The sequence below is a fragment of the Alosa pseudoharengus genome, unplaced genomic scaffold (assembly GCF_046254945.1).
Source record: "Alosa pseudoharengus isolate Yale_2024_CS ecotype anadromous, Long Island Sound unplaced genomic scaffold, YU_APseudo_1.1 YU_APseudo_1.1_scf_1, whole genome shotgun sequence".
NCBI classification, from domain to species: Eukaryota; Metazoa; Chordata; class Actinopteri; order Clupeiformes; family Clupeidae; genus Alosa; species Alosa pseudoharengus.
The window spans coordinates 42,710,566-42,771,513 of NW_027468564.1; the positions used below are offsets into that span (position 1 = coordinate 42,710,566).

General features: G+C 40.3%; 3 protein-coding genes across 5 annotated transcripts; all 3 read right to left on the reverse strand.

Annotated features, from left to right (window-relative positions):
- Window positions 1-26,192: 26,192 nt before the first annotated feature.
- LOC143128580 (GTPase IMAP family member 8-like) lies at window positions 26,193-37,129 on the reverse strand. 2 transcript variants are annotated; one of them, XR_012987986.1, is made up of 8 exons: window positions 36,925-37,129; window positions 34,030-34,698; window positions 30,106-30,870; window positions 29,630-29,722; window positions 29,299-29,481; window positions 28,216-28,395; window positions 26,777-27,277; window positions 26,193-26,604 (listed from the first exon to the last, which is right to left on the reverse strand). XR_012987986.1 is itself a non-coding variant. In XM_076289857.1 (7 exons), exons 1-7 carry the CDS (start codon window positions 36,986-36,988, stop codon window positions 27,150-27,152), a joined length of 2,082 nt encoding a protein of 693 aa, XP_076145972.1. In that variant the 5' UTR covers window positions 36,989-37,129; the 3' UTR covers window positions 26,193-27,149. The 2 variants fall into 2 exon arrangements, 1 of the variants encoding a protein (XP_076145972.1); XM_076289857.1 differs by having other exon boundaries at window positions 26,193-27,277.
- A 2,929-nt stretch (window positions 37,130-40,058) lies between these two features.
- On the reverse strand, window positions 40,059-46,178 carry LOC143128601 (GTPase IMAP family member 8-like). 2 transcript variants are annotated; one of them, XM_076289859.1, is made up of 5 exons: window positions 45,713-46,178; window positions 44,432-45,109; window positions 42,430-44,282; window positions 42,073-42,210; window positions 40,059-41,002 (listed from the first exon to the last, which is right to left on the reverse strand). In XM_076289859.1, the coding sequence occupies exons 1-3, from the start codon at window positions 45,738-45,740 to the stop codon at window positions 43,765-43,767; spliced, it is 1,224 nt and encodes a 407-aa protein (XP_076145974.1). In that variant the 5' UTR covers window positions 45,741-46,178; the 3' UTR covers window positions 40,059-41,002; window positions 42,073-42,210; window positions 42,430-43,764. The 2 variants fall into 2 exon arrangements, with proteins under 2 accessions (XP_076145974.1, XP_076145973.1); XM_076289858.1 differs by having other exon boundaries at window positions 42,430-42,492; window positions 43,501-44,282; window positions 44,432-46,178.
- Window positions 46,179-49,654: 3,476 nt separating this feature from the next.
- Window positions 49,655-57,567, reverse strand: LOC143128627 (GTPase IMAP family member 8-like). Its single transcript, XM_076289860.1, has 6 exons — window positions 57,400-57,567; window positions 55,578-56,258; window positions 54,708-55,469; window positions 54,103-54,189; window positions 53,814-53,996; window positions 49,655-53,214 (listed from the first exon to the last, which is right to left on the reverse strand). Exons 1-6 carry the CDS (start codon window positions 57,428-57,430, stop codon window positions 53,081-53,083), a joined length of 1,878 nt encoding a protein of 625 aa, XP_076145975.1. The 5' UTR covers window positions 57,431-57,567; the 3' UTR covers window positions 49,655-53,080.
- Between the last annotated feature and the right edge of the window lie 3,381 nt (window positions 57,568-60,948).

A 60,948-nucleotide genomic window follows, 5' to 3' on the forward strand; every position in this document is an offset into this window, starting at 1 on the left:
TTAGATGTGAGAGGGTCTGAGACTGTAGTCTTTCAAAAATCTTTTCCAAATCTTTGCAAATCTTTCCAAAGTTTACCCGCTGGGAAACCCTGTAGCTCCGGAGCAGGGGCTCAGACCAGGATAAATTGTTTGCTCGCCCTCAGTTCGCTCTTTTGTTCATCTCAACCCAGCACTCCAGTGTGTCCTGCTCTGTGTGCGTCTTTGAGTTAACGTAAGTCATCACTTTAATCACCCTCACTATGACTTTTGTGATGTTTATCAGTTTGTAGAGTAGCTCTGCCATCATGTGTAAAGTTAAGGTCTTTGTTTGTTGGTTTGGTGTGTTGGAGTCCCATGTGAGAGATGATTAGGTGATGTTGGTTGACTTGGGATGTCAAGTATTGTTTAGTTGTACCTTATATAGCCTTATGATTTCAGTTTATTGTTCAAATGTCAATTGGTTTGTTTGTGAGTTGGGATCTGTACTGATTTACCCCATTTCACTGATTACTCCATTTTCTGTTTGTTTCCTCTTTGATGCAGCACACATACAAGTAAAGAACAAAAGAACAGATGAATTGAAACTCAAATAAAGTTAACTTGTGTTGCACCGAAACCTGCCATCTTCGTGTCATCACTCCATACCATTGAGCCTTCTGAGTCACACCATTGAACAGCACCTGAATGACATCAGGCAATTAACATTCACACTCATTACACACTGCTGGTGTTTGTTAGGTTGAGAGTTCGAATCCTGCTAGAGCTTGAAGCTCAAGATGCACATGCTATTGGTTATTGAAGATTGACACCATTGAACAGCACCTGAATGACATCAGGCAATTAACATTCACACTCATTAGTTGCCAAGAATCAGAATGCCGACACACTCTGACATATAGGGGAACTTCTTTGTTTACTATTTTTCCTTCATCATTAAGTCTATCATATTTATATTTCATCCATTACTGTTCTTCTCTATAAATGTCTAATTGCCCCAGAATATCCAAAAGTTTTCAGGTGTACTCTTTCAGGAAAGCCCTTCATTTTATTGTCAAATGTATACTTGGAGTTTTTCTTGTGTGTTTACCAACACACATTTTCACCATGTGAATGTGACTGCCTAATATGTCGGATTGTTAGTGGCTCAGAGGGATAATGCCTAGTGCTGGTGTTTGTTAGGTTGAGAGTTCGAATCCTGCTAGAGCTTTAGGCTCAAGATGCACATGCTATTGGTTATTGAAGAGTCACACCATTGAACAGCACCTGAATGACATCAGGCAATCAACATTCACACTCATTAGTTGCCAAGAATCAGAATGCCGACACACTCGAAGACATATAGGGGAACTTCTTTGTTTACTATTTTTCCTTCATCATTAAGTCTATCATATTTATATTTCATCCATTACTGTTCTTCTCTACAAATGTCTAATTGTCCCAGAATTTCCAAACGTTTTCAGGTGTTCTCTTTCAGGAAAGCCCTTCATTTTATTGTCAAATGTATACTTGTAGTTTTTCTTGTGTGTTTACCAATACACATTTTCAGCATGTGAATGTGACTGCCTAATATGTCGGATTGTTAGTGGCTCAGAGGGATAATGCCTAGTGCTGGTGTTTGTTAGGTTGAGAGTTCGAATCCTGCTAGAGCTTTAGGCTCAAGATGCACATGCTATTGGTTATTGAAGAGTCACACCATTGAACAGCACCTGAATGACATCAGGCAATCAACATTCACACTCATTAGTTGCCAAGAATCAGAATGCCGACACACTCGAAGACATATAGGGGAACTTCTTTGTTTACTATTTTTCCTTCATCATTAAGTCTATCATATTTATATTTCATCCATTACTGTTCTTCTCTACAAATGTCTAATTGTCCCAGAATTTCCAAACGTTTTCAGGTGTTCTCTTTCAGGAAAGCCCTTCATTTTATTGTCAAATGTATACTTGTAGTTTTTCTTGTGTGTTTACCAATACACATTTTCAGCATGTGAATGTGACTGGCAAAGATGTAGGATTGACAGTGGCTTAGTGGGATAATGCCTTGTACTGGTCATCCTTATGTTGAGTGTTCAAATCCCACCTGAAGCATTAGTGTTAAAATACTGTTGGGTTGTGGAGGTTAGCATACTAGAATAGAATGCTGTTGGGTTGTGGAGGTTAGCACACTATAACATTACAGCATTACAGCTACTTGTCAATATGGACTTGTAGTGCAAGGCAAGTATAACTGTATAATTATACGCTGTTTATCTTATTGACTCCGACACAGAACCCACCACCACAAATACAATTCAATTCTGTGGGAAACACTGCCTTCCATTATCAAACCCTTCATCTTATCCTCAACAAATAAATAGTCCTGTAGAATCAAGTATTGTTAGAATACTGTTGGGTTGTGGAGGTTAGCCCACTATAATGTTACAGCACAGGGTAATCTTAATTTTATGCATCAAATTTATTCCAATCCAACTCAAAAGTTTTGAACGACACAAAGTGAAGGTTTTATCCAGATCAAAACCAAGAATAGATTATGTGATCTAATCCAATTTAAGGATCCTTGTTTCCCTTTGAACAACCCATTTTCAAGATTTGATCCAATCCGATAGCTGAAATCCGGTAACTGAAATCCGATAACCGAAATCCGATCACGTTTCTTTTGAACAATTGTGCCCAAACAATCAAAGCATATGTAAAACTAAAAAGCTATGCCATCATGTTCGTTTTGCTCGGACCCCGTAAATCACCGCTTGCGGTTATATTTATTATTAGGGCCCGAGCACCGAAGGGCGCAAGGCCCTATTGTTTTTGTAAGGATTATTATTATTATTATTATTCATTATTCTACTTTTTTGCTTTCCTGTTTTTGAAGTGGTTAACATTGCCAAAAATTCTTAAAATGTGGCACACATGTCAAGTGTCACGCATCGCAGTTATGTACAAGAGTTTGACTCCGGGCGTGGCCCAGGGTCTCGCTAGCGCCCCCTTAGGTGACTGATCTCGTGGTTGGCATATATTTTGAGGTGGTTAACATGAACGAAAAGTCTTGAAATTTGACACACACATCAGGTGTCACACAAAGCAGCTAGGTACAAAAGCTTGGCCCCGGGCATGGCCCAGGGACTCGCTAGCGCCCCCTTACGCCTCCTTAGGTGACTGATCCCGTGGTTGGCATATAATTTCAGCTACACACACCAAATTTGGTAGGTGTCTGTATCTCTCCAAGATGAACAACTTTCCTATGTACAATGCATTAGCCACGCCCAACAGGAAGTGAGATATTTGGGATTTTGTGCAGACTAATGTGATGAAATATGTGCTGAATTGTGATCCCAAAAGAGGTGCTTCCCATGGGTGAAAACGCATGAAATTTGGCACACACATCAAGTGATACAGTGAATAGACAGGGATAAAAGCTTGGCGCCGGGCGTTGGCCAGGAACTCCATAGCGCCCCCTTATGTCACTGTGACTTGTGGTTGCAATATAGTTTTAGATACACATACCAAATTTGGGGGGTGTATGTAACTCCCAAAAACAAACAACTTTTGCATTAACATGCCATTAGCCACGCCCACAGGAAGTGAGGTAATTGAGATTTTGTGCGTTGTGGACATGATCAATTTTAACGTACTCCTCCTAGACGGTTGATCCGATTCATGTCAAAGTTGGTATACATGAGGCCGAGATGTTCCTGATTATAAATTGTGAAGCCTTTTTTTGATATGTTGTAATTTGACAAAATGGCGAAATTATTAATTTTAATACCCTTCCACATGAACAATAAATGTGTCATAATTCACCATGCATGGCTTGAAATGTTTTAAATTTCACAGGTCATTAAAGACCATGTTAATGATAATATTCACATGCCCATAATGCATGTTTGGCATAGCGCCACCACCTGGCAACAGAAAGAATGACAATTATACTGATTTCACATTATCAATTTGAACATACTCCTCCTAGACGGTTTGTCAGATTCATTTGAAATTTGGCAAACATTATGCCAAGATGTCGCTGATGTTAAATTGTGAAGGGATTTTTGAATGTTGTAATATATTTGATATGATTTTAATATCTCACCACATAAACAGGATATGTGTCACAAATCACAGTGCATTGAATGAATGGTCTGAAACTTCTCAGGTTAATAGATATCATGACTATGATGATATCCAGACACCCAATGGGCCTGCCTGGCATAGCGCCACCACCTGGCCAAGCAGGAAATGTGCCAGAAATGGACAATGCCTTAAGTGATTGATCTGAAACTTTATAAAATATCAGAAATCATTATTGTGATGAAATTCACATTCGTAATTCACAGGCCTAGCATAGCGCCACCATCTGGCCAAGCAGGAAATGTGCCAGAAATGCTCTATGCTTTGAATAAATGGTCTGAAACTTCTCATGTTAGTAAATATTATAATTATGATGATATCCAGACACCCAATGGGCCTGCCTGGTATAGCGCCACCACCTGGTCAAGCAGGAAATGTGCCAGGAAATGGACAATGCCTTAAGTGATTGATCTGAACGTTTACAAAAAATTTGGATATCATTATTGTGATGATATTCACATGTGTAATTTCCATGCCTAACATAGCGCCACCATCTGGCCAACCAAAAAGTGTATCAGAAATGTTCTTTGCTTAAAATGAATGGTCTGAAATTTCTCAGGTTAATATATATTATGATTATGATGACACCCAATGGGCCTGCCTTGCATTGCGCCCCCACCTGGCCAAGCAAGTACATGTGGCAGAAAATACAATACAAAAACAAATAGCACACGCATCAAATATGTACATTTCACAAACGCACCACGTCGGTGCTTTGTTGGATTCCGACATGTCACGGGTTGCGGCCCGCAGGTGCTCGGGCCCGCCATTGCCGCTTGCGGCTATATTTATTATTATTATTTGTTCACCTTTTTGCTATTTTTGAGGTGGTTAGCATAGATGAAAAGTCTTGGAATTTGGCACACACATCTGGTATTACAATGGCTACACAGGCATAAAGGCTTGGCCCCGGGCGTGGCCCAGGGACTCAGTAGCGCCCCCTTAGGTGATTGATGCAGTGGTTGGCACATACTTTCAGCTAGACACACCAAATTTGGCAAGTGTGTGTATCTCCCCAAGATGAACAACTTTCGTATGTACAATGCATTAGCCACGCCCAACAGGAAGTGAGGTATTTGGGATTTTGTGCGGACTAAAATGTGATGAATTGTGATGCCAAAAGAGGTGCTTCCCATCGCTGAAAACACATGAAATTTGGCACACACATCAAGAGGTACCGTGAATACACAGGGGAAAAGCCTTGGCACCAGGCGTTGCCCAGAAACTCCATAGCGCCCCCTTATGTCACTGTGACTTGTGGTTGGCATATAGTTTTAGATACACACACCAAATTTGGTGGGTGTATGTAACTCCCAAAAACAATCCACTTTTGTATTAACATGCCATTAGCCACGCCCACAGGAAGTGAGGTAATTGAGATTTTGTGCGTTGTGGACATGATCAATTTTAACGTACTCCTCCTAGACGGTTGATCCGATTCATGTCTAAGTTGGTATACATGACGCTGAGATGTTCCTGATTATAAATTGTGAAGCTTTTTTTTGATATGTTGTAATTTGACGAAATAGCGAAATTATTAATTTTAATACCCTTCCACATAAACAATAAATGTGTCATAATTCACCATGCATGGCTTGAAATGTTTTACATTTCACAGGTCTTTGAATACCATGGGAGTGATGATATTCACATGCCCATAATGCATATTTTGCATAGCGCCACCACCTGGCAACAGAAAGAATGGCAATTACACTGATGTCACATGGTCAATTTTAACATACTCCTCCTAGACAATTTGTCAGATTCATGTGAAATTTGGCAAATATGATGCCAAGATGTCGCTGATGTTAAATTGTGAAGGGATTTTTGATATGTTATATATTTGATATGATTTTAATATCTCACCACATAAAGAGGAAATGTGTCATAAATCACAGTGCATTGAATGAATGGTCTGAAACTTCTCATGTTAATAGATATCATGATTATGATGATATCCAGACACCCAATGGGCCTGCCTGGCATAGCGCCACCACCTGGCCAAGCAGGAAATGTGCCAGAAATGGACAATGCCTTAAGTGATTGATCTAAAACTTTATAAAATATTGGATGTCATTATTGTGATGATATTCACATGCATAATTCACAGGCCTAGCATAGCGCCACCATCTGGCCAAGCCGGAAATGTGCCAGAAATGCTCTATGCTTTGAATGAATGGTCTGAAACTTCTCAGGTTAATAGATATTATGATTATGATGATATCCAGACACCCAATGGGCCTGCCTGCCATAGCGCCACCACCTGGCCAAGCAGGAAATGTGCCAGAAATGGACAATGTGATTGATCTGAAAGTTTACACAAATTTTGGATATCATTATTGTGATGATATTCACATGTCTAATTTCCATGTCTAACATAGCGCCACCATCTGGCCAAACAAAAAGTGTATCAGAAATATTATTTGCTTAAAATGAATAGGTTGAAATTTCTCAGGTTAATATATATTATGATTATGATGACACCCAATGGGCCTGCCTTGCATTACGCCCCCACCTGGCCAAGCGAGTAAATGTGGCAGAAAATAAAATACAAAAACAAATAGCACACGCATCAAATATGTACATTTAACAAATGCACCACGTCGGTGCTTTGTTCAATTCTGACATGTCACGGATTGTGGCCCGCAGGTGCTCGGGCCCGCCATTGCCGCTTGCGGCTATATTTAGGGCCCGAGCACCGAAGGGCGCAAGGCCCTATTGTTTTTGTAAGGATTATTATTATTATTATTATATTAACTTTGTCTCAGAGCGTTTTCCTTTTTTGAGGTGGTTAACATGGTCGAAAACGCTTGAAATTTGGCACACATATCAGGTGTCACGCAAAGCAGTTAGGTACAAGAGCTTGGCCCTGGGCGTGGCCCAGGGACTCAGTAGCGCCCCCTTAGGTGATTGAGGCAGTGGTTGGCACATACTTTCAGCTAGACGCATCAAATTCGGTAGGTATGTGTATCTCCCCAAGATGAACAACTTTCGTATGTACAATGCATTAGCCACGCCCAACAGGAAGTGAGGTATTTGGGATTTTGTGCGGACTAAAATGTGATGAATTGTGATGCCAGAAGACGTTCTTCCCATCGGTGAAAACGCATGAAATTTGGCACACACGTCAAGAGGTACCATGAATACACAGGGGAAAAGCCTTGGCACTGGGCTTGGCCCAGGAACTCCATAGCGCCCCCTTATGTCACTGTGACTTGTGGTTGGAATATAGTTTTAGATACACACACCAAATTTGGTGGGTGTGTGTAACTCCCAAAAACAATCAACTTTTGTATTAACATGCCATTAGCCACGCCCACAGGAAGTGAGGTAATTGGGATTTTGTGCATTGTGGACATGATCAATTTTAATGTACTCCTCCTAGACGATTGATCCGATTCATGTGAAAGTTGGTATACATGATGCCAATATGCTTCTGATTCTAAATTGTGAAGCTTTTTTTGATATGTTGTAATTTGACGAAATGGCGAAACTATGAATTTTAATACCCTTCCACGTTAACAATAAATGTGTCTTAATTCACCATGCATGGCTTGAAATGTTTTAAATTTCACAGGTCTTTGAATACCATGGTAGTGATGATATTCACATGCCCATAATGTATATTTGGCATAGCGCCACCACCTGGCAACAGAAAGAATGGCAATTACATTGATGTTACATGATCAATTTTAACATACTCCTCCTAGACGGTTTGCCGGATTCATGTGAAATTTGGCTAACATTATGCCAAGATGTTGCTGATGTTAAATTGCGAAGGGATTTTTGATATGTTGTAATATGTCATGATTTTAATATCTCACCATATAAACTGGAAATGTGTCATATAATCACAGTGCATTGAATGAATGGTCTGAAACTTCTCAGGTTAATAGATATTATGATTATGATGATATCCAGACACCCAATGGGCCTGCCTGACATAGCGCCACCCCCTGGCCAAGTAGGAAATGTGCCAGAAATGGACAATGCCTTAAGTGATTGATCTGAAACTTTATAAAATATTGGATATCATTATTGTGATGATATTCACACATATAATTCACATGCCTAGCATAGCGCCACCATCTGGCCAAACAGGAAATATGCCAGAAATGCTCTATGCTTTGAATGAATGGTCTGAAACTTCTCAGGTTAATAGATATTATAATTATGATGATATCCAGACACCCTATGGGCCTGCCTGGCATAGCGCCACCACCTGGCCAAGCAGGAAAATGTGCCAGAAATTGGTAATGCCTTTATTGGTTGATCTGAAACTTTACAAAATATTGGATATCATTATTGTGATGATATTCACATGTGTAATTCACATGCCTAATATAGCGCCACCATCTGGCCAAAAAGTGTATCAAAAATGTTCTTTGCTTAAAATGAATAATCTGAAATTTCTCAGGTTAATATATATTATGATTATGATGACACACAATGGGCCTGCCTTGCATATTGCCCCACCTGGCCAAGCAAGTAAATGTGCCAGAAAATAACATGCAAAAACAAATAACACACATATCAAATATGTACATTTTACAAATGCACCACGTCGGTGCTTTGTTGGATTCTGAAATGTCATGGGTTGCGGCCCGCAGGTGCTCGGGCCCGCCATTGCCGCTTGCGGCTATATTTAGGGCCCGAGCACCGAAGGGCGCAAGGCCCTATTGTTTTTGTAAGGATTATTATTATTATTATTATTATTATTGTTATTCCACTTTTTTGCTTTCCTGTTTTTGAGGTGGTTAACATGGTCGAAACCTCTTGAAATTTGGCACACACGTCAGGTGTCACGCATCGCAGTTAGGTACAAGAGCTTGACCCCGGGCGTGGCTCAGGGACTCGCTAGCGCCCCCTTAGGTGACTGATCGATCTCGTGGTTGGCATATATTTTGAGGTGGTTAACATAATCGAAAACGCATGAAATTTAGCACACACATCAAGTGGTACAGTGAATAGACAGGGATAAAAGCTTGGCACCGGGCGTTGCCCAGGAACTCCATAGCGCCCCCTTACGTCACAGTGACTTGTGGTTGGCATATAGTTTTAGATACACACACCAAATTTGGTGGGTGTATGTAACTCCCAAAAACAAACTACTTTTGTATTAACATGCCATTAGCCACGCCCACAGGAAGTGAGGTAATTGAGATTTTGTGCGTTGTGGACATGATCAATTTTAACGTACTCCTCCTAGACGGTTGATCCGATTCATGTCAAAGTTGGTATACATGATGCCGAGATGTTCCTGATTATAAATTGTGAAGCTTTTTTTTGATATCTTGTAATTTGACGAAATGGCGAAATTATTAATTTTAATACCCTTCCACATAAACAATAAATGTGTCATAATTCACCATGCATGGCTTGAAATGTTTTAAATTTCACAGGTCATTGAAGACCATGTTAATGATAATATTCACATGCCCATAATGCATGTTTGGCATAGCGCCACCAACTGGCAACAGAAAGAATGACAATTATACTGATGTCACATGATCAATTTGAACATACTCCTCCTAGACGGTTTGCCAGATTCATTTGAAATTTGGCAAACATTATGCCAAGATGTCGCTGATGTTAAATTGTGAAGGTATTTTTGAATGTTGTAATATATTTGATATGATTTTAATATCTCACCACATAAACAGGAAATGTGTCATAAATCACAGTGCATTGAATGAATGGTCTGAAACTTCTCAGGTTAATAGATATCATGATTATGATGATATCCAAACACCCAATGGGCCTGCCTGGCATAGCGCCACCACCTGGCCAAGCAGGAAATGTGCCAGAAATGGAAAATGCCTTAAGTGATTGATCTGAAACTTTATAAAATATTGGATATCATTATTGTGATGATATTCACATGCGTAATTCACAGGCCTAGCATAGCGCCACCATCTGGCCAAGCAGGAAATGTGCCAGAAATGCTCTATGCATTGAATAAATGGTCTGAAACTTCTCAGGTTAATAGATATTATGATTATGATGATATCCAGACACCCAATGGGCCTGCCTGGCATAGCGCCACCACCTGGTCAAGCAGGAAATGTGCCAGAAATGGACAATACCTTAAGTGATTGATCTGAAAGTTTACAAACATTTTGGATATCATTATTGTGATGATATTCACATGTGTAATTTTCATGACTAACATAGCGCCACCATCTGGCCAACCAAAAAGTGTATCAGAAATGTTCTTTGCTTAAAATGAATGGTCTGAAATTTCTCAGGTTAATATATATTATGAATATGATGACACCCAATGGGCCTGCCTTGCATTAAGCCCCCACCTGGCCAAGCGAGTAAATGTGGCAGAAAATAAAATGCAAAAATAAATAGCACACACATCAAATATGTACATTTCAGAAACTCACCACGTCGGTGCTTTGTTGGATTCTGACATGTCACGGGTTGCGGCCCGCAGGTGCTCGGGCCCGCCATTGCCGCTTGCGGCTATATTTATTATTAGGGCCCGAGCACCGAAGGGCGCAAGGCCCTATTGTTTTTGTAAGGATTATTATTATTATTATTATTATTGTTATTCCACTTTTTTGCTTTCCTGTTTTTGAGGTGGTTAACATGGTCGAAACCTATTGAAATTTGGCACACACGTCAGGTATCATGCATCGCAGTTAGGTACAAGAGCTTGACCCCGGGCGTGGCCCAGGGACTCGCTAGCGCCCCCTTAGGTGACTGATCCCGTGGTTGGCAAATATTTTGAGGTGGTTAACATAGTCGAAAACGCATGAAATTTAGCACACACATCAAGTGGTACAGTGAATAGACAGGGATAAAAGCTTGGCACCGGGCGTTGCCCAGGAACTCCATAGCGCCCCCTTACGTCACAGTGACTTGTGGTTGGCATATAGTTTTAGATACACACACCAAATTTGATGGGTGTGTGTAACTCCCAAAAACAATCAACTTTTGTATTAACATGCCATTAGCCACGCCCACAGGAAGTGAGGTAATTGAGATTTTGTGCGTTGTGGGCATGATCAATTTTAACATACTCCTCCTAGACGGTTGATCCGATTCATGTCAAAGTTGGTATACATGACGCTGAGATGTTCCTGATCATAAATTGTGAAGCCTTTTTTTGATATGTTGTAATTTGACGAAATGGCGAAATTATTAATTTTAATACCATTCCACATGAACAATAAATGTGTCATCATTCACCATGCATGGCTTGAAATGTTTTAAATTTCACAGGTCATTAAAGACCATGTTAATGATAATATTCACATGCCCATAATGCATGTTTGGCATAGCGCCACCACCTGGCAACAGAAAGAATGACAATTATACTGATTTCACATGATCAATTTGAACATACTCCTCCTAGACGGTTTGTCAGATTCATTTGAAATTTGGCAAACATTATGCCAAGATGTCGCTGATGTTAAATTGTGAAGGGATTTTTGAATGTTGTAATATATTTGATATGATTTTAATATCTCACCACATGAACAGGAAATGTGTCATAAATCACAGTGCATTGAATGAATGGTCTGAAACTTTTCAGGTTAATAGATATCATGATTATGATGATATCCAGACACCCAATGGGCCTGCCTGGCATAGCGCCACCACCTGGCCAAGCAAGATATGTGCCAGAAATGGAAAATGCCTTAAGTGATTGATCTGAAACTTTATAAAATATTGGATAGCATTATTGTGATGATATTCACAAGCGTAATTCACAGGCCTAGCATAGCGCCACCATCTGGCCAAGCAGGAAATGTGCCAGAAATGCTCAATGCTTTGAATAAATGGTCTGAAACTTCTCAGGTTAATAGATATTATGATTATGATGATATCCAGACACCCAATGGGCCTGTCTGCCATAGCGCCACCACCTGGTCAAGCAGGAAATGTGCCAGAAATGGACAATGCCTTAAGTGATTGATCTGAAAGTTTATTAAATATTGGATATCATTATTGTGATGATATTCACATGCGTAATTCACAGGCCTAGCATAGCGCCACCATCTGGCCAAGCAGATAGTGTGCCAGAAATGCTCAATGCTTTGAATAAATGGTCTGAAACTTCTCAGGTTAATAGATATTATGATTATGATGATATCCAGACACCCAATGGGCCTGCCTGGCATAGCGCCACCACCTGGTCAAGCAGGATATGTGCCAGAAAATAAAATACGAAAACAAATAGCACACGCATAAAATATGTACATTTCACAGATGCACCACGTCGGTGCTTTGTTGGATTCCGACATGTCACGGGTTGCGGCCCGCAGGTGCTCGGGCCCGCCATTGCCGCTTGCGGCTATATTTATTATTATTATTATATTAACTTTGTCTCAGAGCGTTTTCCTTTTTTGAGGTGGTTAACATGGTCGAAAACGCTTGAAATTTGGCACACATATCAGGTGTCACGCAAAGCAGTTAGGTACAAGAGCTTGGCCCTGGGCGTGGCCCAGGGACTCAGTAGCGCCCCCTTAGGTGATTGAGGCAGTGGTTGGCACATACTTTCAGCTAGACACATCAAATTCGGTAGGTATGTGTATCTCCCCAAGATGAACAACTTTCGTATGTACAATGCATTAGCCACGCCCAACAGGAAGTGAGGTATTTGGGATTTTGTGCGGACTAAAATGTGATGAATTGTGATGCCAGAAGACGTTCTTCCCATCGGTGAAAACGCATGAAATTTGGCACACACGTCAAGAGGTACCATGAATACACAGGGGAAAAGCCTTGGCACTGGGCTTGGCCCAGGAACTCCATAGCGCCCCCTTATGTCACTGTGACTTGTGGTTGGAATATAGTTTTAGATACACACACCAAATTTGGTGGGTGTGTGTAACTCCCAAAAACAATCAACTTTTGTATTAACATGCCATTAGCCACGCCCACAGGAAGTGAGGTAATTGGGATTTTGTGCATTGTGGACATGATCAATTTTAATGTACTCCTCCTAGACGATTGATCCGATTCATGTGAAAGTTGGTATACATGATGCCAATATGCTTCTGATTCTAAATTGTGAAGCTTTTTTTGATATGTTGTAATTTGATGAAATGGCGAAACTATGAATTTTAATACCCTTCCACGTTAACAATAAATGTGTCTTAATTCACCATGCATGGCTTGAAATGTTTTAAATTTCACAGGTCTTTGAATACCATGGTAGTGATGATATTCACATGCCCATAATGTATATTTGGCATAGCGCCACCACCTGGCAACAGAAAGAATGGCAATTACATTGATGTTACATGATCAATTTTAACATACTCCTCCTAGACGGTTTGCCGGATTCATGTGAAATTTGGCTAACATTATGCCAAGATGTTGCTGATGTTAAATTGCGAAGGGATTTTTGATATGTTGTAATATGTCATGATTTTAATATCTCACCATATAAACTGGAAATGTGTCATATAATCACAGTGCATTGAATGAATGGTCTGAAACTTCTCAGGTTAATAGATATTATGATTATGATGATATCCAGACACCCAATGGGCCTGCCTGACATAGCGCCACCCCCTGGCCAAGTAGGAAATGTGCCAGAAATGGACAATGCCTTAAGTGATTGATCTGAAACTTTATAAAATATTGGATATCATTATTGTGATGATATTCACACATATAATTCACATGCCTAGCATAGCGCCACCATCTGGCCAAACAGGAAATATGCCAGAAATGCTCTATGCTTTGAATGAATGGTCTGAAACTTCTCAGGTTAATAGATATTATAATTATGATGATATCCAGACACCCTATGGGCCTGCCTGGCATAGCGCCACCACCTGGCCAAGCAGGAAAATGTGCCAGAAATTGGTAATGCCTTTATTGGTTGATCTGAAACTTTACAAAATATTGGATATCATTATTGTGATGATATTCACATGTGTAATTCACATGCCTAATATAGCGCCACCATCTGGCCAAAAAGTGTATCAAAAATGTTCTTTGCTTAAAATGAATAATCTGAAATTTCTCAGGTTAATATATATTATGATTATGATGACACACAATGGGCCTGCCTTGCATATTGCCCCACCTGGCCAAGCAAGTAAATGTGCCAGAAAATAACATGCAAAAACAAATAACACACATATCAAATATGTACATTTTACAAATGCACCACGTCGGTGCTTTGTTGGATTCTGAAATGTCATGGGTTGCGGCCCGCAGGTGCTCGGGCCCGCCATTGCCGCTTGCGGCTATATTTATTATTTGTTCACCTTTTTGCTATTTTTGAGGTGGTTAGCATGGATGAAAAGTCTTGGAATTTGGCACACACATCTGGTATCACAATGGCTACACAGGCATAAAAGCTTGGCCCCGGGCGTGGCCCAGGGACTCAGTAGCGCCCCCTTAGGTGATTGATCCAGTGGTTGGCACATACTTTCAGCTAGACACACCAAATTTTGTAGGTGTGTGTATCTCCCCAAGATGAACAACTTTTGTATGTACAATGCATTAGCCACGCCCAACAGGAAGTGAGGTATTTGGGATTTTGTGCGGACTAAAATGTGATGAATTGTGATGCCAAAAGAGGTGCTTCCCATCGCTGAAAACGCATGAAATTTGGCACACACGTCAAGAGGTACCGTGAATACACAGGGGAAAAGCCTTGGCACCGGGCGTTGCCCAGGAACTCCATAGCGCCCCCTTATGTCACTGTGACTTGTGGTTGGCATATAGTTTTAGATACACACACCAAATTTGGTGGGTGTATGTAACTCCCAAAAACAATCGACTTTTGTATTAACATGCCATTAGCCACGCCCACAGGAAGTGAGGTAATTGAGATTTTGTGCGTTGTGGACATGATCAATTTTAACGTACTCCTCCTAGACGGTTGATCCGATTCATGTCAAAGTTGGTATACATGACGCTGAGATGTTCCTGATTATAAATTGTGAAGCTTTTTTTTGATATGTTGTAATTTGACGCAATGGCGAAATTATTAATTTTAATATCCTTCCACATAAACAATAAATGTGTCATATTTCACCATGCATGGCTTGAAATGTTTTACATTTCACAGGTCTTTGAATACCATGGGAGTGATGATATTCACATGCCCATAATGCATATTTTGCATAGCGCCACCACCTGGCAACAGAAAGAATGGCAATTACACTGATGTCACATGGTCAATTTTAACATACTCCTCCTAGACAATTTGTCAGATTCATATGAAATTTGGCAAATATGATGCCAAGATGTTGCTGATGTTAAATTGCGAACGGATTTTTGATATGTTGTAATATGTCATGATTTTAATATCTCACCCTATAAACAGGAAATGTGTCATAAAGTCACAGTGCATTGAATGAATGGTCTGAAACTTCTCAGGTTAATAGATATTATGATTATCATGATATTCTGACACCCAATGGGCCTGCTTGGCATAGCGCCACCACCTGGCCAAGTAGGAAATGTGCCAGAAATGGACAATGCCTTAAGTGATTGATCTGAAACTTTATAAAATATTGGATATCATTATTGTGATGATATTCACACATATAATTCACATGCCTAGCATAGCGCCACCATCTGGCCAAACAGGAAATATGCCAGAAATGCTCTATGCTTTGAATGACAGTTTTGAAACTTCTCAGGTTAATAGATATTATAATTATAATGATATCCAGAGACCCTATGGGCTTGCCTGTCATAGCGCCACCACCTGGCCAAGCAGGAAAATGTGCCAGAAATTGGTAATGCCTATATTGGTTGATCTGAAACTTTGCAAAATATTGGATATCATTATTGTGATGATATTCACATGTGTAATTCAAATGCCTAATATAGCGCCACCATCTGGCTAAAAAGTGTATCAGAAATGTTCTTTGCTTAAAATGAATGGTCTGAAATTTCTCAGGTTAATATATATTATGATGATGATGACACCCAATGGGCCTGCCTTGCATTGCGCCCCCACCTGGCCAAGCAAGTACATGTGGCAGAAAATAAAATACAAAAACATATAGAACACGCATCAAATATGTACATTTCACAAACGCACCACGTCGGTGCTTTGTTGGATTCCGACATGTCACGGGTTGCGGCCCGCAGGTGCTCGGGCCCGCCATTGCCGCTTGCGGCTATATTTGTATTTGTAGTGGAACAGTGTGTGTGGAGGTTTGCACATGGAATGCTTACACCGCACACAGTCTGTGGAATTAAGTTATATGACTTTGATTGGGTGTACTGTGTGTGTGTGTGTGTGTGGGTGGGTGGGCAGAGGTAGGGGCACTGCATGTCATACCTCATGCAGTGCCCCTAGAGGGATCCAGGTGATGGAGGTCCAGCTTGGGTACTGGTAGCTCCTTCCACATTGAGCAGAAGTGACACTTTGGAAAACTTTAAGTAATTAAGATGTCTGGTCCTAGAGAGAGAGAGACCTTACACACTCATTGTGTTGAAACTGGTTCCGGCGCCAGCATGTCGAGGTAGCTCCGTGTCTTTGTGTTTGTTTCTACGTCTTTTGTTTACTTTTTACTTAGCAACTTTTTGGATTACACACTTTGAGGAGTGTTTTAATTCTATTCTATGGATACGGACATATTGCAACGCTCCAGCGGCAGCAAACTTGTGTACACAAGGAATCAGCTGATCGCACTACGACGGAATGCTGGCTGTGTTCGCGACAACATCCCAGAGGAACTGTGGTGCTTTCGGGGTTGCAGAGCGGGAGTAAAAGTGAAGACGAGGCGTCGGGAGAAGAAGTGGAGATACAAGCCCTCAGTTCCATCGATTGTGATGGGAAACGTGAACTCACTGGCTAACAAGACTGACGAACTGGATGCCCTGGTAAGAAACCAGAGGTTGTACAGGGAATGTAGTTTGTTATGCTTTACGGAGACGTGGCTAATAACAAGCCATATCCCCACGTCTAACGTTGAGCTGCCCGGCTTCAGTGTCGTTTGGACAGAGACTGTAAACTTTCTGGCAAAAACAAGGGTGGTGGACTGGTGCTGTACATAAACAATAGATGGTGCAACCCAGGACATGTTACAGTGAAGGAAACTGTATGCTGCAAGGATGTGGCGTTATTAGCGGTTAGTCTCCGTCCGTACTACATGCTGAGGGAGTTCTCGCACGCAATTGCTGTCTGTGTTTACGTTCCACCTCGAGCTCTCCCGGATACAGCGTGCAACGTCATCCACTCCACAATCGCAAGGCTTCAAACCCAACACACTGATGATCTCTGGCGACTTCAATCACATAACACATTGGATTCCACACTCACAAATTTCTACCAGTTTGTTGACTGCCCTACAAGGAAAAACAGGACAATAGACCTCATGTATGCAAACGTGAGGGATGCATACAGTGCAAACCCCCCTTCCCCCACTGGGAAAGTCAGACCACAACCTCATTCACAGGGCCGGAGTGGGGCCACTTTTCAGCCCGGGAGTTTCAGGCCCAAGACCGGCCCATGTTTTCCATAGTGGTGGAAATTGGATAAATTAAGCAACATTTCAGCTCTTACTGTCCTGTAGTTTTTATTAGTACCATGGTTAACAAATGTGTAAAGGTTATAATTCACTTCAACTGAGAAGTTAACAAAACATATTCCACTATTCCACAAGTTAACAAAAACAGAAAGAAAAAAAAGAAAGAAAGAAAGAAAGAAAGCCTTTGAAATGTAGCCTATCCCACGCTTCCACAAAGAGGCATATTGAACTAATGTTTAGGCTATGTTTTTGCATGGGTAGGCTACAGTATAGCCTAATGTTGTTTGGTGATTTAGCCTACTCCTTTACTACACCCTCTTCTGAGCAAACAAGGCATATATGTTTATCATGTAGCATAATGGCTCTTTCCTACATTAAATAACTATAAATATTCCTCTCTACTTGTCCCTGTAGTCATGGCCTCCTCATCACTAATTTCGGGCTCATCATTTTCAGTGGTCGATTGGTTGATCTGCTGCTCAGAGGCTACAATTTTTATTGCATAGGTCTAGACAGATCATGCTTCAGTTTTGTTATCAATATTTGCATACTCCAATAATTACATTGTCAATAGGCTAATCATTGCCTATAGGCTATCTCTCTTTACCAGTTGACACATTTGTGTGTAATCTGGAATCTTGGCACATTTAGCAGCATTCTACCTGGCCGTTTCATCCCTCCTGGCCTCTTTTTACATCGCTTATGGCTACTGTAGGGCCGGCCCGGCTATCTATCTAATCCGTAGGCTATCTGAGAAAACTTTTTTGAAAAGACGGGCGATATGGACCCAACCAACTCTTCTTGGGAGGGGAGAACTCCCTCACATGGTAGGCTACAACCCATACAGAGGCAATGGCAGTGTTGTAGTACTCGAGTCCGAGACTCGAACTCGAGTCCGAGTCATTAGCTAAATTTAGAGACTCGTGACTTGACTTGGACTTGAGCACTGATGACTCGAACTTGGACTCGGACTCGTGCATTCGCACTCGCGATGACTCGTCGAGGACTCGACTTTTTTTTGTAATATATCATAAGGCTATAATTGTAGTATGTCATTAGGCTATAATTTGCTATATGATTTTAATATCTAAATTATTCGTAATACTAATTTTAGTTCAAGGGAATGTTAGGCTACTGCTTCGTGTCGTAGGCTACAACGCAAGTCACATCATGTTCACATGCAAAGCAATAACGTTAACTTTCATTCATTAATTTTCATTCGGGGCGTGCCCTGCCGTGCTTAGAACTGTCTGTTAATTTGCAGCAGGCTATTATCGGATGAAAGAAAAATAAACTAAACGTTTTCCCGATCAAGATATAGCATACTTCTTTAATTTTGGTGTCATAAAATATAGAAGCATACATTAAATTACCTAGTAGAGTGTCCATGTAGTGTCAATGTAGGCCTACGTGTCTGCGCAAGTGAAACTGACAAACTGAACCTCTCGTGGGTAGGCCAGAAACAACTATGTTTAAAACCACGAATGAACTGGATTACTGTTACTGTTCAAACAAGCGATTTGATAGCCTAATCCACTGCACGAAAAAAAAGGAAATAGCAACGTGTTCTATTTCTAACAGGTGAATATCGTAGCAAATAGTATGGCGATGGCAGCTTAAAAAAACATTTATTTCACTCATCTCGCTGAAATGAACGTGGCCTGTTGCACAAATAAATTAATTAGGCAGATGATCTACATCTTCGTTAACCTAAAGCTAGTTTTCATCTCTATTGTTGACGTGAAATATGTCTCCATAGTGTCAGTGAATGATAACATAATTATGCAGTTGCCGGTAGTCAGTGTTCACGTCACGGGAGTCAGAAAGAAGCTACCAAGATGGGCCCTGCTCTGTTTCTGTCCCTCCCAAACTGCGCTAAAATTGTGTAGGCTATTTAACAGCCAGAATTTAAAAAAATGCCCTTTTATGATCCACACTACCTCTTACAAAATAGGCCTACTCCAACGTTCATCTAGCTCTTTTGAAGTATGAACTTCTACAACACTGCCTATACAATTGTCAGCAGTCAGTAACAGCATAATGTGACTTAATGGCCTGTGTGATTGGGATGTGGATTGCTCATTTATTATGAGTAGGCCTATAGGCTATGGTATAGCTATGGTATGATATTCTCTCCGATATAATAAATACAACACATTGGGTTTGGCAAGAAATTTGGCAATACTACTTTCACACAAGTGATGGCACCCCTGCTTGGAGACAGAAGATTGTCCGTTTTGCTTTTAAGGATTTCATCTGCAATGGAAAAAAATGGAACGACATGTAGGCTATGCTTACTTTAGTGCTGGACTTGGACTCAACTTGATCAATAGGGACTCGACTCGGACTCGACGTGGATCAATAGTGACTCGACTCGGACTTGACTCGGATGAGTAGTGGACTCGACTCGGACTTGACTTGGATTTTTTTTTTAATGACTTGGACTTGACTCGGACTTGAACACTGAGGACTCGAACCTGGACTCGGACTCGAGGCATAGTGACTTGACTACAACACTGGGCAATGGTGTCATGCACAGAATGCGGAACGTGTATAGCCTACTTTAAGAGAAGATAGACTAACGTGACAAATGGCAATATTTTTTTTTCCTCGACCGGCCCAAAAGTGAAGCGGCCCACCGGGAATTCTCCCAATTCTCCCGATTACCCACCCCGGGCCTGCTCATTCATCTCCAGCCAATGTACAAGCCCAAAGTACAGAGGCTACCAGTTGCCACACGCACCTTCAGAAAGTGGACACCTGAAGTGGATGAGGCTCTGAGAGACTGCTTCGAGTGCACTGACTGGAGTGTGTTACAGAATGGAGAGGACTTCACACTGTGCACAACTGACTACCTGAACTTCTGTATGGACATTGTTGTTCCCACCAGAACTGTACGCATGCTTTCCCAACAACAAGCCTTGGATAACCAGCAAAGTCAAGACCCTTCTTAACTCATTGAGTGCCAAAAACGTAATATTAAGTTTTTCCTTCCCATGCGTTGAGTGCCAAAAACTTAATATTACGTTTTTAGCTTTTTTTTTAATTACGAAACTAGACACTCTAACACAGCGGTCCCCAACTACCGGGCCGCAGGACATTCCTAACCGGGCCGTAGCCTACGACATGAGTTTAAAAAAAAATGCATGCAAACTGAACTGAATTTAATTCGCAATAATGTCACGTTTTTACATGGCATAGGCCTATATGCAGTTGTTTGATTGCACGCATGTTTGCATTTTGCAAGGTCTATTTTCTTACGTCTGTCTGTCCTTCAAAACTTTTACATATTGCCTTCAGCGCTGCGCAGCCTCAGGTCAGCTCACTTCACTTGATCAGTTCTTGGCGAACGGTAGTGTCACACGAAGTTAGCTAAACTGCTAGAATGAGCAACAAAAAACAAGCATCTTTAGCAGGTCACTGGTCACTTTAGCAGATCACCTTGCTGCGCTTTCAAATGAGTTTGAGCGTTACTTCCCATCCTCCAAAGATCCACGGCAAACCAATGAGTGGGTTGGCAACCCATTTGTCAATATCCCGAATAGTCCTAACTTGTCAGCACAGGAGGAAGAGCAGTTGATCGAAATTGCAAATGACGGTGGTCTTAAGAGTGTGTATAAGGAAACCTCTCTGGCGGGTTTTTGGATCAAAACCAAAGCAGAATATCCCGAGATAGCCGCAAAAGCGCTGAAAACGTTTCCCACCACGTATATGCGAGGCCGGATTTTCGGCAATGACTGCAACTAAGACCAAATTGCGAAATCGACATTTCAAACACACTGAGGGTGTCACTGTCTTCCATCACCCCCAGATGGAAGCTTCTTGTTGCAGGGAAACAAGCAGGGCTCCCACTGATTATATTTGTAATGCACGTTTAGTTCCCATGTTTTGTTCCAATATTTTGTTAAGCATGTTCATTGTTCACACTTATAGATGTAGTTTCAAGTTGTTCAATATTCATAGTTAATATTGTTAAATTTTCACTTCTTCAAGTTCACGTTTTTCACAAGAGATTGTTACCTTCACTGTTCATACATAACTGGAGCTAGTTCTTTTCAAGTAATGCATGCACAACACATATGGAACATTGAACCCCCGAACCCCCCCCTGCCGGTCCGTGAAAAGAAAATAGGAATCAAACCGGTCCATGGTACATAAAAGGTTGGGGACCCCTGCTCTAACACACCTTATATGTGATTTTGGGAACTCTGCGATGAATGGAAATCAAATATATGACGATCGAAAACTCATGAAAACACACAATCTGGACATTTTATCTGGACATTTTATCATAACTCGGTTGCCGCTTTGGGTCGAATCAGTGACGCATGCACGTCAGCTCAAAACCAGGCCATTTTCGTGGGTCTATAACTAGGTGGCAGTCTCGCCAGGTCACTTCCCGGAAACTTTACAGGCAACACTTCAAATTTCATGAAAGACGTTATATCTCCATTTCTAGAAAAAAAACAGCGATTTTGATGAAAACTAGCCACTGTTTAGCTTGGGATTTCTCAGGAACAAAGGCGTGTAGAAATACACGGTTTGCACCCACTGAGAGCTTAAAGTCTCACCTTTCAAATGAGCCATTGTGTTCATAACTATAACACAGAATATGCTGTGGCTGTACAAAAATCATTCAATGAATTAATAGGAAAAAGATGGCGTTCAGAGAGGGGGACATGGCAGAGCTGAGGCGTGTGCAAGAGGAACTCAAATTCAAGCTGAAGGAGGCTAAGGAGGACTACAGAAGGAAGGTGGAACAGAAGTTGCAGGAAAACAACATGAAGGAGTCATGTGACGGCATGAAGATTATAACTGGCCTGAAGAAGAGCAGCAGCTCTGTGGAGGGGGACCTGGACAGGGCGAACCAGTTGAACCACTTCTATAACAGGTTTGACTGCCCTGCTCCAGCTCCAATGGTAGTGGTCTGTCCACCACCCCCGGCTGACTCAGACACTGCTCTTGTTTGCGTGCCTGCCCTACCCCCGCCTCCCAGTCTCTCCAGATCTGCATTCCGGTGACACCCAACGACCTAAGCCACCATCACCTTACGCCCTGCCCCCACCTGACGCCTCCTTGCCTGTGCCTGTTGAGGTGTCCACGACTCTGGCAGCCTTGACAGGGACATCAAGGAGGTGGTCATCCCCCAGCCCCCACCCCCACACCACCTCAATACCAGTGCAACACTCACCTCCATCATCACAGGCTATCGTACCCCCACCATCACTGGATATTGCACCCCTCCCCCACATGGCGATCACGAACAATGAGGTGACAACGACCTCAGTCAACAGCCATCAGACACACAGATCCCAGATGCACCGGTTACATGCCCACCAAGTTTCGTCTACCCCGGTCTTTCAGTGTCCCGGGAATCATTGACAGAAATTTGGACATGCGAAAAAGAAAAAAAAAAAAAATATCTGACTAAACCTATATGACCGCCGCTTCGCTGCGCGGCGGTCATAATAACGTAAGTAAGTAGTCTATGCAGTGGTATGTTGGGGAGGAAGCACAAAGAAGAAGGATGCGGGGCGACTTGACTGGCTGGTAAGGAAAGCTGGCTCTGTAGTGGGAGCTGAACTGGAGTGCATTACTTCAATATCTGACAAAAGGACCCTGAACAAACTGATCAACATCTTGGACAATGAGTGTCACCCACAATGAGTGCTTGTCCACAGCACTATTGTTAAGCAGAAGAGCCTGATCAGCTGGAGACTTCGCTCACTGCCTTGCACAACAGACAGACTGAGGAAGTCATTTGTCCCCACAAATTGTTGTTCAATGCTTCACTTAAGGGAAGAGGAGAGATAGACTTCTCTGCATAGTCTGTCTGCCTCTTCACCCCCTCCATGTTTGGATACTGTCTGTCCACTAGCCACTTTTTACCACTGTCTTTCTGCCTCACTGTTTGCGTGCTATATTAGCACATTAGCACATATGCACAACCCCTTCCTCCATGCCACACTTGCCAACTGTGGCCACACTTATACCTTTTCTTAAAATAGTTATATATATAGATATATAGATATAGACTTTATTCTTGCACTGTTGCACTGTTGGACTTACTCATTTGCACTATCACCATGACACTCACTCACACAGAGCACCTTACCTTACCTTACTATGCACAGAGAATCACAGGCTCAGTCCCTGCCTCAGTCATTGCAAGTGCCTCTTGATTGATTAATCACCACTGGATACTGTTTTTAGAATTGATTTAGATTAAAGCAACACCAAAGAGTTTTTTATACCTTAAAATAATGTTTCCAAAATCGTTTCAGTGGTTCATCAACTCGTAACAAGGTGAACGGCAATTCTGCATTCGCTTCACGGCCCTCTATCGGCTATAACCGCACTATGTAAGTTTGCCAGATCGGGTAGCGGATCTGTAGTTCGATGGAATGAGACATAAGAAACTACAAATTTGACTTGCATCTGTCGCAATACATCGTACTTTTATAAGTCATGCAAAATATTCTACCTTGTCTGTGGATATTTGCAAAGCCGGTGCTGGATAAACAAATAGCATGCGTGCGACAGAGGGAAAGTTCTTTGGTGTTGCTTTAAGTGTTAGTTAGCATAATTTGTATTTTAGTATATTTAGTATATTCTTTATCTTCTACTGTCCTTATTGCTTAGTTGTGTTTTTATATTATATACTTTTAATTACTTTTTCTGCTGTTAGTGAATGTGTGTGTGTTGTTTGTATGCTACTGATACCTTGAATTTCCCCTGGGGATCAATAAAGTATCTATCTATCTATCTATCTACCTCATTGAATATTGAAGTAAAAAAGCCTAATTATATTGACCAGGATTCCATTTATAAAAGCAATAAAAGGAGAAAATATCCAAGGAGGTGAATTGAATATTGAATTAAAAAAGCCAAGTTATATTGACCAGGATTCCATTTATCCATCTAGGGGTCGGCAACCTTCACCAGTAACGACACCTCGGCCGAAAAACTAGTAGGGCGGATAGTCTGATGATAGTTTAACTGAATTCAAGTTTTATATTGTGCACGCACAGCGTGAGATAGCACTGGACCACTGAGGGAGAACATAAGTTAACCTAGGGAGATGATCTCACAAAAATCAGTAGACAAACATGATGTAGACAAACATCAGTGCATTACTCCACCAATCAGGCCTTTATGGTAGAGTGGTAGATTCAGCTGAATCCAATATGGCCCCTGTACAGTTGTTTTGAACTTTCATCTGTCCTTTGTGGTCTCTCGCTGCCCTAATAATTTTAAAAACATCCATCTCAAAAACCTCTAAAATATGCAACAGGATGTGACGGAATAATAATTTTGAAGCAATATCAAGTAAAGTCTTTAAGTAAGGGATAATGGACGACACGCTGTTCGACTAGACAAAGTTAACGTTCTAGATGGTAAAAACGGCCCAACGCGAGCTTCTGGTGATTTCAGTTAGATTTCTAGTATTTTGCCATTTTTAATGTAAGGTATTTGGACGGAGATATGTGAGAGAGGCCTCAGTGACCTCCAAGGTTTTATTTTTCTGCAGAAACTCATGAGTTTGGAAGTGGGTGGTTGGGTATTTGTGACGTGGGATTGTGAGTGCCCATTTATAAAAAGAGTGTTAAAAAAACATGTTTGACCTCTGAATTTAATTGATTTTACTGAACATTTATGAAATAGTCAGTTCTTTTAATAAAATGAAAATGAATAATGTTCTGGGCTATCCCATTAGTGATTGGTTCCGAGGTGGTCATGTGTTTCATCCCAACATTCAGCAGATCCCAATTGACATAGTACAGTGAACAGAAGAACACATATCTAAACTATTAAAAAACTACTATTATTTATTTTTTTAAATGCCAAACTGTTGTGTGTGTGACTGCAGTGCAAGACTGGGATGCGGAAAACAGTTGCACAATTTCCCCCGTGACTCAAAAAGCAGAAAGTATGGGAGCAGAAGGTCAAGAGACAAAACTGAAGGACTAATAATTACTCAATGTTTTGTGAGGTAAATGTACATTTCTTTCTTTGACTTATGATAACAAATTCCATAGGAAAATTATAGTAATATCCCATCTGTCAAAAAAGTTCTAACACTGCTTTAGAAATTAATGAAATCTGTTAGCCAAGTTAGCCAAGCCTTATCCTAGCATTAGCTTTTTCGCTAGCATTCCATGTAAACACTGCTCTGAGACTGATTCGACGTGGTCACTCACTACATTTCACAGGGCCATTTAAGATATTGAAAGAATATTTCTGGAATATCTCCATAAGGGCCTTTTACATACTGACACATGTTGACAATATCATTTATAGGCCTGTTATGGTGGAAATAAGCTATTTATTTCAACATACCGTATTTGCCGCATATGATTACACTGTAGAATCATCCAACGTTGTATTGCATATGTTATATTGCAAGGGCCCCGGAGCAAGGCACTTCGGGGACAATGGCCCTTGCATAATAATTGTCATTATGTAAAGCACTTTGGATAGAAGCGTCCACTAAATTAATATATGTAAAGTGGCAGGAAAAAATCACTGTTATTACAAAGCTCTTGTCTGTTGAGACTAGCAATAAGTGTGAAAAGTACAATGCAAAATGCCTGGTTCAATTCACAGTAATCTGACCTTGAGGTTAAGATACATCAAAATGTCTTTCAATTTATTGTGCAACATTACTAAACCTGCATAAAACGCTGCAATGTAAAATAAATATAAATCGTTACATACAGGGAGTCAAAAGTATACGGACATTTCAAAATACATTTTAATGTCAAGGTCAAAGGATCAAAGTATACGGACATTTCAAAATACATTTTAATGTCAAGGTCAAAGGATAAGGCCAATGTCTCTTTTTTATTGAACAGTAATGACTGAATGAATTTGTGGGTAGCACTTCATATACAGATCGGTAATAAGAGGGTAGTTTCATGGTAATAATGGGGAAAAACCATGGTAACAACACAACACAGTATCCACCAATTGTTGTGGTAAAGTGGTAATATCTGGTAGTTGATCCTCAAACAGCAACAGTTTCCCAATAGTCTCTATAGAGGGATTTAAAAATAATGATACATTTTTCTTTTCACTTACAGTAATAAATCACAAAATGTAAACATGTATATGTATTCCATTGCAATAAGTGCACGTTATGCCACTAACATGACATTTTTAGGCTCTAAAACGTAAAAAAATATCACTTATAGAAGGTATATGTACCTGAGTGGTTCTTAATGGTCTACCCCCATGTCCATATTACAATTGATTGATGTCATTTACACCTCAGTTTGCTTCCTGACCACAGCATGGACCTTTGTTTGTTATCCTGATAAGACCCCATCTGGGAGATGATGCTGAGTCTCATGTTCCCTGACAGGTTATGCTGTAGATTCTAACAGCTTGGAACACCCAGTATTGTACTTTGTGATATTGTTGTCGCAAGTAGGCAAGTAGGAACATTACCCTTTTTGTTGGGTTTAGATGAACTGGGAAAATGAATTTTGGGAATGTTGGAATGTTGGGAATTGAAGAAAAGGGGAATTCCAGTGTTACTTTAAACAATTGATTTCCAATAGCAACCATGCTTGTCACTCTAAACATCTAAACATCTGATGTCCTCATCTTCCACTTCGGATCCAAATCCAGAGGATCTTAAAAGCCACCTGCACACTTTTTTTCTTGCTTGTTGAAATTCTTGCTCATCAGGTTCTGATGTCATATCTAGAAAACAAATCAGAAATACAGAACACAAACAACCAATATGTTCAGAGACTTGCATGTTTGGGTATGAGAGGTGGGCTATGTAGGCCAAAATCCAGTTGCATCAGTTGATAGCATGTATCTTCCAGGAGTTGTGGTTTGCTCTGTGCCTACTGGCCACAAATGCTATGTTGCCATTTATGCAGCTGTTTAGCTATATATGCAAATCCCTGCACATTTCCTTAAATTTCCCCTGGGGATCAATAAAGTATCTATCTATCTATTTATCTATCAGTAACAATGCTTCGCCAACATGATAATATATTTCCAAGTATATATCTGCGTAGAACTTTGTGTCTCATTTTACATTTGTATTTGTACACATTGTAACTCCACAAGTCACATCATGTAAATAAGAAAATGTTTTTGTACATTTTGGGTAGTTGGTTCCACCCACTTCAATGAATAATAGGCTAGGCTAACGGTGGTGTGTCAGATGGAGTAATTGTACGCACAGAGACAAGAAGAGTATCCTCTTACTGTATCTAACTTGGGCGTAGATGGCAAATAAACAAAAAAAAGTCGGCATGTTCCATTAACATGCTCTATGTCATGTTATGCGGTTTCTAAGCTTTTTGTAACATACAGCAAACATCTCACAATCTGTTAGCTGCCTTTCCCCTGAATACACTGTAAAATGCTGTCACTGTAAACAGCCCAGGCTCCAAAAATGGCAACAAAAACAGTCTGGTCCATCCTAGACCATGAAACATAACAAACTGTTACAGCCAATCACTGATGAGATGCACGTTCATGTCAGTTTCAGTTGCACAGGAGGTAGGGACGAGCTAGCTAGAAGTGACGTTACCCAACCGTTCTTAGAGCATCTTTAAATCCTACCTGCCTGCTTTTGATCAGAGTAAGCCTCAGTGCTCATAAAGGTCAACGAATTGGCTCACCGTGAAATGTGCTCATCTGGAATATTCCAGAAGATCTTTCCATGAAAACTGTCTTTCGTCTGCTGAATTCTCGATTAAGATTCTCCTTAATTTTCTCCTGAAGATCAGAGTGCATCTCAGTGGTGTGCCTTGAAAGGTGATGTAGGTCTTCCCCTGATAGATGTTTTTTGTCTCCAGCCTCTGTTGTATATGTTAAGCACACAATATTAGAGAGTGGGTTGTAGCTCTAAATGGTGTTCTTGTAAGCACTGGCACGCTAGATTAGATTAGATTCAACTTTATTGTCATTGTGCAGAGTACAAGTACAAAGAAAACAAAATACAGTTTGTGTCTAACCAGAAGTGCAAAAAAAAAAGCAGAACAGTGCAATGTGATATACAAAGTATTGACAGGTGGTGCATAGACAGGAAGAAATATGGTGCAATGTAGACTATACAGTTGGTTTATACAAGGTGGTACATAATACACTAGCTGGTACCACTAGTACCTCTGTCTTGGTCTTTGTGACCATTCAGTGTTGCCATCAAGTAACACTGATCATTTCAGCATGAGCAGGTCTTGAAACAAGTCTTTCACCAGACAGGTCATTGGAACTGGAGAAACAAACTTTGGAGATTCCCCTAGTAGCACTCTCCAGCAGTTAGTACTAGAGACATTGACCGGTAAGGGAGGCCATTCTAGAGGCATTGACCAATCACATAGGTCATGCCAGAGGCATTGACCAATAACAGAGGCCATGCCAGGGTATTGCCTGGTCATAGAGGTCATGCCAGAGGCATTGACTGGTCAAAGGACACTCTCGATGTCCCCCTAGTGGTATCAATCAGTGAAGTGCCAATGCTCAAAAGAATGATCAATTTAAGGCACAGAACAACTGCTTCTGCAATTCTATTATTACATATTTAGAAGGCTACAATTCCCTACAATAATTTCAAATGGAATCTTGGCTGGCAAAGGTCAAAAATAAATGTACAAAACGACATGATTCCCCAAAAGTAGGTGTGTTCCTTTAAAAAGAACCTGGCTACCTACTTTTGATCAGAGTAAGCCTTAGTGCTCATACAGGTCAAAGAATTTGCTCACCATGTGATGTGCTCATCTCCTGGATTATTCCAGAACCTCTTTCCATGAAAAATATCTCTCGTCTGCTGAATTCTCGATTAAGGGTCTCCTTAATTTTCTCCATAAGTTCAGAGTGCACCTCACTGGTCTGTCTTGAGAGGTGATGTTGGTCCTCTTCTGATAGATATGTTTTGTCTCCAGCCTCTGTAGTGTATATTAAGCACAACATGTTAGCTCAATTTTAGCTACTGCAATTCTATTATTTAGACATATTCTATACAATAATTTCAACTGGAATCTCTGTTGCTAAAGGATGACATAGTAGAATGAATGAATAAATGAATGAAAGGACCTGATTTAGAAGTCCCCTCCCCAGGGGCTGAAGTGTTAGGACTTTCTGGTGGTTTTTCATTTGTTTGGTTTTCTGAAGACTCATTTTCCTTAACTGGTAAAGGAAGATAAAACTTAAATCTGGCAACTGACAGGGAAGCTACACCAGGCGCGTAACTGAAGTGTTCCGTTCGCGACGCGTAAAATCCATTTTAGACAATGGTCTATTTTTTCCGAACTTACGTGCCGCTACCACCTCTGGTGTAGCTACTTCCATTGATTATAGTGGAAGCTAATTGTTGCAGCAGACGCAACACGAACGGAACGCTTCAGTTACGCGCCTGGTGTAGCTTAGCCCTAATACATGAATTTGTCAGTTTTGAATGGATTTAAAAAAATAATTTGATATATGAAATTAAATTGTGTGTGTGTTTATCAGTATTTAGCTCAGAATCCTAACAACATTTTCAAAGACGCTTTTACATACGCTATACTCACATTTCACAACAGCATCCATGCTCTGGTTTCCTTTTCCAAGCAGTTGTGTCCATAGTTCTTTAATCTTCTCCTCCATTATTTTGTCCATTGCATTCCACTCTTTATCTAACAGCATTCCCATCTCTACACCCAACCCTTCTGGTTCTTCTAATGTTTCCCTCACCTCTGTGTTCTGGGTGTCAGTATAGGAGCTGTTTCCTGCTATCATCTCCCAGATCCTCTCCAGCAGCTCTGTAACCTGGGACCCGTCTCCTCTGTTGACATTGTCAAAGACGTGATATCTGTTCCCACATTTCTCAATGAGCCACTGTAGTGGTTCTCCTTCACACTCAATGTGCTCCTCAATACTCATGTCTCGCAGCCGATCTCCACAAGTGAACAACACCATGGTGTGTCTCCAGACATGATCACCAAACATCTTCATGTTGTCTTCAGTAATCTTCCTCTGTTCCTCAAGGAAGGTTGTGTCTGCTGGAACTGCAATGAGTATGGCATGGGGAGCTTTAGAGCCTAGGCTCAGACTTTTTCGGAGTTCCGTCTTCACCCATCCAGGAGTGTAGTGGGCAGGGAAGTACTTCCACCAGCTAGGAGTGTCCACCACAGAGACCTTTTGTCCTGCCACTTCTCCAGTTTGTATCTCAGCTGCCATGGTCCTCCTGGTGACACTCTCCTCTCTGTTTAGAATGGTATTTTTTGCTGAAGTTTTTCTGGAGCTTATCCACCCCACTAGAAGCATCCTGATTTCTGGTAGGGACTGAATCTTGGCTGAAGGGTCAAGAGATCTCTTCAGAAAAGGTTCTACCGTTGACTGACATCATAATATCATATAAAAGTATGTTTATGATGTTCAGATTCATATACAAAAACAAAAAACAAACATTGGGCCTCATTCACCAACCCTTCATGAGAAGAAATGTATTCACTTTTCACAAAGATCCTGGAATTCAGTTATGACATTTTATTTGGGATTTGTTCTTAGGTTACAGCTTATCCTAACTGCATGCCAGTGTTCAATTTTGGCCTAGCAATGAGTCATCTCTGTCCGAACTGAATTCATTCAGCATGTTGCACTATTGCGTCATATTCCTCATTCAAAATAGCAGGACAATGTGACAGAAAGAAAATAGAAATGGGGCATCTGAAGTAGGATTCGCTGCAGAACACAAGATCCAAGGGGTGAAGCTGGATCTAGGTCCAGTGGGCGGAGTTGGATATGCCTGAAGATCTTGGTCGGGGTCGGGGTTGTTAGCTTGTTGCTACCGATTTGGTTCGGCTGACCAACCGAGGATTAAAATAAGTTCATTAAACAATTCTGTAACAAGTAGACTTATTAATGTCAATTAATGCATACGTCCATGTCATATTTTGTTGATACAAGGCAATATGTTTCATACAAAATACAAATATGTGTTTACTTGGGCCGTTTTGGGTAGCTAACGTAAGCTGCTAGTAAAAACAGACTGGAAACAATAGGTTTCTATTTTTTAGTGCACTAGCTAAACAATAGGCAGAGAATGGGCATGCTAGTTAGCTTTGTATGCTAGGTTAAGCGAAAATATGAACTAAATCCTGTGTGTGGTGGTCACTAAAATAATTATGCAGTACTTTTTGTACAACTTGCACATAAATCTGTATTTTGTTGGGACATAACATGTGTATAGTGATTGTACAAGAGTATGCAGTCTTTTTTTTTCTTCTTGTGAGCGTTTATTGGCATGTTAGGCACACTTCGGTACATTACCGCCACCTACAGAATCATGTCAATGTACGGTAGGGCGCAAGCACGGATATAGTGGGAGGAGTTGGATTTAGATGTAGCTTCACCCCATGGATATTGCGTTCTGCAGTGAGACCCATCTCAGGTATCTGGCAAAAGTTCTGCTGAAAAGATCATGCCACATTGCAAAGCATGACGCAATAGAAGGGCATATTTAACAGTTTCAGTGTCTGGTTATTAAGTCCGACGTCACGGGCCAACAGCTTTTACGTCCAAAAACACTTACTAGCACAGCCAGCTGGTTTTCACAACCTGTAAGCCTTGTCACCATCACCTTCTGTTTTAGTGAGGGTAAAACTAAATCGCTTAACTCTAATAGAGTAATTATTGTAGCCATAGGCACCGATTTATGTTTCCGTCGGTGGGTGCTCAAGCAATTAAATGCCTGATACCAACGCCCATGTGTATTGTTGCCATGCGGTTTTTGAGAAGTAATGTATGCATTTCAACACTTTAGGAAATCAACAGCGGCCGACACACAAAACGCCAATACAGTTTGTGGGAGTCCATGGGCGGCACCCCCGAGGACATATCTTAAATGCTGTTAAGCAAAGGCACAATTTTTGTGCACTTTCATAGTTGTTTTATTGTGTCACCTACACTAAGCCTAAATCACGCATGATCCGTCATTTGACTCCTGAACAGTTTAGGTAACTCAGAAGGTTAATTGACATAGCGTTAACCCAAACTAAAAGGAAAAACACTTTGCTTTGTTTTTATAAACAAAAATTACATTTCGTGTTGACATCACGCTGTTAAAAAAACGAGATATAGCCTATCCATTCAGAAGTGTGCATTGGACGACAGTAAGTGGAGGCAGTGGTTCTCAAACTTTGCCATATCCTACACTGGTGTAAAAGGCGTGTATGGTATCATATTTTTTGTAAAGGTCTGCCAGGGATATTCTTAGGCCTATGAATGGTGTGCCTTCTCACAAAAGCATAGTCACTGGGCTCAGCTACAGTAGATGTAGCTTTCTCCTTCACCAACCTGTGAGCCTATGAGGCAGTCATGTTGTCAGTGGCACTCTATCTGCTGCAGCAACATGAGTATTCCACTATAGCATTGCTCCTCATTGTCTTACTCCTTTCCTTTTCAGAATGTTCTTTCTATCCATAATCATAAGTCTTTCTTCAGTGAATTAGCAAGATACCATCAGAAGCCAACAATCATAAAACACCTGTGCGCGCTCTCTCTCTCCCCTGCGCATGAAGCTGTCTGGGTGTTGTAGCCTAGGCTAGATTTGCGTGAGTTCTTTTTACCTGCTTTACTTTTGCGAGTTGGGACCACCTCATCTCATTAATAGGCTATGTTATAGACGTTCTATGAGGTACCAGTGTTTAGCTGTGTCACAAAACAATAAGCTTTGTCAGACTACTTTTAAAATGATATTCAGGGCTATATACATTTTAAACATTCGGGGCCAAAGACCCGACATGGCCTTGTGTTAATTCTTCAGGTGGGAAGTGTCATGAATTTTCATACGAGAGACGCTCTCATTGGTGGTTAGGATATGGAGTAGGGGATTGACAGCAACATAGCCAATCACATTATGAGAGATGCTGAATTTAACATCAACTGCGATGTTTGATTTTAAATTAATGTAAATTTAGCCGGGACTGTAAACTGGCACACGTGGGTGCTCGATATTTTCCGTATGTGCTCGAGCGACGGAGCACCCACGGTATCGGCGCCTATGATTGTAGCTGTGCAGCCAGATGATATTATCAGTAACATCCAGGCCTCCATGAAAAATAGGATTTAGGTTGAGGCAACAAGTGAGTAGTATGATAACAATTTTCTTAAATACTACTCTGGAGCGCATTTCCCCAAACCATAGTTGCTACCTAAGTTAGCAACTATGGTTTTGGGAAACGCACCCCTGAATAGCAGAAAAAGTAGTGGCGAGCGGCTCTGAGAGTAATTGGACCCACTTGGAAAAAGAATTGTTGGCACATTATTGCGTCATGACCTAACAACTGAGTGGACAGAGAACATTCAAGGCTACGCAAAAGTCCCTCACTTTGATGCAGTTAAAATTCCGTTAGGAAGATATTGTTGAATGAGGCCTATTGTGTGTAAATATTTGGCTGAGATGTCCATCTCTCAAATGCAGAGTGGATTGTTTCTTTTCAAGAACATCTTACCTTCTTCTTTCAGTTGTTCTCTTTTTTCCATCCTCCTCTTGAGTCTGCCATTTGCTTTTTCCTTCACAAGTCTTGCCCTCTTTTCAACCTCCAATAAATATTTGTCATCAAGCTTAAAGTACCCACCTATGTTAATCTTAATAACATTCTCTATCTCACCCAGTAGTTTTGTGACCTGGTTATCCTCACTGCTTTTGTTGTCATAGACACAGTATCTATTCCCACATTTCTCTAATACCCACTTCAGAGCCTCCCCCTCACTCTCAGTGTGCTGCTTTATGCTTTTACCCTCCAGAGATTCTCCATTGGTGAACACCACTATGGTGTGTTCCCAAATATTCTCCCCAAAAAGCCCCATGTGTTCCTCTACAGATCTCCTATTTTCTTCATCGAATATCATATCAACTCTGATGGTCAAGACGAAGGCATGCGGTCCTGGTGGACACTGAGACAAGCTCTGCTGAAGTTTCAGCGTAATGAACTTTGCCGTGTCAATCAACTTGTAGTTCCTCCACCATCCAAGAGTGTCTACCATGACAACTGACCTGTCATTGACCACACCTTTTCTTCTCTCAACTGCTATTTCCCTGGGTGAAAAATCCCTGAGCACTCTGTTGATCAAAGACGTCTTGCCAGATTGTTTACCACCAAGTACAATCACTCTCAGCTCTGAAAGAAACAGGCAAAAGATAAACAATTAAACCAAGAACGAAAAACTTGAGGTGGTGGACATGTGAAAGTATGGAATCTTAAACCCCTGAACCACTTGATTAAACCCCTAAAAATGCATCTCTGCATCCCAAAATATACAGACATATCCAGATGTTTTTTTTTTCATGAAAAAGAAAACCCCTAAATGGTCTTGAAGTGTCTCCCTTCACATGTATTGGCACCCCTGGTAAAGATAAGTAAAAAGAGGAATTTTTTTCATTAGTAGCCTAAAATAGTTGTGCTGGATCCCTGTACAAGCATTTTTCTTGATGGTACTGTATACATAGGAGCCACTCCTCAATAACCCATTGATATGCTGATAGAGCAGCTTAAGGTTGACATGCTATAACCAGGGATGGTTATAACACACATCAAAATATATTTTAAAAATAAAATATCAAATACACTAATTTAAAGTCTATCAAAATAAACTACAAAATACGGCAGCCACAACATGTACTGTATAAAAATAAATTACTGTATGTTTCTATTTTCAAAATACAGTACAAAGAATACTCTTTAAAGGGAGTATGAGATCACTTTGCAAACCTTCCATATCTGGCTATTTAATCTATTCTTTCATCAGTATACTAATTCTGTCGACTGAGCCAGAAAACAGTGGTCTGAGGTACGGTTTGCTAGAACTCAGTGCGGTTCTCTCTCACACTTTGGTGTGAACGCTATCCGTTCCAAAACCAGAAAATAGATGTTGCTTTTTTTGCGGCATCACTACTGGTAAATAGAAGCTTGTGTTTATGATACAAATGGACCGGGTGCACAAACTAAAATGTAACTGGGGGAGTAATCTGTAAACAGTAATCAGTCAATAGATCGACTATGATGACCTGTTACATCTTGTATCAGAGATGTACTCGCGTTGGTAGTGTAAGGAACTGGGCTAGCGTGCGGTAGCCTGATAAGTCATGGGTTCAATTCCCGGCTTCCACCGTTGTGCCCTTGAGCAAGGCACTTAACCCCAAGTTGCTCCGGGGACAATGTAATCCCTTGTAATAAAGTTGACAGTAAGTCACTTTGGGCAACTGCTAAATGTAATGTAATGTAATGTACTCAAAGTCACCACTGAACTTGTCAAGTGGTACAAACTAACCACCGAAGCTATTGGGCTTAAAGCAACCCAATGCAGTTCTGTTACTTTAAAAGAACAAATTTAAACTCATGGTACACTGACATACAGTATAATGTTTGCCCAGAATGCTGGATATTGTTTTAAGGTCTATGTGTTCCGATTGCATGATCATGCTAATTTGCCTACTGAGGATTAAAGTTTCCCAATATCAAAAGGAATGTGCCAGAACAGAAATACTCAGGAACATTGCCCAACAACATTGCTCAGAAAGATGCCTTGTGTTTAATGAACTTGGGAGGACATGTACACACCACAGTCAAAATTGTTCCAATGTTCTACCAAAAAAACACACACTTATAAGTGTGGTTGAGCAAGTAACCATGTGGTTGAGTGAGTGGGCGGGAGGGAAGTTTACACCTTTGCGTCACTGTGAGCCGGCATTGCAGCCACGCAGAGGTGTAAACTTCCGGCTTCAGGACGCAAAACTCCTAACTTACTATATTTCTTCCGACCATTTACTAAAACAGCTAATTCTAACCGGCACAACACATCACCTAATTAGTGAAATCACCTGTGTTAAGGTATACATGGTAGGACTTTCACTTCCTGAAACTGGACTTTTACAGCTCCACATTTTCACTCCAACTGAAAAATGTCCATGCTAGACTGCCATCAATTGGCATGCTCTACATTGTAACACTTAATTTGTGACTCAAATACATGTTATGGCACAAACTCTGTTTGAAATGATGAAAATACATGTATGATTCCTTTTGTGAATCCTACTTACATACAATACAAGCCCAGGACAAACATACTATCATACTACCATGCCTATAGGTATACTTACCCTGCAAGTTCTGACCAAGCTTCATTTACACTACAAAACTAAGATTTTGGTGCATATAGAGTTCTAACACAAACAAAAGTTCCCAAATTCTTTGCTTAGACTTTGATTACTCTGTCTGTGACTATAAACTACATCCTCTCTTGACTGGTTCGATAGAAGTATCAGAAACTGTCTCCTAACTTGATACAGAGAAAGTCAACTTTGTGAAACAACTCTTTGTTCTGATTTTGTGTTGATGTTTTCTTACCATGCTGGCTGTGATGTTCCTCTTCAGCTATTACTTCGGTCCCCTTTTCTTTTTTCTCACACATATTTACAATAAACTGCTCATTTAGGAGAGTCCTTCATGCAGCTTCGAAATGTGCCGTCTGCAATGCCCCTTTGTGCTGTTTGAAAATGTTGGCCTGGTTCTCTGTGAAACCAGACTGACTACATGCCTCTGTCAAGCATAGGCAGACTGTCAACAGATCATGATGATTCTTGTCAACTCCTATGCATTTCCTTGTTGTGCAAATAAGAGAAAGTTGTTAACAGCAACATTGTGTAATCTCAAGGGTTAATTCTTGGGGAAATTCTCCCATCTGGCGAGATGGTATATTGCAACAGACTCCAGACTCCCCTTTGAATTGTTAAATTCCATTGACTTAAATAATACATTTAAGGTTAAATGGCTAAAGGAATGTCTCAAAGCTCCACAATCTATTTACTTTTTTATTCCATACAATATCTTTATGAGGTTAGGAGGTCTTAACTTCTTACTCTTATGTAACTAGTCTCCCCAAACTTCGATAAAACTCTCTAAATTTGATCAATAAGCTCTCTTAGCTTGGAAGTTATGTTACTCCCATAACTTTTCATCACACAAAAAATATATGGAATAATGAAAACATACTGTAACAGTAAGTAATAAATCTTTATTTAAGGAAAATTTGATTGATAAAGGTGTCAGGATCCCCACCTGGACTGTTTGTTTTGTCTCCCCCTACCTGTCAATGTTGTGACCATTCCTGTATGTTTTGTTTTGTCAGAGACTTTCTAATGAGGAGACACAGCACTCAAAAAACCCTCCATAGAAATGTATGGGGTTAGTTTGTAACGGCAATATGGCAGTTGTCTATCCCACCCCTTCCGTGGCAAAACGTTGACATGTGAATACATTGAGCCAATTATGTCGTGTGTTGTGAATACATTGAGCCAATCATGTGGAGTGTTGTGAAGACATTGTGCCAATGATGTGTTGTGATCTGCCGAAATAGATGCCCGATAAGTGCCCAAAAAGTGTTTCAATATGTCTGCAGAGTAGAGGGACTTGCCTAAAAGGACTTTAATTAAACCCCTAAAAATGCATCTCTACTTCTCAAAATTACATAATCTAGATGTTTCTGTTTACATGAAAAAATAATCCCTGAATGGTCTTGAAGTGTGTACAGTGCCCTCCACATTTATTGGCACCCCTGGTAAAGATGAGTAAAAAAAAAAAAGGTATTAAAAAATAATAATTTGGCTTTTCATCAGTGGCGTTATCTTTGTCAGATGATCTAGGAAGACGTCTCATAGCAATGCCCGTACGTGGACATTCATGTGGTGATGCTGAACATCTGACCAAGAATACTGTATGTCCGAAAATAAATCGGACATAGGCCTACAGTATGCTGAACATCTGAGCAAGAATAAATCGGACATAGCCTACAATAGGCCTAGGCCTAATAAATTAAAATCACCATTTTAACAAACGTATTGAATTGAATGTCATATTACTGTACCCTGCACATAAAGGCTACACATTTCCACACCAGAATCCGACCGAATGCCTCCCTCAACCCCCTCCATAATCGGCCTTCCACTATTATTTGCTATGGCCAACTCCTCTGCTATTGTAAAACACTCTGGTGCCTTACAGTAGTGTTCAAAGACACCTTTTTCTTGTTAGCTGTAAAACAGAGGCCAAGTGAAGGCTATAACCTATAAGCATACTAGGCCTGCATGTTTTCATGACTATATAAACCACTATTCTGAATAATGTGTTTGTGTTTCATTTTCACCTGCTGCCATGTGCGTTTGGCAATGGTGTTGCATCTGAAATGTTCACAGGATTAGGCATACACTAAATCAGTCAATGGGGGCTACTTAAACATTCAATTATCCTTATTACTGTAATCTATATGCCCACTTCTAAATTGTGTTGCATCTGTAGGCATTTCTATGAACTCAAAATAGGCAATTTAATTATTTCAACTCATTAAATACATTCCGCAAGCTATTAATCCTCCGTATTTGAAGAACATGTGGAAATAAAACTTTACTTTTAGGCATTTAGGCTACCCGATCTGCAATACATTGCCAACAGCCTTGCCTTGCTTTGTTCACTGCCGACGTATTTGATTTTTGTCGTAGAGTGGGTTTTAATTCCTCATAACTTGTCATAATAATTTTGCATTCCTCATCCGTAAAATAAGGTGAACGCGTCATCACTGAAAGTGGTGATTTGCGCTGCAACCCGCCCCTTTTATGTGAACGCGCACAAACTCCAATGAGGTTAACCCCGGCTCAACAAATCAACTTCATAATCAGCGTCGTAGTACCGATTAACACCACAAAAGATAACCAGGTTTTGTCAACCCCGGTTTAACAAAGTAACCCTGGGTTACATCTGGGTAGGTTAAGCTCCATTCTTAGTACAGGCCCCAGCTGATTCTAACTGGCACAACAATCACCTAATAGACCAATTTCACAGTGTCCAGGTGTCCGGACTCATTTATGTTAATGATACCTTAATTGGCAGAGTAAAACGTCTTCCTGTTTCTGTGTTTCCTGTGGACTTTTCTTTTGCTGTCTATAGTGCTCTTCCACAGGAAGTTGATTTACACAGCGGCCCCATCTTGTGAAATGGGCTAATAAGTGAGATCACCTGGTGCACAGGTAGAACTAATACATAGTAGGACTTTTACTTTCTGAAGCTGGACTCCAAAATGTCCACTCCAACTGAAAAATGTTCACACTTTTCTGTTAGAATGCCACCTATTGTCACTACTACATTGTAACACTTAATTTGTGCCACATTTTATGGCACAAACTCAGTTTGAAATTATGAACATACAGGTATGATTCATTGAGTAAATCCTTCTTATACATATACATGTATACAGTACATACATAAAACAGTGAAGTCTAAGTCAAGCCCAGGACAAATATACTACTATACCATACTTATCATATGTGATGTTATGTGAGTTCTGACCAAACTTAATTTAAACACTATAAAGCCCATAGACATATAATATGATTTCTAACACAAACAAAAAGTTCCCAAATTCTTTGTTTAGGCTTTGCACACTCTGTCTATGACTAGAAATGATATTCTTTTAACTGGTCAGATAGAAGTATCAGAAACTGATGTTTATTTGGCCTACATACAGTACAGTTGTGTAGAGTGGTAATGCATACAGTGTGTCAGCCAAGCATAAACCAGCTAAACAGCATAACGCGTCACTGGACCAAAACAAGCCAACAAGCATGGCCCCCCTTTGTACTTTGTGTTAATGAAGGAGAGGACGTTCAGTGGCAGATTGCTGTTGCTGTAATGCTAAAATCACATTGGTTTGTTCTAGTGTTTTTTTAAATTATGTGTACAACAAGTATTATACTTGGGCTGTAAATCAACGTGCACTGTTCTCATTTTATGGTAATCACTATTTGGACAACACTGTATTGTAGCATATCACTGCATTTCCTTCACGGTGATGAAGAGGTCATTCATTCACCCTTTGATCATTAATAAAATAGAATGTAGGAAAAATAGATTTCTTAGATGCAGTTATTACTGTAAAATCAATGTGATGGGGCGTTGATGTTCAGATGCATTTTATATTCAATTATATTGTGCAACATTGATGAATAAACAAGAATACAAGTGTACACTTTAAAAACATTAATAGACCGGTCGTCACAAAGTAGCAGGAAAAATAGTTTTGTGATCATAACCAGAACAAAACATCTGTTGTGTAAGTTCTATGACTACTTTGATCCCTAGACATGGTTCATGCACCTGATCCCTTGGTCATATTAATTTATTGTACTATGTATGTAAGGGATAATGGATGACATGGCGTTCAGTTTACAGAAATAAATGTACGTTTGAGGTGGTAAAACGGCCCTGACGTGGCAACAGGTCATAAGTCCAGTATCAATATATGTTTGTCACTCTGCCAAGCTGTCCTCTTCCCCTAATTCTGACCCAACTCCAGGGTCAGAGGGTTCTGTTCGCCAGTTGAGCACTTTTTCTGTTGCTTCTTGCTTCTCATGATCATCAGGTTCAGATAAATCAACTAAAAGAACATAGAAGTTCAACAAGTTTAACTCTAAATTCAGAGGCGGGCAGAGTACACAGCTTCATTACTTGAGGAAAAGTACAGATACCCTTTGCTAAATTTTACTCAAGTACAAGTAAAAGTACAACAGTCAGATGTCTACTTAAGTAAAAGTACTGAAGTACTTGTTTTTAAAAGTACTTGAGTATCAAGAGTACAAGAGTAGCCTACATTTTCTAAATATTGCATTACTACTGCCACAGTGCTTACATTTATGTACAGAAACGTCCTACATGGAGTTATGAAAAATGTTAGTGTTTATACCTTGGAGAATGTAAAATTAATTGGAAGTAAAATCAAGTCATTTTCATCGTTTTACCATGTTGCCAGGGACGGGCAGTATTTCTAATACATGTATTTCAAATACAAAATACTATTTTGTAATTGAAACACTTGAAACGAAAACTATCATTAACTTGTTCAGAAAATTGAAATAGTCTGGCGAGGTGGGGCCACAGGTTGGCACATTCCCGGGATGGACCTGCTGCGTCTTCATCCATTGTTTCGTCCATGGTCTGACCATGGAGTTGACTTTGGTGGAAAGCTAAAGGTGATTGCTGATAGGCTGTCCCAATCAGTGGCACCTGCACCATCCAATCACGTTTGAGAGGGAAACAACAAATTGAGGGTTTCTGAGATTTTTCTTTTTTCCTTTTTTTTTAAGAAGTAGTAACGGGTACTCACAGTTATGGATAGAAATGTAGTGGAGTAAAGAGTACAATATTTGCCTCTCAAATGTACTTGAGTAAAGTCATGAGTACTCCCCAAAAATGATACTCGAGTAAAGTACAGATCCCTCAAAATTGTACTCAAGTACTGTACTCAAGTAAATGTACTCCGTTACTGTCCGGCTCTGTCTAAATTTCACAATGAGATTACCTGGTAGCAATTGGGCAGTAGAACCAGCTGGAATACTTAATGAAATATTAACTACATTGTCCAATTTTTAAAGTTGCATTTTGTAGAACATTTTCGTTATAAAGACAAGGCTGCGAAGAGGCATGAGTTCATAGTCCACAACAATTTACCTCCTACTCTGAGCTCTGATATGAAGCCCTGAAATTTCTCCACGATTCCAGCTTCACGTCGGGCCCATTCCCGTCTAAACATCTCTTGCATGTTTCTGTCAATCCGTTCAGGATCATGTTCAGCTTGTCCTGGTTTCTCTGGTACAAGATGAACAAGCAGCATACTTTCAACCTCATAACTATATTCCATAGAAGTGCATTATCACTAAATGCTGAATAAATGATAATCTGAGGTAAAATATGTGATGTGAAATATTTATTGTTTTTACAATCTTATTATAAGTGCAAATATCACCATACATCATTACAGAATGCATATAAAATTAATTTGCTGTTTGGTATGTTGTGGGTGGTTACCTGATGACAATGGTAATGTAATGGGCAATCCCCTGGTATCCACAGATACTTCATTTTCATGAACTGAAACATATAATCATAATAATAAATATATAAGGTAATGCAAAGTCATGATTTATACTGTGTCCGCGTTGTGTTTACCTCGCGGCTCAGCCCTGCACTCTCCCAGACTACAACATGGTTGTGCCCTTGAATAACATGTAGAAAAGGTTTAAGGTATAGTATAGTATAAGTATAAGTATATATACTCTTTTGATCCTGTGAGGGAAATTTGGTCTCAGCATTTATCCCAATCCGTGAATTAGTGAAACACACTCAGCACACAGTGAACACAAGGTGAGGTGAAGCACACACTAATTCCGACGCAGTGAGCTTGCCTGCTACAGCGGCGCTCGGGGAGCAGTGAGGGGTTAGGTGCCTTGCTCAAGGGCACTTCAGCCGTTCCTACTGGTTGGAGTTCGAACCGGCAACCCTCCGGTTACAAGTCCGAAGCACTAACCTGTAGGCTGCCTAGAAATCTAGATCCACCCTAGTGGCAGCAAATGCAATTTGCAGCCAGAGTAGTCTAGCAACTCTCCGTTGGCTTGCGAGCTGGAAAAATGAAACTTCTATCAGGCCAATCACATCGTGTTTAGAGTCGGCGACGGTTCCACGTGAATTTCCTGCAACTTGAAAACAAAGAAGATGGATGCTGCTGCTGGTGAACAGCGGTCTTTGAATCACGACTCAAGTTAAGCTTTTTTTAAATTGGCAAAAGTTTGATCAACTACCCAACTAGCTCCACTGGTGGGAAAATGCATGGGACTCATGAGTTGTATCGCCATCCTATTGTGTGCAGAGGAAATTTGAAAGACAACCATTTATCCCACCCCTCGGATTGAGCAGTGCCTATGGTAAGTTCCCAGACCCTACATTTATTGTGGGTCTGGCTCGTCAGGCTAGGTTTAAGGTGTAACTAAACTGTACTAAATATAGGAAATGAGTAACTAAAGTTGCACAGCAGTCAAATGTGTCTTGAATAAAGTGATGAAATCTAAACCGGGTCAGTGATGAAATATAACTGATACTCACAGTCTGGTACGTAATCCATGCTCCTGTCTCCTCTCCTCGTCTCTCGCCACATCGCTCTCACCTTCTCCTCCAGTTCATTGTCCCTTCTAGTCCACTCTTTGTCCAGAAACTTCACCATCTCTTTCCTCACCTTCTCTTCTTTTGTGTGACTCTCTGTTAGTTCCGTTTCTGGGGTTTTCTGGGTCCCATCACAGGAACTAACACTTGCATCCATTTCCTCAATCTTCTGTAGAAGCTGGTGGACTTGTGATCTGTCTCCTCCATTCACGTTGTCAAAGACATATCAAAGAGATATCGGTTCCCACATTTCTCCACAAGCCACCTGAGGGGTTCCCCTTCACTCTCAATGTGCTCCTCGATTCTTGTGTTCCCCAAAGTATCTCCCCAGGTGAAAAGCACAATGGTGTTTCTCCAAACCATTTCACCAAACATCTTCATGTTCTCTTGAATTCCCTTTCTCTGTGCCTCCAGGAATGACACATCAGCCGGGACCACCAATAGGAGGGCATGGGGAGCCTTAGAACCAAAAGTCACGCTTCGCTCGAGCTCTGTCTTCACCCATTCAGGAGTGTAGTGGTCAGGGAAATATTTCCACCAACCAGGGTTGTCCACCACAGTGACATGTCTGTCACCCACCGATCCTTCATGTTTTTCACATTGATGAGTTCTGCTTAGGGGACCGTGATCTTTTTTGTTCAGGATGACATTTTTGGCAGAACTTTTCCCACAACACACCCACCCTAACATAACAATTCTGATTTCTGGTAGAGGCTGGACCTGACCTGAAAGATATATTTAAACAATAACCAATAACAACATCTATAATAACAATAACATTAATAATTGTATACTTGTAGTACTGTTGGCACAAAGTATCAACATAGTTTGGCAAATAAAAGCATGTTTTGTTTAACTCCTCTACATTACTTACCTCCCTCTATGAGTCGTTTCTTTTTCTCTTCAACCTTTAGCTGTCGTGCATTGGCTTGCTCCTGAGCAGCTCTCTTCTTCTCTTCGACCTCCCTTAAAGTTGTCCCATCAAGCTCAAAATGTCTGCCGCTGTTATTCACTACAACACTCTCTATCTTTTCCAACAGCTGGATGACCTGGTTTTGATCTTTAGTCTGCTTGTCGTAGACACAGTATCTGTTTCCACATTTCTCTAGTAGCCACTTCAGAGCCTCCCCCTGACTCTCAATGTGCTGCTCAATGCTTCTGACCTTTAGATATTCTCCTCTGGTGAACACCACTATGGTGTGCTCCCAAATTTTCTCACCAAAGAGCCCCAAGTGCTCATCCACAGAACTTCTGTTCCTCTCGATAAACTTTTCAATCTCAACAGTAAGGATGAAAGCGTGAGGTCCTGGAGGGCAGTGTTGGACACTCAGCTGTAGCTCGTGTTTGATTCTCTCTGCTGTGTCAATCAGAGAGTAGTCCTTCCACCATCCTGGGGTGTCAACCACTGTCAACCTCTTACCTCTCACCTGACCATCACGTTTTACGCAGTTCACAGTTTTTGGACCAGGCTGAGGGTTCTCCTGACCTAGCAGAAGGCTACATATTGATGTTTTGCCCGATATGATTCCTCCCACTACTACCAAATTAATTTCTGTAAGATAAAAAAAAAGGAATGCAAAAAGAAACATGCAAATTTAGCCAAATTATGGATACATAAGAAAGTGATCCAAACAAAACAAGAGAAAAATGCTGTCCAGTCCACAGTCATAAACAACTTGAATCTGAGGATTGTCTAGATAACTGAAACATTTATCTTTTCTTTATGCACTTCACCTTTTTATTCAGAGCACATTTTGTTTGTCCTTTTCAAACATACAGAGGTATATTCACATATCGTAAATTAATGTAATGGAGGGTTTGAATCTAAATGTGCCAGGAAGAAGCTTTGATGGACAACATGATATTACGTACAACCTAACACCATCAAAATAATCAGTCCAATAATTGGTTGTAGTTATGGAATTTGAAATACTCAGACAAGCATATTTGAACAAAAATATCAGTGTTAATATACAATGCATATCTATGGTTGTATGATGCATATTGCTTTTAAATGTTATGACACAATTTGATAACTGACACTCCTAAATCTGATATTTATTTTGGCAGGAAACAATTCTAGATCCCTAGAATACAACAACGCAATACACAAGTGTTCTTAGAAACAATTACCAGCTTTAAATCGGTGACTTACCATCCGGATGAAGTCGGCCTTGAGACATGTTCTCCTTGTTTTGATCAGATCATTAAAGAATGTATGTATAGTATGAAAATAAGACCAAAGTCCCTCTCATGTCTCCTGCACACTAACAAGTACATATGAATGTTCAAACATTCAGCTCAGAGTCTAAATACAATAGACCTCCTTCCTCTGGTGTGACACATTAAAAATAAAGCTAAAGTGACCTGTCCTGTTTTAGATTGAGGGTTCATAAACCAGACTGACTGCATGTCAGAGCAAGCATTCAGTAGCCTACACCGGAAGAGGAAAAGAGATGTCAAAAAGACTCACTCAAATGTTCACTCCCATTTTGTGTGTCAGCTATTTGTCAAAACACAAGCAGCCAGGAGGATATAGCTAGTATCTCTATTAAACACGCCCACTATGTGGTTTGGACAGAAGTCAAAGTAACAAGTGACATTTGAATACAGAAAGATTGTCTATCATAGACAATCTTTCTGTATTCAAATGTCACTTGTTACTTTGATAGACTATGAAGAGAAGACACCACAAATATGAGAAAAATCTATCCACACTGTCACAAGCTTTAAGTTCATTGAATATGAAATACATTTTGATTTTGTCCTTGAGAGCTTCTTTGAGACAGATGTTGTATTATTATTAAGGCACCGAGAGACCACACAGGACATATGAGAGTTCGGCACAACTGTATTACAGGGGCCATATTGGATTTTCAGTTTAAAACCTTCAAAATTGTGCAACAGAATGTGACAAAATAATAGTTTTGAAGCAATATCAAGTAAAGTCTTTGAATTTTGAGAGGGGTGAGGAGGAAATTGGGTTAAATATTGTGAAATAATTTAGCTCATTAGCCAACAGCTAGTCAAGCTTATGCATAGTCCCTTTAACAATTACATTGCAAGTTCTCCTCATTTTGCATTTGTGTATACTGCCACCTTCAGACATGCCCTGGTACATGCACCAGACTTGCCGTGCGTCTCTCAGTTAAAAATCCCTCAAAATGTACAACGTTTTTCTTTCAGTTCTCAGGAACTAATGCCACCTGCAGTTACAGTATAACAATTAAAATCACTCCATTGCTCAGGACTGTTGTCCTTTAATTGAGGCAAATTAATGATATTTATACCTCACACAACAGTTTCAATATAATAATGTAAAGGCAGTAAGACTGAAAATGTTATGTCTGTAATGAATTTTGAACATCACAATTATTTTAAGCTAACAACATCAGACTCGTACATTCAAGACTTATACAACAGAAGATGCACCAGGAAAGCCCTCATAAGCACACACACAGACAATACACATAATCAAATGGATTGGTTGTGCTAGGTTGCAATTGAGTTGCACCAGGGGCGCAGCAGATATTTTGAAAGTGAGGGGGACCAAATTGTGAACACAAACCCATAGTGAGATCAGATTTCCAGATATCGGATCGCCACCTCTGGCCCACTTTCGACCATCATATTTTAAATTTGCCAGAATATTAAGATAGTACCATTGATTGTTTTCAAAATATTTTTTTTGATAAAAATGGTGAAAACTGTGAGATGAGCACAACGCCAGATCTGCCCTCAGACCAGCTTCTTGCTAGCCTATGTGCAATTCTACTTTTATTTTATTAAGTGTGCTTGCAAGCACACTTATTGTTAGGGGTCCGAGCAGCGTAGCTGCAGGACCCCTATTGTTTCTGTACCGTTCATTTTTGGCCAAAATTCTGTAAAAGTCATACTGCAGCCTAAACCGTAACTCCAAAACTCCTCAAATGTTCAGGTATGGTTACCAGTACCCCCCTCTACCCATGACCCAAAATTTGGGGTACTGCACCCAAAGGTGGCGCTATTGGAAAAAAACGTTTATTATGCTAATTTCTCTTTACCAGATTGACCTAGACTCAAAATTCTTTCATAATATTAATCTCTAAACTTAGATGCATCTTTTTGGCCCTGGTCTTATGGTCTAAAAATGTTTACTTTTGACACAATTTCATGGAAAAGCCAAACATTATAAAAAGTTTCACACTCTTCAAAAATAATCAAATCTTCACCAAAATTCTCACAGACAATGTTTAGACCAAGTCTCACAAAAGTTATCGCTCAGAATTTTGATATTTTGTTCCATTTCAGAGATATAGGCCAATAAAGTTACACCACTTAGGCCATTTTTCCTAGATCACCTATATTCCTATAAACCGTAAATCCTAGAAACTTCACATTTTCAAGTATTGTTACCAGTACCCCCTACTACCCATAACCCAAAATTTGGGTACTGCACCCAAAGGTGGCGCTCTTGTCAAAAATGCTTATTTCTCCTTACCAGATTGACCGAGACTCAAAATTCTTTCATCATATTAATCTCTACAGTTAGATGCATCTTTTTCACCCTGGTCTTATGCTCTAAAAATGTTTACTTTTGCCACAATTTCAGAGAAAAGCCAAACATCATAAAAAGTTTCACAGGCTTCAAAAATGATCAAATCTTCACCAAATTCTCACAGACAATGTTTAGACAAAGCCTCACAAAAGTTATCAAAAGAATTTGGAAATGTTGTTCCATTTCAGAGATATAGACCAATAAAGTTTGACCACTCAGCCCATTTCTCCTATATCACCTATATTCCTATATGAGTAATTTTTTTTTCCTTGGAGAATAACCATACAACCATCATTATGTGGATACCATTAACAGTGCACATTTTCAGATCTTTACTCTTTTTTATAAAGCCCTTAATTCTATTACCAAATGTATGCTAGGAATTTTCTTGATGTTGTGTGTTTGCCAATACACATTTTCACCATGTGAATGTGACTGCCAAATATGTAGGATTGTCAGTGGCTCAGTGGGATAATGTCTAGTGCTGGTGTTTTGTTAGGTTGACAGTTCAAATCCCTGGTAGTGCTTTAGGCTCTAGCTCGACATCAGGCAATCAACATACACAGTCATTAGTTGCCAAGAATCAGAATGCTGAGAAACTCTGACATTTAGGGGAACTTCTTTGTTTGCTATTTTTCCTTCATCATTAAGTCTATCATATTTATATGTCATCCATTAGTGTTCTTCTTTACAAATGTCTAATTGCCCCAGAATTTCAAAAAGTTTTCAGGTGTACTTTCAAGAAAGCCCTTCATTTTATTGTCAAATGTATGCTTGGAGTTTTTCTTGTGTGTTTACCAACACACATTTTCACCATGTGAATATGACTGCCCATTATTTAGGATTGTCAGTGGCTCAGTGGGGTAATGCCTAGTGCTGGTGTTTGTTAGGTTGAGAGTTCGAATCCCCGGTAGTGCTTTAGGCTCTAGCTCGAATACTATTGGTTATTGAAGATTCACACCATTGAACAGCACCAGTGGGGTATACTACGAAGCACGTTAGACATATCTAGGCTATGTAGACATATCGAGGCTTGACAAAGCCTTGACTCAGGGGTATACGTTAAGTGATACTACGATTGCAGTTATGTGATATATTTGTCAAACTAGGCTTTCAGCTCAGATCTGTGCGCGTTCTCGGTGTTGGGATGACTTTGGCCAATCGTGTAACGTGGAGAAGCACAAGACCGCCTCTATTTAAAAACAATTACTTCCGCATTCATGAGCGATAGCTTAGTCTACACTGCGGTCATTTTTTGTGTCTAACCTATAACATCAAATAAATCAATTGTCATCAGTTGTGGTATGGTATGCACGTCCATAGTGGGATATTTGCACGCACAGCACTATTAAAGTGCATTCGAGATCCAAAATGTTAGTAGAGGCGGAGCTCCACCTGTAAGATATATGACAGAATCCTACACGTGAGCTAACTTAGTTTTTAAGACAATTGATTGGTCAGTGTGCGGTAGATTACACGATTTGAGCTATAACTTAGCACATAACCTCCTCCCGACCAGGTTTGGTTGACAGCATAAGATGCCATGGTGATATAGCGACACTAAAACAGATCCACTTTCGTGTCACAGCATAGCCTGGCTTTGAGCGCAACATACCTCGCTAACCCACTAATCGAGATTCGTAGTACACCCCACTGGTTTGGTTGACAGCATAAGATGCCATGGTGATATAGTGACACTAAAACAGATCCACTTTCGTGTCACAGCATAGCCTGGCTTTGAGCGCAACATACCTCGCTAACCCACTAATCGAGATTCGTAGTACACCCCACTGAATGACATCAGGCAATCAACATACACAGTCATTTGTTGCCAAGAATCAGAATGCTGAGACACTCTGACATTTAGGGGAACTTCTTTGTTTACTATTTTCCCTCATCATTAATTCTATCATATTTATATTTCATCCATTAGTGTTCATCTCTACAAATGTCTAATTGCCCCAGAATTTCAAAACGTTTTCAGGTGTACTCTTTTAGGAAAGCCCTTCATTTTATTGTCAAATGTATGCTTGGAGTTTTTCTTGTTGTGTGTTTACCAATACACATTTTCACCATGTGAATGTGACTGGCCAACATGTAGGATTGACAGTGGCTCAGTGGGATAATGCCTTGTACTGGTGATCCTTAAGTTGAGAGTTCAAATCCCACTTGAAGCATTAGTGTTCGAATGCTGTTGGGTTGTGTAGGTTAGCATACTAGAATAGAATGCTGTTGGGTTGTGGAGGCTAGCACACTATAACATTACAGCTACTTGTCAATATGGACTTGTAGTGCAAGGCAAGTATAACTGTATAATTATAGGCTATTTATCTTATTGACTCCAACACAGAACCCCCCCCCCCCCTTCACCTACCACCACAAATACAATTCAATTCTCTGGGAAACACTGCCTTCCATTATCAGACCCTTCATCTTATCCACGACAAATAAATAGTCCTGTAGAATCAACTATTGTTAGAATACTATTGGGTTGTAGAGATTAGCACACTAGAATAGAGTACTGTTAGAATACTGTTGGGTTGTGGTGGTTAGCATACAATAGAGTATTGTTAGAATACTGTTGGTGAAGAGACTCCCTAAGACTCCCTAAGTTTATATATATAATTTATATATTTATATATATATATTATTATTATTATTATATTGTTTCTCATTTTCGAATGTACACTAAGTACACTTAAATCTGCACAAAGTCCTTGAGGTGAAAGTGCTGTGGAGAAATTGCAGGATTGTTTGGCTCTGCCACCTAACCACGCCAAGTTTACCTGCTGGAAAACCCTGTAGCTCCGGAGCAGGGGCTCAGACCAGGATAAATTGTTTGCTCGCCCTCAGTTCACTCTTTTGTTCATCTCAACCCAGCACTCCAGTGTGTCCTGCTTTGTGTGCGTCTTTGAGTTCACGTAAGTCATCACTTTAATGACCCTCACTATGACTTGTGATGTTTATCAGTTTGTAGAGTAGCTCTGCCATCATGTGTAAAGTTAAGGTCTTTGTTTGTTGGTTTGGTGTGTTGGAGTCCCATGTGAGAGATGATTAGATGATGTTGGTTGACTTGGGATGTCAAGTATTGTTTAGTTGTACCTTATATAGCCATATGATTTCAGTTTATTGTTCAAATGTCAATTGGTTTGTTTGTGAGTTGGGATCTGTACTGATTTACCCCATTTCACTGATTACTCCATTTTCTGTTTGTTTCCTCTTTGATGCAGCACACATACAAGTAAAGAACAAAAGAACAGATGAATTGAAACTCAAATAAAGTTCACTTGTGTTGCCCCGAAACCATCTCCGTGTCATCACTCCATACCATTGAGCCTTCTGACCGAGGCTCTGCCTGCTCGCCACACACTCACTCTACCTCGACCCACATCGCCCCCTACAGTTCCTTCAGTTGGTTTGTGGAGGTTAGCATACTAGAATAGAATACTGTTAGAATACTGTTGGGTTGTGGAGGTTGGCACACTATAATGTTACAGCTACTTGTCAGGACTTGTCATGCAAGGCAAGTATAACTGTATAATTATATGCTGTTCATCTTATTGACTCCAACATAGAACCCCCCCCCCTTCACCTACCACCACAACAATTCAATTCTGTGGGAAACACTGCCTTCCATTATCAGACCTTCATCTTATCCACAACAAATGCATAGTCCTGTAGAATAGAGTATTGTTAGAATAATATTGGGTTGTAGAGATTAGCACACTAGAATAGCGTACTGTTAGAATACTGTTGGGTTGTGGAGGTAAGCACACTAGAATAGAGTACTGTTAGAATACTGTTGGGTTGTGGAGGTAAGCACACTAGAATAGAGTATTGTTAGAAAACTATAGGGTTGTGGAGATTAGCACAGTAGAATAGAGTACTGTTAGAATACTGTTGAGTTGTGGAGGTTAGCACACTATAACGTTACAGCACAGGGTAATCCTAATTTTATGGATCAAATTTATTCCAATCCAACTCAAAAGTTTTGAACAACACAAAGTGAAGGTTTTATCCAGATCAAAACCAAGAATAGATTATGTGATCTAATCCAATTTCAGGATCCTTGTTTCCCTTTGAACAACCCATTTTCAAGATTTGATCCAATCCGATAGCCGAAATCCGGTAACTGAAATCCGATAACCGAAATCTGATCACGTTTCTTTTGAACAATTGTGCCCAAACAATCAAAGCATATGTAAAACTAAAAAGCTATGCTACCTCATGTTCGTTTTGCTCGGACCCCTGTAAATCACTAACCTGGCCCTAGCCAGATGAATTTCGCTCCGCTAGCTCCACTCATCCATCTGGAACCGATCCATTGAAGTGTTGCTTCAGAAGGCTGGACCTAATCAAAAAATGCTTGCATATGATTGAATAAGCCACTTGTCCGTCATCTATTGGCGTGCTACTTCAACCACTCACATCGAAGCTAACCCGTGATGCTGATAACAGTCTCACAGTCGCTTCTACGCTATGTCACATCTATGAAACTCCCGCCCTGCGTCCTGATTGGCTAAACCATAAAGTTGGTTGGAGAAATCACTCTCAATGGAAGAGGTTCCAGATGGATGTGAGTGAAGCTAGGCGGAGATAAGCGGAACGACATTCATCTGGCTAGGGCCAGGTTAGTAAATCACCGCTTGCGGTTATATTTCAAATTATGTTTCTTTATAACGTAAATTAACAGAAGTACTGTATGTTGTTTTTACAATTCTTTATTTCACTGTTAATTGGAAAGAACGGGTATTTTTTGTTTCAACTCAATCTATTACATTATAAAATAAACTACAAAATGTAATATTATAATAGAAGTATAATAAAATTAACTTAAAACAGTTCAAATAAATCCAGAATGTCCATTTGCACCCAAGTAATGGCGCATGGCATGACATCATGGCATACATTATTTTTGTTCTTGGTGGAAAGTGCAATATTTTATTTGTTTGCCATTAAAATATGTTTTGATGACATATATTGCTTTCAAAGTTTCTCACATAATAAGTTGGTGTCATTGTCTTCTGCTTCTGATCCAAATCCAGAGGATCCTGTGAGCCACCTGCACACTTTTTTCTTTGATTGTTCATACTCATGCTCACCCGGTTCTGATGTCATATCTGGACAAGGAAACATGAGCAAAATGTAAATAAACATCCTGCGCTTTGAGAAACTTGAGACTGAATATTTGGACATGAAAGATGGGTAACATCTAGCATGTTAGGGTGTCAGGGGAGTTTAACTCTACCACTGTCTAGAAATTATAATTATGACATAGTTATTTAGTTGTGTAAGACAGTCCAGAGGACACAGAAATTGAAGGAACTTTTGTAACATTACCAAAGTCAAATTAGCCATTTGATTGCAGTAAGACTAGCTCTGCCGCTCACATACACACAGTAACAGGTATTTGAGATTGTATTGTGACCTCTTGAGATCTTGACTTATTTTTAAGTTGTTATCTTTATATAACGATGCAAAGACAGTAATTCAAGTGAGGAAGTCAGCGTGTTAACTGTGAACTGTCAACGTGATATGCAAATATGTTGTAATTCCCCAACATTTGAAAATGTAAACGGACTCCCTCTCTCACTTTGTCTCTCTTGCAGGATTGCACAACACTATGTAAAATAATTAGTGACGTTGTGTATTACACCAAGATTTTTAAAAGGAGGAATCCTTGGTGATCACTGTCCCAAAGACTGAACGAAAGACTCACCATGTGACGCGCTCGTCTTCAAAAAGATCCCCCAAGCTCTCTCCACGATGACTGCCTCTCGTCTGCCCCACTCCCTCTCAAGTTTATCCTTCATCTTCTCCAACAGGTCAGAGTGAACCTTACTGGTCAGGTCTGAGGGTCTTTGTGTCTCTTCTTCCAAAGTATGCTTTTTATCACTGGCCACTGTTGTAAAATGTTAAGCTCACAGTTTTATTTTTCATTATTTTAATGGAGTTTGGGGATGTTGTGTAAACTCTGCTAATAATGGAAGAAAAGAAAATCAAAGAACCTGATTTGAAAGGTGATTCCCCGAAAACAGAACTGTTTTTCTCTGGTGATTTGTCACTTGACTTCTGTGAAGATCCATTTGCCTTAACTTCATAACACAGAACAGAAGGTGTAAAATAAACTAAATGAAAATAATTGGTTTCACAAATACCAGAAAGATAAATGGATGAATTTGGCGCTGATCTGACAAGAATCCAGTCAGCTCTGCAGGACATATTCTACTGGTGCTTTAGCAAACATACAGTACACTGTTAAAACGAATGTGTCTGGACACAGAGAAAACAACTCAAGATGTGTTGTTTTCAACGCAAGTTGTGTTATTTCAACACATATTGCGTAACAAATAAAAAAAGGAAACAACACAAACTGTCTTGTCCAGTGTTGACACAGAAGCAACACAAGTTGTGTTATTTTCAACACATTCGTTTCAAGAGTGTACTGTTCTGATTTATTGTCTTTTAAAACTGTAAAGATATGTAGGTTTTTTTGTGAGCTTGTTCATTGCTCTTAATGTAATATTTCTGTACTGTTTTTAACGCAATTTTCCACTAAGGACCCCAGAAAGACTAACAACCACTCCAAATAAAAAATAAAGAATACACTCACAGTCCACAACAGCATCAATGCTTCGGTTTCCTTTCAGGCCAATTGATTGGTTCCACAGTTTGCTGATCTTCATCTCGATCTTTCTATCCATCCGGTTCCACTCATTATCCAACACTTTTCCCATCTCCACATCCAACCCTTCTGGTTCTGTGGTTCCCATCACCTCAGTCTCTTCAGTTTCAGCGGCAGGTGAGCTGTTCCTTGCCTCCATCTCTATAATCTTGTCCAAGAGCTCTGTGACTTGTGAACCATCTCCTCTATTGATGTTGTCAAAGACATGATATCTGTTTCCACATTTCTCCACCAGCCACCGCAATGGTTCTCCTTCACTTTCAATGTGCTCCTCAATGGTTGTGTTTCTCAGCAGATCACCACACGTGAACAGCACTATAGTGTGTCTCCAGACCTGCTCGCCAAACATCTTCATGTTGTCTTCAGTGATCTTTCTCTGCTCCTCAGGGAAGGTTGTGTCTGCTGGAACTGCAAGGAGTATGGCATGGGGAGCTCTAGAACCTAGGCTCAGACTTTTCCAGAGTTCTCTCTTCATCTCTCTGGGAGTGGACTGGGCAGGTAAGTACTTCCACCAGCCAGGGGTGTCCACCACAGAAACCTTTTGTCCTGCCACTTCTCCAGTTTGTGTCTGAACAGATGTGGTCCTTTTGGTTACATTTTCCATTTTGTCCAAAATTATGTTTTTAGCAGAAGTCTTTCTAGAGCTCACCCACCCTAACAGAAGAATCCTGATTTCTGAAATAACCCGCACTGATGGGCCAGCAAAAAAGGGTTTTCATAATTAATTTAGATGTGTGAGTTTATGGTTGAGAGGATACAGAGATGGATAGATTGATAGATAGTAGACAATCAACTTACCTTCTGCACTCTGTTTTCCTCTGTACTTAAAGCTTCTCTTGAATCTGGCAAGTGCCCTCTCCATTATATCTTTCTTTTTCTCCTCAATTTGCTTTACACTTTTCCCATCAAGCTCAAAATGTCTTCCACTGTTACTTACTACAACACTCTCTATCTTTTCTAACAGCTGAATGACCTGGTTTTGGTCTTTACTCTTCTGGTCAGAGACAGAATACCTGTTCCCACATTTCTCTAGAACCCACTTCAGAGCCTTTCCCTCACTCTCAATATACTGCTCTATGGTTTTACCCATCAGAGATTCTCCTCTGGTGAACACCACTATGGTGTGTTTCCAGATATTCTCCCCAAAGAGACCCATGTGTTGCTCTACAGCTCTCCTGTTATCCTCATCAAAAGGCATATCAATCATGACCGTCAAGATGAAGGCATGAGGCCCTGGTGGACAGTGAAACACACTTTGGACAAGCTCCTGTTTAATGAATTCTGCTGTGTCAGTCATCTGTAAGTTCCTCCACCATCCATGAGTGTTCACTAAAACTAACTTCCTACTCCAGACAGTCCCCTCATTCTTTAGATTGTGAGCAGATCTTTTCGCAGACTCAGGCTTCGCCAGACCAAGTACAGTCTCAATCAGGTATGTTTTCCCAGAGTACATCCCACCCAACACCACCGCCCGCAGTTCTGGAAGATACACAAGACAGAAAGCATCTGAATTAAAAATAAAGTCCTTTTAGGCAAGTCATCCTTTAGCCATCTTGGTAACACACTTTGGGCAGTTATCGGGCAGCTATTTTCCTATTCAAGTGAATGAGGACGCGCACACAGGAGTATGTGTAGAGACTACTGCCATATTGGTGTTACGAACTAACCCCATACATTTCTATGGAAGATTCTTTGAGTGCTGTGTCTCCTCATTAGAAAGTCTCTGATTAAAGCTGACAATTTTAAGGACAAGAGACACGAGGCATACAGTAGCTCAAGGATTCATCACTGCTGTCTTTTAAAGTTATTGCACTGTCAATATCTTGTATAACATACGCAATATCAGAATCTAAATATATTGAAGCTGGCTTCCAGGCTAGTATAACCACATTCTTATTGTGGTTGTGAAATCTTCTGATCTGTATGTTCAGTTGGATAGAATGGCTGTACTCAAACTGGTTTAACCACACACATATTTCTTTATTTTTATGCCCATTACAAAAAGAATAAATGTGTCATTAGCTAAAGGTCTGTTGTACATCTACAAGACTGATGGTAAAAAATGTGTAATACTGTAAAAATATATCCTATTGAGATTATTACAGTGTAGGTACATGTGACATAAAAGCTTGGGCCTCGTTACATAGCTAAACACAGATAGAATGAACAACAAAACAGAAAAGACGGCAACAAACATCCAAGAAGTTCAAGCTAACTAAAAAATAACACACATCAGACAACATTGAACAAACAAACAGGCAGAGAAGAGCTGGAGAGATGCCAGATTAGTAATTAATGGGTAATGTCAAGTAAAGTGTAACCAATTAATGTTACAGTATCTACTGCTATACTCACTATACACTAGACATGACAACACAGAAAAAACATAACATAACATAAACAAAACATGAGTGTGGCAATGGATATAGTTTATTCACTATTTTATTCCTTGCTAACAAGAATGTTAGCTTGTGGGCATTTATGCCCTTAGTTGTGGCATAAATGCAATTCTGTTGAAGATTATGAATACTGTTTTGTGGAAAGCCCCACCCAAACAAAGAGGTGAAACCTGAGCCAAGCCCATGCCAAACACTTTGTTCTAATTCAATTTTGGTCTTACCATGCTGCCTGTGATGTTCCTCTTTGGACATGTTTTGGTCTCTTCTTACTTTTTAGTATTTATTTATTTTTGGTCTCTTCCTACTGTCCATTTGTAAGAGCGTTGATTGTTGTGCTGCCTAAAAGCGCCCACATCGAAAGTGACATGTTGACGCACGCATCTTATATTTGATTATTATAAACCAGACTGACTGGTTCAGTGCCCGTTGACGCATCTTATATTTGATTATAAACCAGACTGACTGGTTCAAGCAGGAACATGTAGACATAAAAGACATTGGCAGAACGGCAAGACTGATCACACCATTTCCTATCACCTACCACTATCTCTGCTGAACAAAACACAAAGGGTGGAGCCAGAGCTGACAGAACAATTTACGTGAAGCACAACATTAGCTTTATTTGTGCTTCAAAAATGACTTTAACCTGATTTGACTAAGCCATCAGTATAAACCAGCAATGCTATATGCCGGTATCTTTCCATCACCTAGACAGACTCAACTCATTTGGCAATATGTGCTCAGATTTTTAGTACTGTATTTCTAAAACTGGTTCTCTCAAAAAGTACTCACATTTATATTAATTTGATTAAATAATCAAAGTAGTTACATTATTTTCATTCACAAGTACATTTATAACATGGTACCGAATCTGTAACCTTTTACATTTTAAAGCCTACATGGTGATACTGCAAGCTCACTCACTGTCTGTACTGGAACATGCAAAGAAGACTGAATACATACGTGTCCAATGTTCAAGACTTCGTGATAGAGCTTGTCAGTAAAAAGAGTTGACGAGCAAGAGTGGGAAGAAATATTTAGACATTTAAGCAATTTGAACTTTAAGGACTCTGAATAATGTCTCTCACCATTTTTATCTACTAAATTACTTTTTTCAATCTCTCTAACCGGCTGACCCCTGGCAAAATTATCCAGCCCCGAACCTACGACTATAAGCTTCCAAGGCATGCATCTAGGGTTGGACACCAAAACTCAGTTCCAATAGGTAACCAGCTCTGAGGCAGAGGGTAGTAACGACATCGAATATCAATGTGGATTTCGGTGCCTCATTTCAATGCCACTTCAGGGCAGCCGTGGCCTACTGGTTAGCGCTTTGACCTTCGAACCCCGACCAGTAGGAACGGCAGAAGTGCCCTTGAGCAAGGCACCTAACCCCTCACTGCTCCCCGAGTGCCGCTGTTGTAGCAGGCAGCTCACTGCGTTGGGATTAGTGTGTGCTTCTGTTCACTGTGTGCTGAGTGTGTTTAACTAATCCCTCACGGGATCAAAACAGTATATACTTATACTTACACACCACAAGTCTGCGGCATTTTTTTTATAACACAAGGCATCACTGCACGTCATGCGCCATCTGTAGCATCTTGCTTTGATAGCACCACATTCTATATACCAGTGATCCTCACTATTTTTTTCACAAGAGCCACATTGGCAGTGCAAAATCAAAAAGAGAGCCACTTTTACGACAACATACTAACTCACCTTTGCAAATGTGCATGTCTACATATAATATATAATATACATTCTAACATAAATACATATAAATAAATATCCCACAAAAAAAGAAATAACAGCCAATATAGCTAAATATATACAGCCAAGGCTTAATACCTTCCTTTCACCTTCATTATTTGGGTGAAGGGAGAAGTATAATTCAGATGTTTGCGTTTTTGTAGTGCAGTATTGTATGTTTATGAAGCACATTTGAAAAAAATATATTGGCTGTGTTACCACATAGCCTACAGTGGCAGGGACGGATCATGGCTTGTGCCAAGTGTGCACGTGCACAGGGGCCCTCAGCCAATGGGGGCCCTCGGATTAAAAAAAAATTGCCATGAATTTAGGCTAGATTATGCCCGGTGCTTCTGTCTAATAATAATTAATTTGCGGCACAACTGAATGGTGTTATGGAACGAAAGAAAAATAAACTAAATGTTTTCCTGATCAATAACTACTTCTTAATTCATAAAATATAGAGGCATAACATTAGGTGGAAGTGGTAGGCTATGAGTGCTCATTCAATGTGTATGCATGTTTGCGAAAGTGAAGCTGACCCACTCGTGGGTAGGTGAATGAAGTGGATTCCTGCAATGTTCATGAAAACAGCATAGAGATTGGATAGCCTAATAAAGCGCGACTTGTTGTAGGCCTAACAGTAGCTTATATCCGATGCCGATGACAGATAGGCCTACACTTATTTCACTCGTCTCGCTGGAGTGAGCGCATAATGTGGGCTGTTGCGCAAAGAAATTAATTAGGGAGATGATCTGCATCTCCATTTACCAAACGCTATAGTTTTGCTAACATCTCCACTGTTAACGTGAAATATGTCTCCATGCAAGGTAGTGTCAAGCTAGCCTGGGTGCCATTCCGAACTTAGTCCCGCCCACAACGTTTGAGGTCGGGAAGTTCGGTCTGGCATTGATCAATAGAGCTGCACAGTCCCGCCCACAGCCGATGCCGGATGTAAAAATTCAATGCAATTTCTCCATTGACAATTGCGGTGTAAGCCATAAAAACTTAACTGCATGTGGTAGACTTAAAACCAGCTACGGTTGTACTAAGCGATTGTATATGCTCCTATAGACACCAAGAGTTCGTGGGGCACTAACCTTTTTTTGAGATAAATGCATTTTATTCACAATCTCTTGGATAAGTACTTCATTACCCACAATCCTGAACAATCCCACAATCCCACAGTGATGCCTCTGATTGGTGGAAAGGCCGTTATGGTCTAGTTTGAAACTTTCTCAGCGGAAAAATATTGACAAAGATGGTGGAGTTTTTTTACTGCCTATGGCGAAAATCTTAATGTGACTTTCTTGACGAATATTGGTACTTGTATCAACAAGGATTGGGGTTTATACATCACACGAACTTAGTCAGGGCCAATACACTATCAAATAGACCACTGTAAATGTTAGTTTAAACACTCAAACTTTTCAGGTAGGCTAGCACTAGCCGACAGGCTAACCTTTAGCATTTTACGACATTGTATGTCATTACATAATGCAGCTAACATTAGCCTACATGCTACAGGTATGAAATATATTATGTTTTAGTGAGTGTCCAAAGGGGTGAAAGCCACTTTAAATCGGGTCACATTATTGTCTGTTGTGTGTCCGAGAGTCAGTTTGTGGGTTTTGTAAGGGTCAGCAGCATGAGGGACAAGACCTAGCAAAGTTGTGGTGAGTTAAGCAGGGAGGTTGGTAACGTTAATGCTGCTAGCAGTGCTAGTTAACATTAGCTAGGCTACTGTAGCCTTCATACTGTATGATTCATATCAATCATTAACCTAGGAATACTTTGTGCATTTAATGAACATTTTGTGTAATAATTCACGGCAAATTAATAAACTGAATATGGTGGTCCAAGAGCAGACCATGCACAAGTCCATGCATCAGCCCGACTGAGCAGTGATGACAGCATAGGATGAGTCAGGTAACGTTACGAAGCACTGCCGTTAACGTTAACCGCTTTCACACACACGATAAAATCAGGAGAGGTGGAAGGACGACAAGTCACAGTGATCG

Bases quoted from the DNA above. Each gene is read 5' to 3' on its own strand.
- LOC143128601 (XM_076289858.1), bottom strand. From the start codon at position 45,146: ATGTTTCTTTTTGCATTCCTTTTTTTTTATCTTACAGAAATTAATTTG. The intron at 44,283-44,431 runs GTAAGTAATGTA...TATATCTTTCAG, and splicing joins GAAACGACTCATAGAGGGAG to GTCAGGTCCAGCCTCTACCA.
- LOC143128580 (XM_076289857.1), bottom strand. From the start codon at position 36,988: ATGTGTGAGAAAAAAGAAAAGGGGACCGAAGTAATAGCTGAAGAGGAA. The intron at 29,723-30,105 runs GTGAGTATAGCG...TTCCTTTACCAG, and splicing joins CATGGATGCTGTTGTGAAAT to TTAAGGAAAATGAGTCTTCA. The intron at 29,482-29,629 runs GTCCTTTCATTC...TATACACTACAG, and splicing joins GGAGGGGACTTCTAAATCAG to AGGCTGGAGACAAAACATAT.
- LOC143128627 (XM_076289860.1), bottom strand. From the start codon at position 57,430: ATGTCCAAAGAGGAACATCACAGGCAGCATG. The intron at 56,259-57,399 runs GTAAGACCAAAA...TGTATCTTCCAG, and splicing joins GGAACATCACAGGCAGCATG to AACTGCGGGCGGTGGTGTTG. The intron at 53,215-53,813 runs GTGAGTCTTTCG...TTCCTTGTCCAG, and splicing joins GAAGACGAGCGCGTCACATG to ATATGACATCAGAACCGGGT.